This window comes from Scleropages formosus, chromosome 24 (assembly GCF_900964775.1).
Source record: "Scleropages formosus chromosome 24, fSclFor1.1, whole genome shotgun sequence".
In the NCBI taxonomy this organism is placed as follows: Eukaryota; Metazoa; Chordata; class Actinopteri; order Osteoglossiformes; family Osteoglossidae; genus Scleropages; species Scleropages formosus.
Genome location: NC_041829.1, coordinates 19,341,903 through 19,404,260, shown reverse-complemented (window position 1 = coordinate 19,404,260; position 62,358 = coordinate 19,341,903). Strand labels below are relative to the sequence as shown.

Here is a 62,358-nt window from a genome sequence, read left to right as displayed (position 1 = left end):
ACCACTGAGTGAGGAGAGCAGTTTCAGAGAATTTTGACTCATACGCAGCAGAGCACATTTCACGTGGGTTAGTTCATCACCCGTTCTGCATAAGGTTGGCTAGATACTTTGAGTGACTCTTCCTCGTAAAATGTGGAATGTATTTAGCTCTATGGGGGAGCGCAGTGGGTTGGACCGGGTCCTGCTCTTCAGTAGGTCTGGGGTTCGAGTCGGCGGACTGGCGTCCCGTCCTGGGTGTGTCCCCTCCCCCTCTGGCCTTACGCCCTGTGTTACCGGGTAGGCTCCGGTTCACCGTGACCCCGTATGGGACAAGTGGTTCCGAAAACGTGTGTGTGTGTGTGTGTGTGTGTGTGTGTGTGTATTTAGCTCTCTACTATTCTTACATCTGATGTTTAAAAGAGCAATGACCAAGAGGACTTTTAGCCTCATCACTGCAATGTCCACGTTGCTCATGAGTCTTCTGCCAGGCTGATGTAGACCCCTTAACTCTTTTGCAGGCTGAGTTTAGGACTGACAATACTACGGTAAGACAAAGAATGATCCCTCTGTCGTAGCTGGAAACAAGAGATGAACATATTTGACTGCTGGCGGTGAAAGCCAAACAATCTGAGAAACATTTGGACAAATCTTCTGGGGATGCTGGGAGCCTAACCTGGAATACACCAAAAGAAGTACCTAAAATAAATCATAAGACCACTCTTAATGCACTGGTGCTGAAGTTTCGTTTCACAAAAATAATTTAAAATGCATGCAAATATATTTGGCACCAGCTATGAGATGGATAGCATGGAAAAAACTATATAACTTGGTCATGCGGTATGTATCTGTGAAAGCCCTGAAGGAGAAGAACCTGCCATACCAGAAGGTGAATGAAGGACTGAGAAGCTACTTAAGTGACTGATTCTTCAACCCCAGGGCAACCTCAGAATGCAGAATGGGATTAAAACATCAGCATATGGACTCAACTGTACATCTCTGAACAGACCTGGAAGAAAGGAGACAGAAAAGGAGTAAGAAGAGGCCTCTTTGACACATATTGAGAGAAGACTGAGCAATAAGGCTAAACAATAAAGTCACTGAAAAGGAAAACCTTACTGGATACTAGGTGCCCTTCTGGGTTTTGCGACCTACAGTTTTTCTGCACTCTTTGAAACGAATCAGATGGACTCACCTTAATAAAGAAAAGGAACTACACTGTCCAGTTCATCTTGCAGCTACCATTGCATAATAAAAAACATACAAAAAAAACCTTAAAGAAGACAACAACACTGCTAAATGTACAAGAACCACTGACCCTTTCTGTCTAGCAGTTTTTATTGTAGAGCAACAAGGAGGTTGTCTACACATACAGAGCTCACAATGTTCTAGTTCTGCATTATTTATGAATTGCGGCTACATTTAGGGTTAAGATGAGTATTCAGAGTGGAGGCGATATTTATTCATTATTTGTTTTCTACGTCTCTCTGTCTATACATATAAAATTGTATGTATACAACTACTGTTCTACAGTCAAATGTAAAATGTTTAAACATTCATAGCATTCTGAAGACAACAAATGTGGAGTTTTAGGAAATGGAGAGAAATGCTGCTGATTACATAACCTTCGGAAGAAACAAAAACTACAGTTCAAACATACTTGGATAATTTAATTTTTATAAGCCACTATTTATATGAAGCCATTGCCTAAGGTGAATTAGAATAATGGACATTCAACAATATTTCAGGGATAATTAACCCAACAATAATTTTCCAATTTATACAGCAGGGAATTCTTTCTCTATAAATTCTGGGTAAGTACCTTCATCCAAGGGTTCTAAAGCAGAATGTGGAATTTGAACAATTAAAAGAAACAAATTACTAGATACATATCAATATATTTGAATGTGTTACACAGTATTTACTATATACACAGCTTGATATTATTTGCAGACTGATTCAGTTCAATAAACCAGCAACATGCACAGGATCTCCTCTTGATATAAAGTGGTTGCACAGATTTACAAGCAGTACCCTTTTTCTCCATGTGTGAAAGAAGCATTTGAGACGTTCTGCAGCTGTAGGAATGGAGGGAGGGTTGCATCTGTGCCACGGTGTCTGTAATTCTAGCTCTCCATCATGACAATGGCAAAAGCAACTGTAGGGTAAATGTCAGTCGTATCAGCATTTTCATTGTGGTGGTCTTTCATGCAGAGGAGCCTCTAATGAAACAATCCATGCAAGCAGAGGCAGGCGTGCTGCTGGCTGGGAGAGGAGGTACAGCCTTCGCACAGACCGCAGCTGCATGTTATATTTTCATAGATACTGTGTATGCCCAAAATTTAGACTTAAAAAAAAAAAAATGTATCTAATAAGCTCAGTATTAAAGCTGCCTTGAAGGTGAATTTTTATGGGATGGGACAAAAAGGCAGGAAAAAGAAGTGGAAAATATTCTAAACAGTGAAACATGGATTTACCAAATTACACTTTCACTGATGGCAATTAATTTCACATACAGAGTGTGTGTGTGTGTGTGTGTGTGTGTGTGTGTGTGTGTGTGTGTGTGTGAGAAACCTGAACTGTACAACTTCCAGTAATTCCAATTTCGAAAGGATGACTCCTTTGACTGCCATCTAAAGTTCATCTCAAGTTTTAAAGTAGATTTCTGTCAATAATACATTAATGGCCTGTACTAAACCCAAGTTACCCTAAAATCATATGGTCTACTGGTCAGTAGCATTGCAGTTGCTCTTGCAGAAATAGTGATTCAAAAGTCACGCTGGCAAGTTTAGAGACTGAGCTCACTTTCTCCCTGATCCAAAACAAACAGATGTTGAATGTTGACATAATATGAATTTCTTAAGTCATATAACTGTTCAGAGTCCAAAGACACGCTGTTCAGGTTCACCCATAGTGTGTGAGTGACAGAGAGAGTGTGTGTGTTCTACTGATGTGTGTGGATGAGTGAGCCAGTGTAAGTAGTATATCTAGCAGTGTAAGTCACCGCGGTGATTAAGGTGTGTGGGCTGGTAACGCTACATCGAGTTCACTGGAAGTCGCTTTGGACAAAAGTGTCTAATAAATAAATGTAATGTAACCGGCCATCTGAAAGGTGTAACGAGAGGTGAAAGAACACGATGGACCAATAATGTGGTTAGTGCTTCAAACCCCAGTCCTCGATGGTACTTTCGCTTGATCAACATACTTACCACGAATTGTCCAAGCAAAATACTCTTTACTGGAACTCACTTTGGATATAAGGGGCGACCAACTGAAAGACAGATAATAAAAGTGAACACTTTCCGTTGGTTGTATAAGAAGCAGCGACTGAAGTGAGATCATGAGGGATGCGCCCACGCTAAATCCCCACCGTACATCTCAGTGCGCACTGGTGCGGCTGCGGTCACCATGTGGACTTAACCGTAACCTGAAGGTTCCAGTTTCGAGTCCCGCTCCTCGGTCCCGTTGCCGTACCCACGATCAGTGCACTTCCCCAGCAAGTCGAGTAAAAAATACCACGTTGTGAGAATGCAGGAAGTAAGCAAAGCCACTTTGGATAAAGTTACCTTCTGTAAAGGTAGGAATTAGTAATCATTGAGCAAATTGTTTCCTAATTGATAAAGTTATCATCTATGCAGCTTTCTCATAAACAATGACCCCACACACACACACACACACACACACACACACACACACACAGACAATCGGTGCTGTACATGGTGTGTGTGACGCAGTTCACTTTCCAATCCCAACCAAGTCCTGCTGGAGGAAAGGACCCTTCACCAAGGCACTTATGTTGAATTAGTACAGTGAAAAGTACCCTGCTGTAGCAGTGTAAACCGCTGTAAGTCGCTTTGGAGAGAAGTGTCAGCTAAATGTGTGAACAGTATGAGTCTGGTGCTTTATTACACAAACTAAGCAATCTTCTCAAACCCACGTAGTTGTGATATTTTGTCCAGCACCTGACATTTATGCTGCCGGGATGCAGATTTCAAACCCAAGGCCAAGTAACACTGATATCATCATAATCATGGGGGAGAAAACTCGCGGTGCTTCTGCAACAGTCTCGTTAACCGCCTAATTGCGGTTGGGGGCCCCTTGGTCCCCGACTCCACACTCTAAACTGACAGGGTACACGTCCACTTTTAACACCAATTTAGTTCCTCCGTTCTGCCCAAGCGAGCAGTTCGTTCACAGGACTGAAGCGACGCGGCGGTTGAGGGGAAAAAAAACCGCGAACACCACACCAACCTGACGAGAAGGGGGTGAGCAGCTCCTATTGGCTCCCAGCGGCTCGTGCAGCATCGTTCCTCCACCGGCGGCCAAGTTCGGTTAAATTACGTCACCAAAATAATGAGAGGTAACTGCGGGTCAAATCGAGCCCATCGGAAGGTTCGCCAGGCTCCAAAAACGGATGTGTAACGTCTGATCCGACGGAGCCAATGAGGGCCGCGCACAGGCTTGTCTGATTCCCCTTTGGCCAATCAAAAGAGACCTTTTGCCCAGGCGCGGAGGCGTCATGTGATCGCCACCGTGTAAATTGTCACGGCTTCAAGTCTTCTTCGGTCGCGATAGAAATGTAGTAATGGTGCGGTAATGGTGCAGTAAAGATAAACTAGCAGCTGAATAACGTGTTCCCTTCATTCCGTGAGCGGAACTGTCATTTCCTCCTGCAGTTTTGCAGAGTTGTAATGCATGGCAGCGCTTATTAAAAATATTACGTCAAGTTTTCAGCCTGTCTCCACCACATGTTCGTTAAATAAACGCGATTGTGCAACGTGCCGGGGGGTCAACGGGGCCCGGGACACTTTCTTTGGATGCACCCAAGAACAACAATGACGAATCCAGAATGTGCGTGATGTAGCTGAGACAGAACGGCTTTTTAGAATTATCATGTGCCATTTTGAGAGAGAGAGAGAGAGAGAGAGAAAAAAAAACCGTGTTACCCTTGATAATGAGGAAAATGGCACAAAAAAGGTGACAGAGAGAGAGGACACGAGCGAGACACTTCACAGTCGATAGTAGTGACTGTTATAACTTATAGTGTTATTTATATAGTATAGTGTATTAATAGTGACTGTTCAATATCTCGTTTACATTTCCGGTTGGATCATTACAGGTAAATAACCAAAATCGGATACATTTACATCGTTGGCATGGGCTTCAGCACTTTTGCCATTTCAGTCTTGACTTATTTTAGAGATAAAACCCCTCAGACCAGGTCCCACATGATATTCCGTTTACTGAAAACGCGTCGCGAGGGCGACACAAGTTACGGCGGATTTTGTCGCCATCTAGCGGCCGATCAGTATCAGCGCAACAGCGCGGGCAGAAGGAGGGACTCGGGCTGCAGCTCCGCTTATTATCGCAGTTATTATTAACGGTGACGCGAATACACAACGTGCTAAATTGTTGTAAAAAAGCCCGACATCGTGAACAAATCGATATTGTACATTATAGAACGGCTTCGGCCTATTAAGACCAATCTTAATTTTAATAATGAAAAAAACATAATAGGAAGATTGACTTGACGATGGACATAAATGTCATAATTTGTGTAATTTTTTTCTCCGTTATTTGTCTAGGTGTTGGTATCAAGTTTAACTTAGACCCCCGGCTCTGTTTTAATATTAATTCGCTTTGGCGTGATTATGTTACTGTGGTCAAGGGTTGTGAACTGATTCGCTGGATCAATAACCTGTAAATATGAATGTGCTGAAGAAAGAGAACGAATTATTGAAATGCATCTGAGAATCCCGTAAAAGACCGAAATGTCCTTAATAAACCGCTCGTGGGAAACTAGCCTTTCAGTTTTTAATTTGCATATAGTTCACCATATATTAGTAAAGTTCATTTTTCGATTCGTTGTAAAAATCCGTTACATTCGCGGTAAATAAATACAGAAAAATATTAATTTTCTTAAATTATTATTTATTTATAAAATTATTTTATTATTGTTATAATAATACAAATTATATATAATGCTTAATTGGAGAGAAGAGCGACAAACATGCCTGTCTTGGACATGAAAGTTAGACATAAAAAAACAAAATCAATCACTTGAAAATCAATACATTTTCGATAGGCGGGGGGAAACGATGGAATATAAAATTGTTCATAAAATATAAAGTCTTTGTTTGACTGAAGGAGGTTCGTTTCGCACTTTTCCTCCACATACCGTACAGGCTGGATTTGTGATAAAAATTAATTGTTTTCAATCAATGTGCCCTTCAGCTCCTAAAGTGATTTTTTAAAGGGCGGAATTCAACATGAAACTTGTTCTGTGAGGTTTGTAACCGTCGAGGAAAATGTAGAAAACATATTAAATAACTAAAGTAAAAAGAAAACACGGAAAGACCCGAGTTGCGACGGCGCTGCAAAGTGCGCTTTGACATAAAAAAATCAGCTATTTGCAAAAAAATACTTTTTTTTTTTTTTGTATTTCTGAGTTTGTCAAAGGATTAAAAAAATTAGTGTTTTACATAAACTAATTTTTTACTGCACCAGTGAAACACTTAACGAAACAGTTACTAAATGTCCTAAATTCGGTTCAGACAACAAAAACGTTTCGGGGGGGGGGGGGGGGGGGGGGACTGTTTTCGCCAATAAAGGTTTCTGGATTATCGGTAAAAGCCAAACGTTTATCTTTAAAATCATATAAAATGTAACTCTAGCACATTTCAGTAAACATGGTGAAATGTACCACAGGCTCATCAGGTTAAACATGTAAATTCCACTGTATTTCCACCTCCCTTTTCAAAAATTCTCAAGTTTACACAATTTGGCCAAGTTTACACCTCCCCTTCCTCTCAAGATGAGCATCAGGTTGCTCAAAACTTTCATCAAACTCCACACTAACCCATGAAAAAATACCCATGAATTCACCACAGTCCAATTCACAGCAAAATTCCTGTACAGGACAGATTTGCCTCTGCAGCAGGTTTTCAATAAATCACCACATTTCTCACCATATTTATTTATTCATGCAGAAAAGTCTCAGGGCAGCAGATGTGCTTCAGCAGGGTCGTATTTCTGTGTATGTAGTAAGTATGAGAACCGTGATACTGAGAGCCTTATTCTAATTCTAAACTAGTTAATATCTAATATCCAAATATCTCATCTAATCTAATTGATATCATGCGTGGAAACATCAGGAGCCCATGGGGATGGGGAATACTTCCCACACAGAGGTGTGACAGTTTGGCAAAGAAAAAAGCCTGTTTTGCGGTTAACGAGTCTTAATATTATAATATAGTCTATATTATAAAATTGTTATATTCTCGTCCTGTCTATCGCGAATGTAAATTCCTAATATTATGAGAAAGTGTGAATTCCCACTAGGGTATTTGTTTCCCCGGTTTACAAACGTTCCGCCCGCGGCCCCCGTGTCGAGCGTGGTCTCGCAGGACGGCGTGAAAGACCCTCCGGGCTCCATGTGTGGAGGAAGGCCTTGTGGAAAGCGGCGATCCCGTGTCTTCAAATTAATTTAGTCGAGGGGTTGGCGTGCAGAGAGCTCTTCCCTTGTGTTTTGACTTCAAGAAGCCCAGGGTGCCCTTTTGATCATTTCAATCTTTCACGGGTACAATAGTTCTGATTGGCTGCCGGAGCTGCAAGGGGAAAATCTTTGGTTAAGCAGATAATCTCTTGTTGGGATGAGAGGAGCTCCATTTCAGAACCCCCCTCGGCTCCCGCATGAGACCCCCCAACCTCCTGGCTTCTGCATGTAGGTATTTATCCGGCAGGCAGACGCTGCGCTTGAGGACATAGAGGAGTGACTCCACACGTTCAGGATGTTCATGCGTTTGGACGTCTGCTATTATGTTTTCATTCTGATGGCCCACATGAAGTCTTGTTGCAGTTGGTAAGTTCTCAGATTCCTCACTTTGCAGTTTTTTCGCTGGAAACGGCAGCTTCCGTTTAGCGGAAGAGCTTCGGAAAGGGAGAGCAAGGAGCGGTCGGCCGGCGTCGCCAACGGAAATGGAAACATTTCTCATTTTTCCAGGAAGTCTCACTCTTATTGGACCCTCTTGTGGAGCACGGTTAGACAGATGATCGGATGCTGGTGATGATCTGAACTCCAGCATCACATTTCCGAGGCGCAAAGGTCGGAAATTGAACAGGCTCGTCGCAGCGACGATCAACCGATGCTCTTTTCGTCGTTACAAATACCGTAGTATGATGCAGTAACATGTATGAGCCGCAGTCCGTTCTTACTGAAGAAAAGCTCTGCTCAGAAAGTATCCTTTTAACAGTGTAACTAACTTTGTGTTATTTTAAAGGAAGTTCTACCAAAAAGAGTGCATTGGAGAAATATTCACTGAGGTCCTTCATAGATGAGCATTGCATTTGTAAAAATAAAGTGACTGTAACTGTAAAGTAACTGTTTTCACTTATTTAAAAATGCAGGAAGATACTATCAGTACTTTGGCACTCATTAAAATGAATATTCAATTCATATGGATTAGGACTATTTTAATTGGTGATTTATTTACAAATTTTACTAAGATTGCAGAAAATATTAGTGTTAATTATTATTACCATATTTGCAGGCTATGGATTAATTTATCTGCATTTGCAGAAATGTGGGTTTTTCACAGAAATCGGCATCTGTGCTACATGTCATATGAATATGACCTCACAAGCATCCTCAGCATTGTGACGACCACGACTTCAGACGATATCGCAAACCCAAAAAATGTTGTTTGTCTTGTTTATCTGACTGAGTATGACTTTCTTTTCCAGGTCTGTTAATAACTTTCTGATGACTGGCCCAAAGGTAAATCGCCTTCTCGTGCAGTTTTCCTCTTTCGTCACAGCGACAAAGTTGTGCTTTATTACTTTTTTAAGAGACCGATCCTGATAATTTAAAGTTTTGAAAACAAAGTCGCTGGACGAATATGAATATTGAAACTCGGGGTCTTTATAATCATTTAACACATCACTGAGCACGTGCTTCTCATAATGAAGAGAATGTGGTCTTTGTCCACTTCATTAAATGCAGAACTGCACACGTTTGTCATTTATGCACATATACACATACTTATAAATAAAATTATGCGTTATTTGCTTCTTATTATTCCTGTTACACACATTGAAAGCAGCACAAGTCCCCGACGCCCTCAATGTGTGTATGGCTGCTGTAGGTTGTAATAAAACATAAGTGGGAACATTAATCACTAATTCCCACAATAACTGACAAAATCGCCGAAATGTTTCAGTGCATCACACGTCTTTTGAAATACATATCGATCATCCATGAAAAAATGTAACAAGCTGAATAAGTGCAACGAAGGCATCTACGCGATCTTCTTTCCATAAAGCTGTGCAGAGCAGTGACCTCTGAAGCTCAAGTCCGAATCCACACAAAATACGGGATAAAAATGATAACAACGAGCTATAGACACAAATATACGTTATATAGCGAGTAAGGGACGGCGGTGGAGGCAGCGCTCCCGTGGGTGGTCATCATTAACACGCCGCGCCCGCGTTCGAGAGGAGGCCTCTCCTCCAGGTTCTTCACACATGTAAGTATGCGTGAGTGACGCGGGCGAAGGGAAAAGCCGATTGCGGTGACAACGAAACTTTCCCGTACCACGAGTGCCGGACTTAGCGGGAACTTTTACCTGGCTGACTTCAAAAAACCTGCTCCTGTAAGTAGATTATATATGTTGGTCAGCAGCGCGACCCTAAACCCTATAAGCTTGTTAGAGGATGGATGAATGAATATCGGTCGGCCGATGGCCCATTAACATCAATTTGTGTTATTCCAGATGTCACTGATATTTATTCTTTAGCTCCGTTAGAGGATGGACACTGATTAGGACAGAAAGGACGCCTAAGGAATTAATTTGTGACTAACGGGGCGCATTCGAACATACTTTCCACGTTTGGTTAAAACAAAAAAAATCAGATGTAACGTAACCCACATCCAGTGGATGTGGATGATGTAAAAAAGGCAGAATTCCTTAGATTGTAAATCTGAATGTTCCTCCGCGAGGGCCGCCAGGCTGTGGCGGTACGCTCTACGGACACTCGTACGCGCCGGTGCCACATACACAAGGACCTGGGTTTGAACCCCACCTCCTGCTGTAGGACCCTAGAGCGAGGTGTTGACCCAGTTGTAAGAACGGGGAAATCAGGGTACGCATTTGACTTACGAGTCAATCCTTATGGATTAAGAATATTTTCAAAAGTGATTTGGAAACTTTGCTAAGATTGCGAAAAGTATTAATGTTGATCATTGTTAAAATAATTGCAAACTCTGGACTAATTTATCTGCATTAGAAATGTCAACAGTGGTAGAAATGTGAGTTTTTCACAGAAACCTACATCTACACTGCCTGCCAAACTCATGCCGTAGTCGTATCTTAGTAATCGGACGCATCATTTTGAATCACCTTGGAGAAACACACACACACACACACACACACACACACCATCTGAAGCCACTTGTCCCACATGGGGTCACGGGGAGCCAGAGCCTAACCCGGCAACAGAGGGTATAAGGCTGGAAGGGGAGGGAACACACCCAGGATGGGACTCCAGTCTGTTGCTAGGCACCCTGAGTGGGACTCGAACCCCAGACCCACTGGAAAGCAGGACCCAGTCCAACCCGCTGCGCCGCTGCGCCTCCCCCCCCCCCCCGCCTTAGGCGTCCACGCTGAATCACAAAGAATCTGAGCTGCGACAGCATTTTTCCCGCCAAAAAGCCACGTCGAGGGCCGGCGGTGGCTGAACCGTGCATTTCCTGTCAATTGCAGGCTTACCTCATCTACTCCAGCAGCGTGGCCACCGGCGCCCAGTCTGGCATCGAGGAGTGTAAGTTCCAGTTCGCCTGGGACCGCTGGAACTGCCCCGAAAGAGCCCTGCAGCTGTCCACGCACAGCGGACTGCGCAGCGGTAAGAAGAGCGCCCGGGCCGCTCCGGTGCCACCGCTCCGTTTCATCGACCCCATTTCCATCGCGACAGTGTGTTGAGATGCAGCGCGAAACGTGGAATTTGTAAACGGAAATGCGTTTGTTCGGTGGAGGAGTTAATGTGGGAGGTTTGCATGGTGTTTCAGTTTTGACGGGTATAAAGTTAATACATGACACAATCCCTGTGCGGTATCCACACAGATGTGTTACCACACTTATTGGACATTAATTAACCTAATTATTTGGTCATCTTTTGAATGAATGAATGAACGAATGAATACATACATACATACATACTGTATATATATATATCTATATTAACAAAATATTTCCATTGAGCCTTTTCATGGCAAGAATGACCTGATATTGTCCCTTGATAATATTCATTTTACATTTATTTATCAGACACTTCTCTCCAAAGCAACTTCCAATGAACTTTATGTAGTGTTACCAGCCCACCAACCTTATTTACCATGGTGACTTACACTGCTAGATACACCACTTACATTGGGTCACTCATCCATACATCAGTGGAGTGAACACACACACACACACACACACACAGTGGGTGAACCTGAACCTGAACAGCAGGTCTTTACAGTGTGGGAGGAAACCAGAGCACCCCCAAGAACATGCAAACTCCACACATACTTAGCAGGGATTGAACCCACATCCTCTCACACCACCCAGGTGCTGTGAGACAGCAGCGCTGCTCGCTGTGTCACCTGGCTGGTGCAAGAGTACATTTTGTTTTGCATTCCATGACTGTAGGTTGTGAAATAATTTTTTTGTTTTTTAAATGTTGCATTTAATGCAAGTTATAAAGTGGTGCATCTCTAACTGGTGCTTCACGCGCAGCGAACAGAGAGACGGCCTTCGTTCACGCCATCAGCTCCGCCGGGGTCATGTACACTCTGACCCGAAGCTGCAGCCTCGGCGACTTCGACAACTGCGGCTGCGACGACACGAGGAACGGGCAGCTCGGTGAGCAGCATCTGCCTCCTGCATGACTGCGCTCGCAGTTAGTGTGTGCGCCATTTAACGGGGCATCAGCAAGGAGAAATACCACGGTTTGGTGGTGTGCAATGTTTACATGACACTTTTCTCTAAATCAACTTATAATTATTTACTCATTTATACATGAGTTGGATAATTTTACTGGAGCAATGCAGGGTAAAGTACCTTGCTTAAGGGTCCAACTGCAGCAGCACAAGTCATTAAACAACCAGCTGCCTCTCATACACTGCATATTCTACACGCATTGCATATGTTAATCATGGGGCGGCAGGGCATGTGCTGTTTACAATGTTTACCATACTTTTAAAGGATCAGAGTTCAAAACCCACCTCCTGCTGTAGTACTCTTGAGCAAGGTGCCTCCCCTGAATCAGGTGGGTAAAAAGTACCCTGGTGTGTGCGGAGGGTCAATAGTTGTAGGTAGGTTGGAGAAAAGTGTGTGTTGAGCGCATGGATGTGTGTGTGTGGTAAAAGGAAGGACGCAGCTGCAGTTTCCATCTTCTCTCCTGTACATCACTGTAGTGACCTTGACGGTACCAAATCTCCAGCTGGATACGTATTTCCTGGTGGACAACTGGTCTGGATTTGGCCTTCGCACCACCGTGGTCTAGGTTCAAATCCTGGTTGGGATGAAGGCTTCACATCAACTACTTGTCTCGCACTGTCAGTATTAAAAAATAACTGCAAGGAAGGGATTGTTTGGGAACAGCTGGTAGTGCAGTGGTTTGAGGTTGCAGGTTTGAATCCCACCTCGTACCCTTGAACAAGGTTCTTACCCTGAATTGCTTCCAGTGAAGTTACTCAGCTGTATAAATGGGTGAATAATTGTAAGTTGCTTTGGAGCAAAGTGTCAGATAAATGTCCAAGTTCTGTTGTTCCACCAAGATCCTGAAATGCACACACACACACACACAACAATGTTCGTGAAGTGAGACAGGTTAGAAGTGACGTATGGGATGGAGCACGGAAGCCTCAGCTGCACCCCTCCTATTACTACGCATCAGTGGGACTGTTCCCGGTACGAAGGGCAGCCGTTGTTGTCGTCGGCAGGGGGCCAGGGCTGGCTGTGGGGCGGCTGCAGCGACAACGTGGGCTTCGGGGAAACCATCTCCAAGCAGTTCGTCGACGCCTTGGAGACGGGGCAGGACGCGCGGGCTGCCATGAACCTGCACAACAACGAGGCGGGCCGCAAGGTACCCCGTCGCCCGTCTGCATCGTGTATCTGTGTTTTTGTTGGGGGGGGGGGGGAGTTCTCCGAGTTCTCCGGTTCATTGACAAAGGTCACAGAAACCCTCCACGGAAATCTCGAGAGCCAAAGAGTTTATTTTCCACGGGAAGCAGAGTGGTTAGCTGTAAGAACTCTCGTGGTTCAAGGTGGGGTCTGAGATTATAAATCCCCACGAGGCCACCAGCGGGACCTGAATGTAAAGTGCCTATTTATCTTTTTTTTTTTCTCTCAAAAAGGAAACACGGCTTTACCACCCAAGAGTCCTATTCAGGGTCTTATAAGTAAGGTGCCACTCATCCCTATAACACTGTGTGCGCTGTACCAGAAGGGTCTATTTACCAGTTTTGAATGTCTTTTATGATAAGGCCTCGACTCGAGATTCTTGGGACCAGCGGTGGAAGCCTTAATTAGAAGACCCTGGGAGCCATGCAATGCAAAGGTCCCGTATTATTTGGGTTTCAAATAAGTGTTTAGTTTTATTCTTGCGACGAGGATCTCATATTTATGCTGGTCTTTGTCGCGGCAAAGAAACCCATGGGGATCACTACAATATCACTGAAGTATCCAGCACTCTTTAGACAGGTTTTTTTAAGGATTCCAGCAGCACCTGGAACATCATTGAGAGGACCGAAAAAAAAAAATCCAAAGACTTGTTTCATCACTCAAAAGACCTTCTTGTAGCAGAACACACAGTGACAATGACCCCGCTAAACACGTAGTGGTTTTCGTCCCGCGGCAACAATCTCCTTAATGTTTAAGTCAGCAGAAAGCATTGCCACCAGAAGAATGGCCCCCTTTCCAGTGACAGCTGTGCTTTGGTGTGGGTTCTGAAGCTTTAGTCGAACCCTGGGCCTGCTTTCTCGTTGCTTAATGCTTCCTTTTTACCCGAGCGGGGAGCGGGGGAGCGGCGGCGGCGGCGGCGGAGCGTCTAGCCACCTCATTTAACGCAGTGTTATTTAAAGGAGGACCAGCGTAAACGTTTTGGTTTCACGCGTCACGGCCTCCGTGAACGTTTTGTGCAAAAACACACTAATTAAGCTATTATACAAGCTGCCTTGAGATGCCTCTTGTTAAAGGCCCGAGTATAACAAGGGTTTCGTCTCATTAGTACCTATATCTAAGGATATAAGTGTATTATTATGGCTATTATTACATTTATTTATTTATTTATCAGACACTTTTCTCCAAAGCCACTTCTAATGAACTCTATGTAGTGTTATCAGCCCGTACACCTTATTCACTGCAGTAACTTACACTGCTTACACTGGGTCGCTCATCTATACATTAGTGGAACACACACTCTCTGTCACTCACACACTATGGGTGAGCCCGAACAGCATGTCTATGGACTGTGGGAGGAAACCAGAGCACCCGGAGGAAACCCGCACGGGGAGAACGTGCAAACTCCGCACAACTAAGCAGGGATTAAACCCACGTCCTCTTGGACCACCCAGGCGCTGTGAAACAGCAGCGTTACTCGCTGTGCCACAGTGTCACCCATTGTTATTATTACTATTACTATTATTATTATTATTATTATTAGTAGTAGTAGTAATAGTAGTAGCAATTAGTTGGTAAGTAGCAGGTAGCTCTTGTCTTGCAATCAGAAGTAGTATCCCTCAATACAATAAGAGTACTCTGATGTATAAATGGGTAAATCGTTGTAAGTAGCTGGGTATAAACATTTAACGCTGCAAGCTGCCTTGGGAAATGGATATTCGGTATGATGCTCTCGTGCCGCCAACTGACGTGACCGCAGTTTGCTCCCTGGCTGCGGTCCACAGCTTTTGCCGAAAATCCATTTGTGGCCCGGTCGTTTCTCTGACGTTCAGAGCAGACGAGAGAGGTTCGGCCTTTACCGTCTTCTCAAATTTTCGGACGGCGGGAGAGAGAGATGGGAAAAGCAAATGCCGCCCTTTGACCGCGAACCCTTTGCGTCCGTAGGCCGTGAAAGGCACCATGAAGCGGACGTGCAAGTGCCACGGGGTGTCCGGGAGCTGCACCACTCAGACCTGCTGGCTGCAGCTGCCCGAGTTCAGGGAGGTGGGCAATTACTTGAAGGAGAAGTACCACAAGGCCCTGAAGGTGGACCTCCTGCGGGGGGCCGGGAACAGCGCGGCTAGCCGCGGCGCCATCGCCGACACCTTCAGCTCCATCTCCCGCAAGGAGCTCGTGCACCTGGAGGACTCGCCCGACTACTGCCTGGAGAACAAGACGCTGGGCCTGCCGGGCACCGAGGGTCGCGAGTGCGTCAAGAAGGGCAAGAACCTGCGCAGGTGGGAGCGGCGCAGCTGCAAACGGCTGTGCGGAGACTGCAGCCTGGCCGTGGAGGAGCGCAAGGCCGAGACGGTGTCCAGCTGCAACTGCAAGTTCCACTGGTGCTGTGCGGTGAGGTGCGAGCAGTGCCGCAAGACCGTCACCAAGTACTTCTGCGTGAAGAAAGGCAAGGGGGTGAAGAACGACACGGCCAGCAGGGGCAAAACCCTGAGGCCCAAGAAGAAGCACTGAGCGGCGCCGCGGGCCGATTTTAGCGCCGTTCCGTCACGACGGGTACGGTCCCTTCCCAGACTGCGGCGCAGGTGGTCACGTTAGGCACAGTCAACGAGACGTGCGTGTAAAGTTCGTAGGTTCCAAGGAGCACGGCTATGTTCACGAGTAGAATGCTGTCGAATGTTAGCGCCGTTAGCCGCGTGTTTCTTCATTTGTTTGTCCGGCAGTAAAGCGTAACGCTTTCGAATTTGCTTTGACGGGTTTTGGAAGCAGACGCGATCCGGTTAAACGTTAAATGCGTTTTCTGCATTTAACAGATTGCACTAGGAAGACAAAAAAAAAAAAAAAAAAAAAAAAATCTGTCAAATTTTTCACAACGCCAATCCGGTAGCTTTTTAACGGGGAGCGACGCCGGTAGCGCTACACACCTCGGCTCGCCTTCTAGCGACTTCTTCTTAAAAAACTCACAGCTCGACGGCCGCTTTTTCAGCGGTTAAGTGGCTGCCACAGATGACAACACTGCAGTCATTGCGTCGCGCTCCACGTTTCGGCGATTTGTCCCTCGATCGAAACCTCGTCTTCATTTTCGTCTCGACTTGCGACGCAAGCCCACACGACGCCGCCTGACTTCGCTTTCTCGTACATATTGTGCGACGCCGGCTCACAATAACAGTCTACTGCGTTCTTTCAGTCCTATTTAATTGTACATAAAACGAAGCACTTTGAACGTTGTTAATTTATTGCCCGTTAATTTTTTCTGTACATTTGCTATGAACTTTTTAGCCTTTGTTAGTCTTGTAAACAATGCATATAAAGCACCGTTATTTATCCTGTCTGCTGACTGAAATCTGTCCTGTTCCGACCACTGGTACGATGGCATCTTTGAGGATAAGCGGTTATTATTATATTTTCATTACTGCTATTTAAAGTTACATTTAGTACAGGATTTCACAGTAGAGTTAGTTCATTTTAACCAACAAAAGGATATACTTGTGTATTAAAGGTTAAAAGCAACTGATCGATGCAGGCGCATCTCGTGTGTGTGGCAATTTCCTTCTTGGACAGTAAAAATCACCTGTAAGCTGAAATACAAAGAAACATTTAAAAAAAAAAAAAAGTGATTACAGTTCCGTGATTGCAAAGGGCCTTCGCAAAATGTGTGTTTCCACCGTCTAACTCTCGCAGCTCGTCGTTCGCTCTTGGTAGAGATGTCCCGGAGCAATGTCTTTAGAGAAAAGCTTGAATCGAGGCCTTCCTTCCTCGGTGCCTTTCCAATTTGCCCCTGCGAACGCCTCTCCCCCACCCCAAAGTTCTTTTGAAAAGAAACACACTGGCAATTGGGAGTTTCTTTACTGTTTACTACAAGTTTAATTAACTTTCGCAGGACAGGGGGAAAAGGCTTTGGGGGGGGGGACAACATCAAGTAAGTTGCCCTCCAGTCCTCCTTCTTGATGTTGTGTGCTAATCTCCTTTTTCACACCACCTTCTCAGAAGTAAAAAAAAAAAAAAAAAAAAAAATGTTGGGAAAACTTCATGTTGCCTGGATAGGGCTTCCTGTGGATGTTTTATTCCTGGCCCACCTATTTGGCTCTTTTTAAATGTCCCTGTGCTCCATTTAACAATGAATGGCCAAGCTGATCAGCCCCCTCGGAAATGTGCCGCGGCCGAAGAAGCTAATCCCCCCTCTCCACCTCCTTCAATGAGCCTTCGTCTTCAAAAGGACTTTGGGAACAGGCTTTGCAAGGATTCACACTGTTCCCTGAATAGAAGTTAGTTCAAGTATTGTGCCCAGACAAGTGGGTTTTATAAACAAATACTTGCCAGCAACAAACCCACCTGCAAACGTGCCAGCACAAGAGTAGCACAAAACCAGGGGCCCTCGAAATGTGATGCGATCTGAAAAGGAGATTAGGGCTCTGCCGGCTGGGAGTCGGTGTACCTCCGCGCTGCTGCGTCCCACTGCTGGATGGGGACGCGCCTCATTTACAGCTTATTCAGATGGCTGCCTCCCCAACGGAAACCATCCCCCTTTCCTTTTCCTCCTCTTCGCTTTTAACACACCAAACAGAAAGAGCCCAAAATCTACCCGGGAGTCCTTTACATTTATAAATATTGCATTTAACAGGGCAAAATGGTTCGGGTGCATTAACAACATACACTTTACTCATTTAAGAAAACTTCAGATCTGGGATCACAGTACTCGCCACCTATTTATTGCCCATTACTGACATCCAATCTCCATGCCACCAAATAAAAACACAGTCCGTCAAAAAATATCAATAGAATGTTTTATATGAAAAAAATTGTACAATGACAATACAGGCAAAAAAAAAAAAAGATGTATAAATATTTGTGCAGAAAAGGGAGTTTCGAGGCAGGTCAATGCCTGGGGCGACAGTGTCCACCCGGTTGACTGATGACCGAGACGGTCACTGCAAGGGAGCTGTGTTCACGCTTTCTCGCTGGCAAAGCAGAAGCAGTAACCAACAAACACAGAGGATTATCACACTGCAGGTATCACAGAACACTTGCACATCCTAACGGTCGGTAAAAACACTACGTACAATAACTGACTTCTGTTTTTCTTTACGTCCAGTAATGTTTCATTATGCAGCGGTCACTTCAGTTTCATGTGACTGCACTAACATAAAAGCCTAGACATTAATGCTAATTTGTATACGATGCATTAGGAACACTTTTTAAAAAATTAAGCATTGCAATTAACAGCTGGGGACATGGCAATTAAAAAACATTTTTAAATGAAATGGATAAAGCTGTATTTTGACATTAATTGCAATTGAATAAGAAAAATTCAAGCCCTGATTAAACTGATATAGGACACTAATATAGGGCAAAAATAAATGAAACCAAATGATTGAGTTAAATATATGTAATAGAAAAATAAAGTACCATAGAAATTATCAAAAACAACTCAAAATCACCTTAGAGATTGTGTGGATTTTCAGATCTAACTGTACAATATATTAGGTTAATTAGTATATATTAAGTTAAAACAGTATTTTTGAATAACTGTTTAACTGTGATCAGCTAATGTAACAGTAATAAGTATAAAGACATGTGTTTGGGTTAGTATATAGTACTACATACTATATATATATATATAATATATATATATATTCAGTGCGAATCGGTGAAGCGCAATGAACGAGTAAAGGAAACGCTCCAACGATGAAGGCCGGTGCCACTATGTTACCTGACACAAGATCATGGAAAGATAGACCATTTGGCAATCCAACATCTCAGAGGACATCAGCATCCATCAGAACAACTCTTGCTTGGATGAATTTTAAAGCTGTTCATATATACTTAATGATTGACATCAGACCAAATACGACAATCTACATCCTTTTGAAGATTAAAAAAAAAATTGTATTGCACTTGAAATGGATTAGGACATGGGAGTGTTGGCATGTTTTGAATATGTGAGAGATGCTATGGTAAAGAATGCTTTTAAAAAATTAAATTCAAAATTTTATTTATTCAGAAAGTTTACAGTTGCAATACCACACTTTTGAGCCTGAGTGAGAACCATTCACTAGCTAAACAGATGGAGTGCTCTAGAATTACAGTATCTAAAGTGAGGCTCCAAAGTATGTGCACATAACTACCAGTGCACACACCAGTGTTAAAATGGGTAAATGTGAAGGTTGATTGTTGAGGCCTTGTCACCGATGCTCCCAGAATAATTCTCTCTCCAGAACAAAGAAAAAGCAAAGTCGTAACGGGAGGTGACATCTCACATTCAAACCTGACGGAAATGTAATCTTTGCAAAACTCTCTTCAAAATTTCAACGCATCCCCCCCCCCGCAAAAAAAAAAAAATAAACAAAACTGTAATTACTCAAGCAAACACATTTGATGTGTGCAAATTAGCACCGCATCAGCAGTGAAGTTTGGCTTCCCTTCCAAACAAGACTAAAAAGCCCTTGAACTGAAAACAGCTTGTTAATCGTAAAACAAATGTCACGGAAAAAAATATGAATTTGCAGCATGTTATCAATTAAAGCACCAAAGCACATTGCAATAGCTCACATTTTAGATATAACTCTTAAGGATCTTTGATACAGAAACAAGTTTTCTGCTCCTGTGGTTAGATGCCAAGCTTGTTAGCAATGGTCATCACCACCTTGAGGATTGGCATGAAGGCTGAGATCTCACTGAAGTTGCTGCTGCTCACGATCTGGGTGTGAACAGCGAGGGCGTGCTGGTAGTTGCGGCTCTCGATGCAGCGGCTCAACTCGTGGAGTCCAGCCAGGATGCTGGGAGACAGCTGGAAGATGTCAAAAGACCTAATCAATTCCCAGGAACGAATCCAATTGTTCTGGTATTGCACCATGGTTAATTTCTCAGTGGAGCTGAAATGAACCCAGCAAGTAAAAAGCTGACTTAATACATACCGTTTGTTCTCTGAGTCTATCATACAGGTGCTCGAGGCGCTTAGACGCATCATCCAGTTTTCTTTTTGTTTGCTGGCAGTATGACAAAAAAATGTCACAAATAAAGTACAAAATTCAAACAGTTGTTTAAGGTCATCGGTATACTAAATACAAAAGCCCCTCCCTTCTCTTCCCACCATACCGGGTCAGCAGCCGCTAACTGGCAGCGCTGCAGCAACCCATCGAAAGTGGTCTTGAGGACCTTGTGCTCTGCAGGGATCTCCCGTTGCTCCACCTTCTCTGCGGGAAGCTGCTGGAGACGCTGTGTGTGTGTGTGGGGGGGGAGAATGAAGCCTGTGACCACCATTCGAGGAAGTCTATTTCAAGTTCCTTCACAGTAATATCTTTCCACGTATCACCTGGACGCTGGGCTCCTGGGGGGCTCCAGGGGGTGCCTGCATGAGCTCTGGGGCTTGAGGTGTCTCCATGGGGAAACCCATCACAGGGGCCGTGATAGGAACCGGTGGAGTGTAGTTCTCAGGGAGCTGGGGGAACAAAATGCAGCCCATCATCTTCACTTTCCACTCTCAGACTAATGTAGGACACTGCTAAACTGCTACTGTCCATTTCTGTAATAGTCCAAATGGGAAAACATTTTATGAAACCTCTACATTACAAACATTTTTACATTTAATTAAAAATACGAATGAATGAATGAATAATACTCTGGTTTGCCAACAGAATCCACACTATATCTCGATCTTGAGGCTGCTGGTGAGACCATGTGCAAAGTGGACAGAGTGATAGACAGCGTGAGAGCAAGACGAGGCACCGCTGTAGAAAGCAGCTAATAGCCTCACGGTCACACAGTCAAAAGGGTCAGGCTGAAAGAGTGTGAACACTGGGAGAGGGGCCAGCCAGCGCTTGGCTCTCAGAGACACTTGGATCCAAAAAGAGTCAGCAGTTCCTATTACGCACCCATAAAGTCTTCATTCTTAAATCACAAAAGTGTTATTTTGCAGTATTTTTCCTGTGTGTTTCATATTGGCCGCACTAATGCGTTATCATGGAAAAACGTGAAAATAATAAAAATGACGAAGTAAAAGCTTCTACCCCCAAAGGAAACCCGTGATGAGTCGAAACACGGTTTCCAGGAATTCCAGACTAATGGGATTTGAGGCTTAGGCATCCTTGACTTACAAAGAGAACAGGCCAGGATTACCGTGAAAGTACCAAAGGACAGATAAGTGCCATTCTCTGGTGCACTCTCAATTTGACTCAAAGACATCACTTATGATTGGGTAATTAAATGCATTTTAGCCCACTGCATAACAAGGTCGGCTTTTCGAACCTGAGAACAGGAGCTACTTCATTTCCTACCTTAATACTCCGTTTCCAGCCTCAGTTTTATCTTGGCGAATCTATCTTTCCAATCTTAATAAATGCCTTTAAAACATGACTTCACACCATTGACTTAGAGTACACAATTCCTTCAGTTGCTATGGGCTCCGATGTAGATATTTTGAGTCAAAAATGCTTTTATGCACAGAGCCAGAGGAAAAGGAGGAGGAGGAGGAGGAAAAAGAAAGAAGTGTGGCGTAAGAGCGTGATTGAGATGTTTGTCCTGGGATACCTTTTTCTTTCTGGGACCTCCACGCACAGCAGGGGGGTCATTCCAGCCATCCTGAGAGCCTGCCGAGAGAACGGGAGGGCGAGGTGCATGTAACACCAGACACATTCACACAGCTCACACAACAAAGCTTTTAAAAGCTCATCAGGCAGCCAAAGCCAAGTGTGTGTGTCTGTCTACGGGCATTTGCGCGTGAGCCTACTTGCTACACGAGCACCACGTTTCCGAAAGCTGTAACGTGAGATCTATGCATCCAAATGAAAGAGGGGAAAAGATCATTTTGAGGAACAAGTTAAGCCATTAAAATCACTCCAGTGTATAGCTGGGGTCTAATCCCTTGAGTCTTAAAGCGAGAGGACATTCTTGCACACCTAGAGGTCACCACGAGATACATGGATGAAAATAACAGGCACTGTCAGCTCTCCGGATCTTGTTTTACGTGTGCGTTTTTTTCCTTTTTTTTTTTATAAAAAAAAAGCAACTCTGATGCAATGGATTTAGAAAATCCTGCTCAAGAATAGGCAGCCTTCGGGAGCATGGCATCTGTTTGAGCAATAAGCAAACAGCCAAGTCCAGTTCTGGCAGTCAGGTGATGACACAGTCACACCACTGCTCAACGACTTCCTTTCCTATATATTCTACGTACGTTTTCTTGGATCCTTAAATGTCAAACAAATTGACAGCAACATTTTACTTCACATTCAGTGCTTCCTTAAATATTAACTTTCTGCTCATTGCACGAAGGTCCTAGAAACATTCCTGCTGCAAGCAAGCAACACACAACCATGGTGAGTGGCTTTGTCTTCACACACATTCAGTTACAGAACTAAAGGAAGCTGTTTCAATATTCGCTTTCTTGTCAGTGCTCACAGAACCCAATAAAGAGCCATTGGATTCTCCGTTTCCCATAACTCCAGAGGCACGGACGTGCGCGTGCGCGCACACACACACAGTCAGCCCTAACACAATCCTGTCACCTTCAGCATCGCAACGGGAATCCAGCCATGGGAAGTACCCTGAAAGCCAAACAACACACATCTGACAAGGGAAGTGGACGGGTGAAAACATACAGGAACTTCCCTCTATTTCCTGCCTAGAACAGTGACACAGCGTAGGAGTTACACACACATTATAACTTATTTAGCACTTCAAGGGGGACTGCAACAGAATGGACTATGGTAACATCAGGCCACATGTGCAGCCTGGACTCGTAATGTGCGAGGCAGGTCCACCCCACCCTACCCCACACACTCCCGAGTCAGACACGATGTTCTTTAACTGCACAAAGAAACACACAATTGTTTTGGAAACAATGTACCTGTGGTGAAACCTTCTGCCTGAAGGGTCAACACTGTTTCTAACATAGTCATTACCTATAGGTGGCGGTGGAACCGCTGCAGCAGAGGAAGACTTCATCCCGGGGGCTCCAGGACCGCCTTGTGGGTACCCAGGCCCCACGGGCTGGTATGGGGCAGAAGAAACTGGTGGCATCGGGACATGCCCGTGAGAGCTTCCTGGAAACAGGGGGACAGACGCCCCTGGCTGTGAAGTTGATGGGAGGGAACCAGATGAGATTGGGCCCGGTGGCATAAAGCTGGACTGTGGCAAGCCCGGGCCGGGCATCAGGGGAATGCTGCCAGAGGCTGAAGCTGGAGGCAGTGAAGGTCCTGCCAGGCTGGCTGTTGGCATTACAGGGCCTGAGGGGAAGCCAGTCAGCCCCGCTAACGGAGTGAATGGCTGCGCTGGAGGGAATCCTGGGAAAGAGGAAAATTGTGAAGCAGAAACTCAGAATTGTAATGAGATCCAGTTACCTGGATGTGACCCACAAGCCCTACCTGGAGCAGCGGAGGGATGCTGGGGGTACGCTGGTCTTTGTGGTTGGTGTGTCAGGCTAGAGGTCTGGACGTGTGAGGTAGGTGGTGCCCCAGGGTAAGAGTGGAGATGCGAACCAGCCGTGGGGGCTGTCTGTGCTGTGTACAGCGTAGGGGCAGGGGGCTGCCCCACATCTGCCACCTTAGGGGGAATTGCAGGCTGGTAGGGCTCCTAAAACAAAGGCAATCAGTGTCAGTACTGAAGCACTGTGCTCAACGGTACTGAGCCAAGACTACAAGTGGTTGCTAAACGTAACCAGAGCAGCACAACTTTGCTCAGATTCTCCTTGTTATCTTCACACTTCAGACACTCAAAACAGCTTCCTGTGCATTCGGTCAGACCATTTCAGAATGGACAGAGGCAGGAATTGAGAAACCATGGGGGGGGACAAAAAGGCCTCATCTAGACAACTAACAGAGAGAGACCACAAATTCCAGTGCTTTTACCGGCTTGTGGGACTTCTGAACTGAAGGCTGAGCCACACCAAACTGGGTGGAATGTGGGGCTCCCCCTACCGCCACTCGGCTGTATGGGAAGGGCGGCTGGGGGCCCTCGGCCTGCTCTCCCTGGGCGTGGAAAAGCCGATACCTCAGCATCATGATGACCGGCTGATTAAGGAGAGATGAGACCGTTTAGAGAAGCCAAACTTTCGCTATAACGAGTAACATTGCTTTTACAAGGTTGGCAACTGAGTTGAGCATCTGATTATATTCATTGAACAACTTGACACCAATTATTCGATCATTCAAGCACATTTGACATAAAATTTAATCAAATCAGTTTTGAATTTCAGGTAAATCTAAGTAGTCCTGCAATAATGTCAATAAACACAACAGAATTTCTGTAAATAAATACCATCAAGAATGATTTTAACACTAGAAAAATCTAATGAAAACTTTCCAGACTGTCAAGTAATATAGGGACCCTCACCATACATGTAAAGGCTCACCTGATTTGAACTGGCTGGTAGGTAGTTCATAGCAGCAGCCAGACTCCCCTGAGAAGCCAAAAGGTTTGCGTAATGGGTCAGCTTGTCTGCCAGAACTGGGCTCTGGGTCATCACTTCCCCGCCACGTAGCCGCTCAATCGACTTGCGCAGGATCATCACCTTCTCCACCAGGTCCTACCAGCAACACACAACCATGGGTCTCCTGGCTGTCCAGAGCAAAGGCAACATTCCTTCCCCCCTTAGTCCATGAACAGCGGCTTTGGATTGGTTCAGATGCATACCGAGCAAGTACAAAGTCAGGTTTCAACGGAAAAAAGAATATTTAAATTTGTGCAGCCAAGCCAAACATTCTGAGAAGACAGCTTGGCATTTTAAATAAATGAAATGTGCAAGTGGGCACCTCTAAGGCCAAGGGTGACGAACAGTCTTTCTGCTGAGCCCAGCACTGCACCAACTTCTCGATATTCCCTGAGCAGATGTAACACAAGCAGGCCTGCAGGCACCTCTTCTCCACACCTTCATGCTCCAAACGTGCCCCCAATGTGTCTGATGGAGGAGGAGGGCAGAGCAAAAGGCTGGTATTAGAACAATAGGGCTCTGACACGATGCATTTCAGGATCGGCAGAATGCCAACTCATGCCAAGCCCTTGTCAGTCTCTTCTGAACACAGCACTGCTGCCTCTGTGACTATGTGTCACTGGCCTTACCACACAGCTGGGCAAACTCCTCAGGTCGAGCGTACGTCAGAAGAATGGCCAGGGCTTCCTTCCAGCTGTCTAGATCACAGTTTTGCACTACAGCTGCCCAGTTCTGGTTTACCACAGATGATATAAGCTGCAAAGGAAACAAGAGTCTTATGGATTCCTATTTTCTGCACAAGGACTTCATTAGCCAATTAAAATGACCTGGGGTATATGACTAGTTAACTGGTAAAACATCACTTTTACTGTACTAAGTATCTAATAAAAATTCAAAAAAGTTTAAATTTCCATTTAGCATGTGACTGTTTACAAACATAAAACAATGAAAAAAAATTACACTCATTTACAATCATTTAATTTGGCACATTCAGAAGTCAAGCCTTAAAGAGAAAATAAAACAAACATGCAAGAAACGATAGGACACGACAACTCCACATGAGACATACAGTCACACAATGCTGCTTACACTGCACATGGAGCAACTGCACCCAGACGCACAACATGATGACCAATCAGCTGACAGACTAAGCAGATCAACGATACACAAGGAAACAAGGCAAACGAACCACTGAGATGCTGCTCTTCTGCTTGTCAAGGTATCGTTGCTGGGTCTTCTTCAGCAGCTCCTCTCCTCCACTGATAGACAAGAGGATGGCTTCGGCAAAGCGCCCATCGCTCAGGCACAGATCTACGGCTCCCTCAAAGTTTCCCACCAGTAGGGCCTGGCTGATCAGGCCATCGGTGTCTTCAACATGGAAAGAGCCACGTTACAAGAGAATTTGTCTGTGGTCATGTATGTTTCATAACATCTGGCACTTTACAGTAACTGTAAAGACAGACCGTTAAGACGATTAGAAGGTGAGACAAGGTGGTCCAACCACATGCTTGTGTGGATTTTCACAGAAACTCAGCTATGACCAGTGCAGCCATAGCGTGTTCACTAGTTTGTGCCCTAGTGGGGTGTCACCTGAGGAGACAGGGATGTGGAGGCTGGGCTTGCTGTTGGGTAGGTGACTGAAGAAGTCAGACGGTGAGGATGAAGCTGAGGGAATGGAGGTTTCTGCATTGGACTCGTCAAGCCGCTGAACAAAAATAAGGACATGAGGGTGCTCAACAGCACTGACTTATGGCACAGAAATTACTTCAGGATTTAAAACATATATCCATAGGTACAATGTACAAAAAGAGCAACAAACATTAACTGTATGATGTCCTACAGATTTCTAAGCATAGGAAACAAGATATTTACAACTAGCTGCAGTGAAATTTCTATGTGAACATCTGCATCACGTGATGAGAGAGGAGAGACACTTTGGTTGTACTAAGACCAAGAAGGCTGTACAATTGCCAGTCCCACCTGTGTAGAAAGAAGCTGCATCTTTTCGGCCAGATCATTTGCATCAACCCCATTTGGTTGTGCACTCTTTCCCAAACTTGTGGCGATCTGAAAATAAAATAAATTAGCACCGTCTGCTACAGAAAGTTTTGACGTAAGTACAAAATGTGACAAATGTGTAAGTAAACCATGTGGCTCTGTCTATACTATGCAATTTATTTAGTGGAAAAAAATAACTACCTTTTTCTGCAATTCTTCTTTACTGAAACCTAAAAGCCTTAGAAATTTAAGACGGGCATCCTCTTCAAAATTGACCTACAGTTAAAAACAACAAGACAAAGAAACATTCATGACAAATATGAGAACAATGAATACAGATGCACTGATCCACATTATTCAATGTACATGTGGTGAAGCCTAGTGGCAAGAAATGAAACAGCTTCTGACTGATGTCCCAAAATGCAGCCACACTCATCTCAGTGACAGGAGGCTGAATGGGTGCATGTCTCACCTTCAGAAACCTCCAGATGTCCTGTTCAGATTCGCAGGCTGCTTTGTGGATCTTGGTCTGGCAGTAGCCAGAGAAGGTTCCAGACTGCAGCGCTGTCTGCAGTTCACAGGAGCGCTGCAGAAACTCAGTCTCTGTGATTACCTGGCTGACAAACACCTGCCTGGTGTGAGGCTGTGGGCCAGGCTGCTGCTGGGGCTTGGGGTTCTCAAAGGTGAGGAGCCTTCCACCAAACTGAAAGCAGACACAGGCAGTGATGGACAATAAGTATTTAAACTCTGTCACTCTTGCTTTTCCAGCTGCAAAACAGATACACTCACCGCAAAGGAGGCCCCCACAGGACGGCGCACCCACTTAGGGGGCTTCTTCAGCGGTGGGATCACTGTTGACTTGGCCTGGGGCTGAGGCACCTGCAGAGGTGGAAGCGGCTGTCCCGTCCCAAATGGGTCCATGGCATCAAAAGAGGATGAGACCTGCGTACCCAGAAGACAACTTTTAAACACACCTGTCACTTGTGTGGATTTCAAAGACTGAAAAACAAAACTGTGAATCCCAGGGGGGTCACCTGTGTGCCAAATCAGTTCATACTTCCTATAAAACAGGTGCCAACTTTTCATTCATTTAAATCCAAAAGCAACTTCAGGTAACAGCTGCTCCTGTTTCTTACAGTACATTTCAGGAAAAGTCAGTCCATCGAATAACCCTTCCTCTAGAAGCACTGGATGGAAGGCTAAGTGGGGGAACACCCTGGACGGGTCACTAGTCCATCGCTGTGTAGCCACAAAGACACACGCATTCACACACTATGGGAAATTTTGCATTACCAACCCACATGAACTGTCTTTGAACTGTGGGAGAAACCCAGAGCACTCTGAGGAAACTCACAAAGACATGGGGAGATCATGAAAACTCCAGACAAACTAAGTGGGGATCGAACTCATGTTCTCCTGCTCCACCCAAGTGCTGTGAGGCAGCAGTGCTACCCGCTGCATCCATTTCAGGACAAGTTATTTAGGTAATGTGTGTACCAAAATCATGAGTCAGACAGAGCGAGAGTGCGTTCAACCTTGTCAATGCTGCTTTGCTGCTGAGCCTCCAGGCTGCCTCCCATGACCGAGTAAACTGTGATCCGCCCATCAAACGAAGCCGCCGAGAGCAAAGCTGGATTCCGAGGACACCACTGGATATCAAAGCACCACTGGTTCGAGGTGTGCAGCTCATAGATCACCTGGAAAAGGACCGGTGGAGGGGGGGGACTACTGTATCAAGACAGCAGTTGTTTTATCTTATTGTTATTACAACTCCATAAACCATTGAGAGCTGCCTTTCCAGCTCACCTCTCCAGTGAAAGGATTCCAGCACAAGATGCGGTTGTCCTTGGCACTGCTGAGAAGCAGCTCGGGGTCAGCCTGGCTCCAGGACATGGACAGGATTCCCCTGAAGACAAACCCATGTTTTCACAAAGTGTGAGGAAACTGCAATGGCAGACTAAGCCCACTGAAGTTCCACCAAGAGAGACTCTCTCTCCCCTGACCTTGTGTGGTTCTCCAGGACCTTCAGGGGTGACGTAGCAAATCGCAGGTCCCACATCTGGATGACAGGCAGGCGATCATCTTCAGAGGCCAGGACCAGCTGGGTGGCCACTTCGGGGTGCCACAACATGCCAGAACAGTGCATCTAGAGGAGGTCAGAGGTGTCAAGAATAAAACTACCGTGCTTTTGGCAACAAAACCTACTGCAGTTTTGAAAAAGCAGGTAATGTAGCGGTAAGGAATACAGGCTTACAACCTGAGGATTTCCAGCTCAAGTCCTTGGGGGCAGGATCTGATTTGCTTTGGTAAAATACTTAACTGTGCAAATGTAAATAATTGCATGTAATCCTGAATGAAAGAAAATAAATGCCACCCTAAAAGAAAAAAGTGGTCTTGTCTGGTGGTCCATAATGGCCTGTATGAAAGCAAGAGGCCAAACTCACCCTGTTACTGTGATCACTGATTTTAATGATGGGCTCGTTCTTTCGAAGGTCCCACACAACAGCTTTGCCACTTGGATGTGCAGAGGCTAGGATGTGCTGTACCTGCCTGTTCCATGCAACCACACTGATGTCTTCAACTGGCTGCATTAATACAGAGAAACATTTTTAAAAAACTACTACATAACTGAAATCAAATTAAGATTTTCACCCTAAATTCCCAACTACAAATATAAGTTCATATAAATTCAGAATTTACCCAAGACGCAGTAGAGTTTGTCACAAATGGGTTATTTTAAATGCCACAATGCCAGACAATGTTTATTCTTTCTGACTTCAAATGGAAGTAAAAAGAGCAAATCAGTAACTGAAATACTAATTCAGAAAATTAAATCACACAAATCTTGGGTCACTCTGAAGTGCAATATTTAAGGATGTAGAAAAGATCTAGAAAAACAGCAACTTTATCAGTATTCTGTTACTTCAGATGAGGGTCATGTTGTATCTGAATATTACTTAATTTACCCCATTAAAGCAAGGTGAGTTAATCAGAAACCCCATAAGAGCCATACAGATATAACGAACCGTGCAGTAACCAGTAATCACACACTCAAACCATGCCTGAAGTTGGCCTGTTACAGGGGATCTTTTGCTTACCTCACAGAGCTACAAGGTAAAGGAAAAAACAGGTTGTTCAAAACCAACTGTAGACCAAGTCCTCCAATTCACTTTTACCTGGGCATAAACCTTAATTATTCCAAAAAGAAATTAATTAATTAAACCCTCTATTAAAATGAAGTATGAAAAAGCTCCTGCTGTGAACCAATTTAATCGCAAATTACCCCTTAGGTATCAGAAAGTTAAGATTCTCATTAACAAACATATTGAGGCATTTTTTGTTGTGCGACAACTTAACATATGTTCTTTATGCTGCAAAATTTCTTTAGCAGATGGAGCGTTACTGAAAATCACAGCAGTGTGTGATACCCGTAAGACATTTACCTGAGACTTTGTATTTACCTGAGACTTTGCCCCTGGTGTCATTGGATTGCTGAAATTATTCAGATCCCAGATATAAATTTCTGAATCATTTGCCCCTGACGCCAAAAGATTACTCTGAAAGAGAAAACAACATCTGGCTAATTCTATACTGAAAAGACAGTAATGTCAAAAAGTTCTAGGGTGTAAACATTTTCACATGCAAACACGAGCACTCGACACCAATTATTTGTTTATTAACAAAGACTTGCAAAGTTTATGATGGACACTTCCAAAACTAATCAGACATTATTGTAAAGTGTTTATTATAACAAGACCTTCACTGTTACCCTTTTTAGTTACTGCTGAAAGCCAAAACAATGGTACTCTCCAGAAGCATTAAGCCCAGCAAACTTCGAATTACCTGGAATGGGTTGAAATCGAGAGCTCGGACAGGACCGGTGTGTTTGCTGGACTGTCCAACAACTGCCCCCTCTCCAGATTTCAGGATTTCCTCCGGGCTGTACACGGTCAGTGTGCCATTTTCACTGCCTCCGACAAGCCTCCCACAAGACCCGTCTACTCCCATCCCAAAATTCACCCAGATGAGACTGTGGAACCTACAATAGACATTCACTCTCTTTAAGATCCGCTTCGAAGTCCAAGTACACACACATTAATTCTGTATTGGGTGTTAGAGTTTGCATGAAGGACAATTATGAGTCTTAAGAGGGTCACCGTAGTTCTTATTAGCAGAGAGCTTATAATTAATTTCTCCAAGTAAAACTGAATGGGCCAGATTCAAAATCATGTCTGATTGGACATCCCACAAGTTACAAGGCACCAGAACTACCTGCTGACACACTGCGTTGCCCATGTGCTCAATATGTTACATTTTTTGTCCTCTTTAGAACTAAAATTGAAAAAAAAAATATTTTAGGAGTGAAATGGTGAACTAAAAGCAAAACCTGTGTCTGGATTTCACACAAAAGCAGCTGTGTGGTTCCCACCAGGGTGGCCAAAACTACAGATAAGCTGTCAACACAACTCGGCACTGTTTCAATCCTGTGTGCAGTCTTGCTCCACATGTTTAGCTGTGCACATCTTACATACCTGTTAAGAGTGGAGAGGGACCCTCTCAGTTTCAGCTCCTGTGAGGAATCGGCAAAATCCATCTCAAAAATCTCCAGAGCAGCGCTTGTGCTGAACGATGCATCCAGCTGCTGGGCTGATGTACCTTTTCGCAGCAGGAACCAGTGATTATTACTAACAGCAAGCAGTCAGAGATGTCATTTTAAATTACCAGAAACAGACTGTTGGTCTTACCTGTTGCCAGGTAGGCAGGATGGTGCGCAGCAGGGCTCCATGCCTGGTGGGCTGTCCTCAGGATTTCCTTCAACCTCATTGTCCTCAGTAAAAAGCCACTGAGAAAAACAACACACAGCAATCTTTACAGCACAATCACACACAATCGCTCTCTTTTTTTTTACATAATAAAACACCAAGAGATCAAGTCAAAAGAAAATAATTCAAAATTTACATCCACTTTAAGTAAAAGAACTGCCCTTCAAAAGTTTTCAAATCTGTCATTGAACTGCACACAACAGCAACCAGGCACAGTGACAGGATCCTCACAACAGTGATTTGTTCAAGGGGGCACTACTGAGAAAATATCTGGGTGCCCAGCAGCACTCAGTAGTGCTAAGTAGCCCCCTCAGGAGTGCTCCAGGCCAGGAGGCAAGGGGCTCACAGAAGACAGCAGTCAATAGTGGCTAGCAACGCCACCTGGTGGTACAGACCACTAATCTGCAATTTTTTTTCTAGCAACTTACCTGATACTTTTCCCCAAAGTGACTTACTACGTTAAGGTACTTATATTTATTCACACATTTATACAGCTGGGTAATTTTTACTGAACAAATTTAGGGTAAATCAGCTCTCCCAATGAACCTTTTTCACTTTGAAGAGTAAAAGACACACAGGGTAACCGACACATTTTTTCCAAAGCAACAAACAATGCCGGTCTGGTACCTTACTACTGACAGTGATTTATTTACTTTTACTAGAGCAATACAGGGAAGTACCTTGTTCAAACACTATGCCACCTGGTACCCCTGACATTACCCGCTACCCTCCACACAGGTGTATGTATACACTTTAGGCTCCGAGTTTTACGTTATTTTGCAGAAAAGCATTTGGGACATTCATGGATGTAAATGGACATAGACACATGGAACATTATACTTGTATGTACCAGTTTCATCTAAAGAAATCAAGCAAATTACCATGCCTCAACTATGCAAGGTAACTGAAGTACTGAAGTGTATTGAACACAGACAAAATGAAAAATTGCTCTATTTCAAGTGGGTTTTTATTGTCATTCCTCTATAATATAGCTTGTATAGAGTGGAACGAAAATGTTGTTTCTCTGGGACCATGGAGCAACACAGGACAGTACGCAAAACTACATAAAGTGCAAAAAATGCAGTGTGAGACAAGAACAGGACAATAAATATACAGAACAGCACAGGCCATGGGTTGTAAACTGTAAACCGTTTCATAATGTAGCAGCAAGGATTAAGTAGCAAATATATTTATATCACATATAAAAATATCTAAATATATTTATATCAATTTATGTATGTTTAAAATAGCAGAATATCAAGCACCCATTGTCTGCACAGCCCATCCTTTGTCTCTGTTGAAATCTGCCACCTTGGCCTCACCTTACACCCCACATTTGACACCCAACACAGTCACTCTCCAAACTATGATAACTAACTACCATACACAGTCAGACTCAGAGGAGGTTCAAAAGGAGAGTAGGGTACACATTTGACGTCTTAAATTATGACTAGCACACGAGCACTCGTCAGTGTTTTAATGACGAAGTAAAGGAGGCTTCCTGTGTGTGTAGAAATCCTCCGGGGCCTCGTAATTCTCTCCACCACCTCAGTCACACAGCACCACCCCCTGCCATTAAATTCTGTACCTATATAATAACACTGTCAGGTTATGCACAAACATTTCCGGAGAAATTATGCATATCCAGTGAGTTTTACGCATTTTCAATACTTACACTTAGAAATTAACGGTGTACTTGTAATAAATCCGCTTTTCTGTATTCCGTACAGCGGACTGGACATCCCCCGGCGTTCCACGGCTAGCGACCTGACGTGTGTCCGGTCTCCCACTTAGTTGGCCGGAAGTACATAGCAAGACGAGTGTAGAAAAATCGTTCACGAACTGAGCTGTTCTCCATTGCGATGGAAGGAGCAGGGTAACTAGCAGAGAGCAGAAAAATCGTTCACACAGTAGCCCCCCCCGACCCCCCACCCCCCACCACCCACCACCCACCACCACATACTGCATACGTTGACCGTTGAGTTCCAACAAAAATAGAAAAATAATTCGGATGCGTAATTTTGCTTTTCCCCGAAGGGTAATACTGACATAACTTCTCAGATCGACTCTTATAAAGCTAAAGTATTAAACAGTAATATGACAATAATACTTAATTTCAGTTTTAAATTTTTTGTATGACCAACTTTTGTATTTATGTCCACTGTATTACGTCATCACTACTGTATTACGTCACATTCAGACAACAAAAGGTACGTTTACTGTAGCTTTACTAAAAAAAGGTAATTGCAACATAAATTCAAAATATTTTGAAAAAGTGGTTGAGCTGACATAATCCTTCTAAGTTTAAAAATCTATATTTCTTTTAGATAACTTTTAAAGTAATCATCAGTAATGCCTGTAAACAAGAATATAACAGAACATCTTCAATTGTAACTTTATTTGGTTTATCAAAACCCTCCTGATTAATCTTTATGTCTATATTATATATAGACTAGTACCTATGGGCAGCAGTTAGTAAAGCAGTTTCAGATACCGATTTTTCCCTTTTAGGGTTGTGGTTCCAGTCTCATTGCTACATGACCCCTGGCTAAAAAATCCATTATTATGCCATTAACTATTTACTATATTAAGGGGGTTGTGGTGGCACAGCACATTTGGCCTGTGCCTGCTCTCTGGTGGGTCTGGGGTTCAAATCCTGCCTGGGGTGTCTTGGGACAAACCGGCAACCAATCTCCCTGGGACAAGTGGTTTGCATCAATGTGTCTGTGTATGTATTTAATATACTAATGGGTGAAAAGTAAATTTTTGAGATCTGTCAGCTGAGCAACAAATTTACTTTAAAAAGGCATACACTGATTAACTGTAGGGCAATGTTCACATTCAATTCAGTTTGAGAAGTGTATAGTATAAGAAAACATGGTTACATATTTCATTTTTATTAGGGTGACAAATATACACATTCTACAGAAGACACATTATACACATTAGATCTCGTAATGTTTCACTTCTTCCGGTTGCTTCTCAGGGTCTCCTCCTCGTTCCAAATACAGGTTATTGTAGGGATATTGCTTGGGTGCCTGTTACAAAAACAAAAATTGCTGAGTCTACACATCTGTGAATCAACATATGACAAGAACTTGTAAACAGCATAACTAATTTAACAATATTCACAGCAGATGGGTCTGGTGGCCTTTTTTAATTTGTGCTTGAAGCCCCCTCCGCTGAGGTTGGCTACAATTCCAAATTCGACGATATATCAAACCACCTGTATGTCAATAAAATCAGACCAAAGAGATCCTTTAAAACAAGCAGGCAACATGTAGCATTTTTGTTTGTTCTACACTCACCACAGGTTGGTAGGCAGGAAATTTCTCTCCCAGGTAAAACATGAACAGCATGAACCCAATGAATCCAAACAGATGTTTGCACATTGTTTTCCATTCAACGGGGCTGGGGGATGTATCCACACGGTTCCTGATGAACATGTCAAAATCCCAGTGCATCTGGGAAGACAATAAAGAAAACGAGGGGTCTCACTAGGACACATTCAAACTGTTAACACAGTGCTATACCAGACACTTTTGACAAATCAATTCAGATACTTTGGCAGACTAGAACAAAAGTGAAGTTAATAAACACAGGAAAAGCAGGAGGTACAATGATCTCACTACAACAAGATGCATAAATATGTGAATACAACCTGAGAACTGTAATTTAAAAAAATTGTGTTTGAAATCACATGAGACTTCATTCTCATTTTGTTATGGATGGTTTTTACAGCGCAAAACAGGATCTACTTTAATTGTCCTGTTGTCACAAATATTCACAATGTTATTATTAAACCATATAAATGTAACAAAGCAAAAACAAAAACATTTATTTACTTTGGGAACTTACATGTTAGACTCCCAACATGATGTTTACTCCCTTTTTTGCATTTATTCGTTTAGCTGACGGTTTTCTCCAAAGCAACTCACAATGTTAAGGTTACAATTATTTACCCATTTATACAGCTGGGTAATTTTACTGGCGCAATTCAGGGTAAGTACCTTGCTCAAGGGTAATACAGCCGGAGGTGAGGCTCAAACTTGCGACCTTTTAGTCCAAAGGCAGTTGTTCTAACCACTACGCTACCAGCTGTTCTGGAAACATTAAAACCTAAAATTCTAAAGGCAGCTATTTCAGTAAGATGTCCCTGCAAAACTGGTATTAAACAACCACGCTATCCTTTCAAAATCACATTCACTGTAAACCTCCCCATCTCACCGGCTCTCCCCAGTTCCTCCTGAGGTCTTGGTGGTCCCACGAATACCAGGGGTCTCTCTCGTGCTGAGACCTGTCAGGCAATTTTGGATAATCTCCGTACCTGAAGGACAACAGAATAGGAAGCGGTGACAGGGATCCTGAGCGATCAGCAGAGGAAGTGAGAGGACGCAACAGAAAGAAATGCGATATAACCTGAGCTTATGGACACACACACCCCATGCCATCATCCGGGTACGGCTCGTAGTCCTCTACTCTCATGTTGTACTTCTTGGCTGCAGCTGCTCTCTCCTCGGGGGTCTTGGGGTAGGGGCCGGGCAGCATGTCCTTGGAAAGGCCAGAGGCTATGGACACGACAACAGTAAATATGACACTCATTTTCCATAACAATTCAGAGTCACATTTTTTCACTGAAGGTGAAGCCAAACTCATGGCATCGGTTCTGCTGGACTGTCACTGTTAATAATAGTTATGTGAGTGTTGTTTTGTCAGCCTTGTGACACTGTTTTTACTACATTACTGATTACAACAACCTCCTGCCTAAAAAAATCATCTTCGACAAAGCCAAGGTGAATAAATAAGCAAATTATTATTATTATTTATAACAAAGCTAGTTCTAAGACTAAGGACCGAATCACAGAACATACATGATTGTCAGCCTTTAAAATAAATATAGTGAAAGACAGAGAGAGAGTGTGTCGTGTAACTCGACTCAGACTCGGACTGTGTCTGTGCCTGTGCCTTCGCAATTTTTCTACACAGCTATTTCACTTTCGGATAGAAATCTTTTTATCAGTAATTTTTATCTAAAGTGACGGGAAAAGGCTAAACTAACCTGCCCTGGCCCCGAAAAGGAGCTTTGCAGCAGCGGGCCCTTTCTCCCTGCAGAGTGCCCGAGCCCAGCCGCGGACACCTTGGACCGCCATTTTGAACAAACACAGAGGAGAGAGGCGATTTACGCATGCGCACGAGAATACGGCCACCGAAAGGGTTTAATAAGGTTTTCGAAACAGCTTTCTTTTCTAAAACGCCTTTTGAAATCATTTTGTTTACGTCTCTATTCATTTAACAAAAAAAGAACGAACTGTTCTTTGGCGTTGACAGTTCTTCACGTGCAAATTCAATAACAATAGTAATAACAATAAGTGTTATTTATGTGAATTCTGTGACATTTTTGAGCATACTTACATTAAATCATGTATTCACTTAAGTGAAACATGTTGCTTTTAGAAATAAAAGCACCAAAATTTTACTTTTACTTAATTTTACCTTTTAGTGATCCTAAAAAACTTTTAGTGGACGATGGGATATTTTAAATGTAGGAACAAATATACGTGACCATGGCAGGCATGCGTACCGCCGCCGATCCATGAGTAAGAGCTGTCAGTTATATTAAAAGGAAAAAAAAGAAAAACAGACATTGCTCCTAATGATTGAAAGGGTTTCTAACTACCGACAGATGAACAATGTGGGCCTACTCGGGTCGCTCCTCCAGTAAAGCCACCTTTGATGATTGACTACAGAAATATGTAATCTGTGTTATCGTTGCCTGCATTTCATATGAATTTTAAGGAAACCTGGTCCTTCACAGACCTAGGAAGTATGTGAGCCCTATAAGGATGGTCATTATTCCTGTATAAAATATTAAAATAATCCTAAATCTTCAAATAAACATATAAAATGAATAAATGACTATGGTTTACACAACTGACTCTATTTACCTACTTGGTGTAACCAGTTCAACTTGGGCTTCACTTATTTTCACACCTGCGCTACTTGTGTGTTTCTACTACACACACGATTTTCTCTAAAGCAACATATGGAACTGGTCATTACACACCTATTATGTGACACGAGAAACACTGTTTCTCATTAAATAACCAATTCGTAGTAAAACTAAGGCACCCAAGGGGTTCACACACTTTCAAGCGGCGCTGTATCTGCTATTCAACTTTTGCAACATTTCTTACTCGCAAATTATGTCAAGTGTCTCACACTGTGACGATTGACCACAACTGTAGCATGTGACAACAAAACGAACGTGAAGTGCGTCGGGCCGCATGTAACGGGAAAGGCTGCCCGTGGACCCCGGCCAGCGGGGCGGCTCTCCCAGCAGTGCCCCCTCCATCCCCATTGCCCGGCATTCTGCTCCTACCGCTGGGCCATCAGAGGGATCCAGCTGGGATTGCCTCTTCTTCCACACCACCGACTCCTCACTGTCATAGCAAATAAGATGGAAATTGCTGCCAACCAGCTGTGCTGAATATTGTGTAGTTCACGCGGAGGCTGTGTTCCGTGCCATTCCCTCAGGCTGCCAGTGTGAAGTTCTCTGTGTCCCTTTTGTTCTTAACTCTCCTGTCTTCCCCCTTCTCAATAAAGCCAGAATAGAATGCTTGAGGTCCACAAAACTTGTGTTTGCCACAAGTAGAAGGCAAAATGTCTTTAGCCCACATTATGACCTGTTATTTTTTACATTCTATTTCCATTAAAAAAACAGATTAGTTACAGTCTTCAGAAAGTCTTAAAAAAGGTTCTGCCCTTTGCAGGTCTGATGCCCACTTTTTAAGCGTGACATATGTCCTATGTGCAAAACAATTTTTAGAGTTTGTAAGTAGAAGATTCATATTACTTTTACATTATGAACTTACATAGGAACAATGTCCTAGCACCTTTAGTACAAGGTGTGTAGAAACAGACGTATCAAGAATTAATACTGTGAAGCTGGTAGTGAAGTGAATCACCTTGGTGAATAAGGTGTGTGGGCTGATAACTCTACATAGTGTTCATTGGAAATTGCTTTGGAGAAAAGTGTCTGATAAATAAATGTCATGTAATGTAATATGTAATGTAGTGGTTAGAGCTGCTGCCTTTGAACCCAAATGTTACAGGTTCAAATCCTGTTTCCAACTGTAGTACTCTTGAACAAGATACTTGCTCTCAATTGTTCCAGTGAAGTTACCCAGCTGTATAAACTGATAAATAATTGTAAGTTGCTTTGGAAAAATCATCAGCTAAATGAATAAATACAAGAATTAGCAGACCCATACGAATGGAATCGGTAAAGGAGAGACCACTGTAACTAAAACCTAGGAGAAATGGTCTTTGGACAAACACATGGATGAGACTGTTTAAAAACATTGTTTTACTCAGATTTTAAAATGGATGGTCCAGGGGATCATCAGTGGAGGTGTCACAGGAGTGTGGGAAAATAATCTAGCACTGTTGAGGCTGGCCGGGCAACGTGCTCAGAGCGAATGCACCGAAGCTCTTAGCACTGTGCCCGCTTCCATCAGGTCCAGCTCAGGTGCATGTCTGCATTTACCGAGGGATCATCACAATGCCTCTCCCAGTGAAAGAGTAACCTCCCGTCAGCCCTGCAGCAATCTCATAGCTCTACAGCAGATCTGCAACGTCTCGCTCCAGCTCCTCGAATGGACTGTGCAGTTCGTACCTGCAAAGACCCACACCAGAAATTATTAATTATATTCGACAGCAAAAACACATTTTATGGTTGTTTCAAACGGCTTGCCTCCTGTAAGGTACTCCATCTGCCCGTATCAGGAACTTCTCAAAGTTCCAGCGAATGTCATTGACCCTGAGTGGTGACCAGTAGAATTTCTTCATCTCACCAATGAGTGGGTTTACAAAGGGCAAGGTATCCTGCAACAAACACACGTCAGAGTACCAGAAACAGTTATTTTCATGATGTAGTATAAAAAAGAACAGCTGAATTGCACTCAGTAAGTAATACAGGTGTACGCAAACACTTAATGGCCAGGGCTGAGCCAGGCGAAACCACTAACCTTGAGGTAAGTGAAGAGAGGATCTTCATTTAGTCCATTAACTTCGACCTTCCCGAATATTGGAAACTTTGGAATGAAACCTCCACCAGGCCTTACACACCTCAATGAATTGAGGGTTTCATGGTTTTCCTCTGCAGAAAAATATGAAAGTACTCAATTCTTTAGCTGTACACTGTTTTCACACAGTTTTACAGCTGTGAATTCTTCCTGGAGCAATTCTTTTAAGTACCTTAATAGATCAGTGGTCACAGCAGGTACTGAATCAGCAAACATCAGATTAGAAATACATATCTCATGCATTATAACCTTTCTAATTCACGTTGCAATTTACACAAACCTACTAATTAATGTCTTATTGATTTAAGCCATATTATCACATGTTACATCTTTTTATTTTATAACCGAGAGGTGTGGAGCAACGAAACATGACAAAAATAGTTTTATATCCATAAAACATGAATATTTTTAAAGATTATCCTCCTACACTCTCTTAATGTTGTGTCTCATTTGTTCATTTTCTCTTCCTTTCGTCCAAGAGTCCGGAAGCATTGAAATTAACTCCACCAAACAGTAAATGTTATCCAGTAATGTATTTTAACAACATGGACCCAATCTACCTCTGCAGGACTTTGCACATGCATGTCTTCCATGTTTACATTGTGCACTGTACACTTTATACAGTATATGTACATAATTCTGTCTCTGCTTTTGCACTAATAGTTATTTCGTAAATTTGTCATTTATGTCTTGTGTCTTTTTTCCTTATGTCTTTATAATCTGTCATAAGCTGCTGTTTCTTGCATTTGCACTAATAATTATTTTATTTTATTTTGTAAATTGTAATTTATGTCTTGTGTCTTTTTTTTTCCGTATGTCTTTATAATTTATGTCATAAGCTGCTGGGAGGATTCACAGAGAAAGAATTTCATGGTGTAACTGCACATATGACAATAAACTCTCGAATCTTGAATCTTTAAGGAAAAGTTGCAGTTCACTGATTTAAAAAAAAAAAAAAAAAAGCGTTACTTGTGTTTTACTTCTTCAAATACGAGAACGCAAAAAAACGAGAAAAGCTATACAAACTCCTCGATGAATCTTACCAGGGGACTGGAGGCCAAACTGGTTACAGGGAAATCCAAGGATGGTGAAGTTGAGGTCGCCGTACTTCTCAGCGAGTGCATTCAGTTGGTGGTACTGCGCAGCGGACAAGTGAACACAAAGCGCGTCAACAAGAAACCACACACCATGTTTTCACACGAGAAAGAACAACACGGGAAATCTGAGCACATGCTGGGCAAACGCATACAATGGGTGCCACATGTCAGGCGCACAATGGCGTGATGACATTACCTGTCCTACCGTGGACCCTCAGAAAGTGGCCACGTTTACAATGAGCAGCACCTTGTCTCTGTAAGAGCCGAGCGAAACGGGAAGGCCGTCCAGGGCCTCCACGCTAAAATCGTAGATGGACATCTCTGTCATTTTGGGAGCCGGAGAGAGGGGGCTTGAGTGTTGGCAGAGAGCCGCCGCCGCCGCTAGTGGAGTGGGCCTCACCGGCACACTGCCTCCTCTCCTCATTCAGATGTTCGTAGCTCTTTTGTCAGCAATCGTTCTGCATGACTGGCACCATTGTGAATGCACTCCGAGATAGATCTCCTGAGCGGCGGTTTGTTTAAATGATTGCATAGGCATGCGAAACCCATTAGCTGCGTTAGCACAGGTAATGCTAACGCGTCACTCGCACTTCCTGCATGAAGCAGGCTTTGGAGTGTTATTTTGGAAATATTGTGCTTTGCAACCGGATGCCCTTGAAAGCGAGCATCACTTTTATACGTTGATCCCCGACTTCAGAATTTTCAAATAACAAAATGTTCATCCGTACAAACTTTTTTGTGAACTACACAGTATTTATGGGGGGGATGTGATGGTGTGGTGGGTTTGAATCCTGCTCAGGGAGCGTGGCGGTTCTGTGTTTCTCCCTGTGCGTGACTCCCCCCAACATACAGAAGACGGCACTGGCAACCCCCTTCTGTTCCTCCCTTGCCATGAAAACCATGCGGGAGGTCGCTATGGGTCAAGTTTGATTTAATGACAACAACAACACAGTATTTATATTTCGAATCGCATGTCAAAGTGTGACTGTGACGCGCCGCTGTTATCTGCACTTCATTGTAAATAACATAAAAATGTTTTTAGTCTTATTATTACACCTGTATTGTTATCAGTGAATTTTGTGTGATGCGTGCGGTTAAAGGGATCACAGAAAATGAAGCGCCAGAGAAGCAAACACAGAGCAATTAAGAAAATGTGCATAATATGTCATAAAATGCATAAAACATTAAATAAGCTTAATATTAAACCTTAATTAATAAGTAAATTAAGCAAGCAACTGACACATTTCCTATGGCAGGGTAATGATGTATCCAAGACAGGTATCTTGTTGTACCACACTATTACCACTACTACTACTACTACTACTACTACTACTACTAATAATAATAGTAACAATAACAATAAAGGAGTGTGTGAGTGACAGAGAGTGTGTGTGTTCCACTGATGTATGGATGAGCGACCCATTGTAAGTAGTGTATCTAGCGGTGTAAGTCACCATGGTGAACAGAGTGTGTGGGCTGGTAACATAGTATCCACTGGAAGTCTCTTTGGACAAAAGCATCTGCTAAATAAATAAATGTAAATATAAACGTAAATATAATGACGCTTGGCGGACCATCTCCAGCAGGTGGCGCGCTGCCGGCAGGGGGCGCCCGTCTTCCCGGTGCTCCAGGAACCATAACAGGGAGCGCGAGGACGCCGGAAACAGCTCGGTGTCATGGAGTCGCGGACGGAGCGTAGCTGTTGACACGGCGAAACGCGGCGGAAGCGGGAGCGGGACGAGGCCGAAGGAGAGTAACGCTGCGGGGACCAGGAGCCTCTCGTCTTCCCCCGCAGCCGGAGCGTCGCTGGGCGGACATGGAGCAGGGCGCGGCGGCGGGGCGAAGGTACTACGGCGTCGTAACGAGAACCGAGAGAGTCAGAGACTCAGGGCCGCAGACTGGCTGCGCGCGGTGCGTTGCTCCGCGAGCGTCCCGCGGCTCTCGTGGCGGTGTCCGTCACGAGGCCAGACTGCTGTTGCATGTGTCATGTGCTGCGACGGCAGGTGGCGCAGTGGTTAGCTGCGCTCCCCAGAATTGCAGCCTCGAGCGGGGTGTGTTTACCCTCACAGCTGGGGGGTAATTACTGCGGTTTTTGGGATAGCTTGCACGCAAAGGTCGCGGGTTCAAATCACACCTGACGCTGACCTGCTGACAGCCTGTAGTTACCCTAAATATAAATTACTCCAGTAAAAAATTGCCCAGCTGTAAGGGTAAATAATTGAGCTTATTTATTTGTAATAATTGTAACTTAACACCGTGAGTTGCTTTGGAGAAAGCGCCAGGTAAATAAGTAATAAATAAATAAGTACCGCAATGCCATTGGTGGCTCCTTCTTCCCCTGACAGGTGTCAGCTGCTGGACCTGCCGTGGGAGGACGTGCTGGTCCCACACGTGTTGTGCTACCTCCCCCTGCGCCAGCTCATCAGCCTTCAGCGGGTCAGCAAGCCCTTCCAGAGCCTCGTCAAGGTGTACCTGGCCAACTGCCGCACGTTGGATCTCGCGCAGGTATCCCGGCCGCCGCAGCAACCCGCCGGCGTGAGGTGCTTTTACCTGCCAAGGCACCTAACTGGCATAAAGGTCTCGGAGGTCAGAGGCGGTGTGGCGTTTTTGAGCTTTAGCTGCACAACCACAAGGTTATTGGTTCAAATCCCACCCCTGCTGCCGTATCCTTGGTCGGGATGCTTACCCCGAATCACCGCGGTAACAGTACCCTTCTCTGTATTGGATGGAACACTGTACAGCTGAATAGACAATGAAACAAAAATTTTGTATTTCTTTATTTTTTTGCGTGTTCCATTCTGTTTTGTTAGATCAAATGCGCTTTTGGCATTAGTTCGTATGACATGTCAGTCAGGATCGGATGCCTTCTAGAATACTCTGGTGCCTTCTAGGATCTTCCAATGGCTGTAAAGTACCAATGTTAAACTGACACTAGAAGAGCTAGTGGTATTTTCATAATCGGTAAACTTTAATCATAATCAGCACAAAAATCAACACGACTAAGAACTTTGAAAAATTCATTGTGTTATGAAACATTTTGCATCTTGGAGAGTTGAGCCAGATAATAAGTATATGATGTAAACGACACAAATCGCATGGAATAAGAATGTTTATGAATTATTCACATAGAAACAGATGTACTATATTAGGGTCATGCTGTGGTGCTTAGCATGGTAATTCACTGCTCCTGTGCGGTACTCCTGTGTCCAGATAGGACCCTGCGTTCCTAAGGCGGCCTTCTGCAGCATGCTGAAGGACAACAAAGTGCTCCAGAACTTATCTCTCCACAACTGCTCCGATTGGGTGACGGACAAGGAGCTGCTGCCCGTGATTGGTCAGAATCAGCACCTGCTGCGCATCGACATGAGGGGCTGCGTGCGACTGAGCCGCCACTCGCTTGTGGCCGTGTCGCTCAGCTGCTCGCACCTGCGGCACCTGGGCCTGGCGCATTGCGAGTGGGTGGACAGCCTGTCTCTGCGCAGCCTGGCCGACCACTGCGGGGGGCTGCAGTCCGTCGACCTGACCGCCTGCCGCCAGCTCAAGGACGAGGCCGTCGGCTACTTGGCCAGAAAGTGCCCCAAGCTGCGGTCCCTGTCGGTAGCGGTCAACGCCAACATCACGGACGTGTCCGTGGAGGAGGTGGCCAAGAACTGCAGGGAGCTGGAGGACCTGGACTTGACAGGCTGCCTGCGGGTTCGCAACGAGTCCATCGGGTGCGCCGCCTTTTGCCTGTTTGCTCAGCTGTCTGTGTCTGGAGCTCTCGACCGTTTAGTGTGAAGCAGCTACTGTGGCCTTAGTGTTAGGGGTTAGGATGTGGGATTAAGGCTAACCCTCTGACCCTGACCCCCTAGCCCTAACCCTGACCTTCTAACCCCTGTCCTAACTGTAAGCCTTAACTCTTACCCTAATCCTCTAACCCCAGTCCTGAGGGTCAGTATTAGGGTTAGAGTGTTAGGATTAGCATTAGGGTTAGAGGGTTAGGGTCAGGGTTAGGATTAGAGTGTTAGGATTAGGATTATCAGTAACACATGCTCTATAGTCGGTGAACATATATGTTACCTCACTGCATTCTGTCATGCTGTTACTTCACTGTATCAACAGTACATTACAATGGGGTTGTACCCTCACTGCCAACAGGTACGGCACTGGTTAATACTCTTGAAATTAGTAAATGTAACAAAAAAAATTCGACTCAGTAACATGACCTACATTTTTATTTTTTACAAGAAAGCAGTCGAATAAGCGACTTGTCGGCTAAAGACCTGATGGGAAGGGGGACCTGATTTTCCATACCTGCGTGTATGTGAACGGCTGCTGTTGCCATTCTTTGGAGTGCATGTTTACGCCAGAGCGCTTTGCAAGCCTTGTCTCGCTACAGCGGTTGGCCGACGCCCCCTTTCCTCGCTCATCCCCGCTGCGTTTGCAGGACCGTTGCGGAGTACTGCCCCAAGCTCCAGTCCCTCAAGGTGAACCACTGTCACAATGTGACCGAATCGAGCCTGGGGATCCTGCGCAGGCGCAACGTCGCCATAGACGTGGAACCCCCCCTGCAGAGGGCGCTGGTCCTGCTGCAGGATGTGGTGGGCTTTGCACCCTTCATCAACCTCCAGATCTAGGCGCAAAGTGAGCAGCGTCGCCGATCCTCTGAGTCCGTCGCCGTTTCGAGGGTGAGTGGCTCACCGGAGTAACTGTCCCACAGTAAATCGAACCAGTTCGGGGCGGTAAACTGAATAAATTAGGGGCTTTTATCATCATCAGTAGATACTCTGTCCATTAAATGTGAACGCTTGGCTGTGGGATTGCAAAGTGCCATGGGAAGAAAAAAAGCCATCATCCTTTCATTCAAACTCACAACATTATTAATAGATTTTTATAATGTGCATATCTGTGCTGTGAAATTTTTGGGATTTTTTTTTTCTTATCCATCCATTATCAATAACTGCTTGTCCAGTGCAGGGTCCTGGTGGTTCAAGTGTATCCTGAGAGGCTGGTGCTTGAGGCAGGGTACATCCCCAGTTCATCACAGGGTGAATTGTGTGTGCACACACACAACCACAGAAATGGCAATTTGGAGTCACCAGTTCATCTGGATTCAAACCCACAGCCCAGGATGTGAAAGCCACCAGTGCTACCTGCTGTGCCATCCCTAGATTTTGCTTTGCTTAGTAGTTGAAACTTGTTTTTCCTCTACTCACACACTGTGTATGTATGTATGTGTGTGTATATATGTGTATGTACATAATGGATAATGTAGCCTCTGTACATGTATTATTCATATTTACTTATTGTTTTACAGGTTGTAACACACTGCATTGGTGGTGAGTTTAGGAGCGCTGGCGTACGGACGGAGGAACGGGACAGAGCGACGATGCGTCGGCCGTCTTCGGGTTCAGTGGGTTATTGTGAATTTCTGCATTTGCACGAAGCTGCAGGACTCGCACGCACTTATTGAGCACACTTGGGTAAAACGAATGCATTAGTCTCATTCCGTGTCACGTAGACATCCAAGTCCTGAAACCTGTAGCTTTAACTTTAAAATGATTTTAGCGGAAGAAACGACCAAAGTGAGCTTCGCACTGCAAAAGAAAATTCTAGTACTGTTGGTTAGACAGGAATTTAATTCTGTACCGTAAATATAGGAAATAAGCTTTCACACTTTTTTTTCAAATAAGCTTTTCAACTTTTTGTGCGAAGATTGTGCAATCTTGACGTGATTGTAATTTCAGATTCTTGTTAATGTACTGTACTCGGTGTGTAGCGGGTTATGACTGCAAGCATTAAGTTGAACTCTGGATTCTCAGGTACCAAGCGAATACGAAATGGTACTTTTTATAAACCACTGCGTGACTCTGAGGATTTGCATAGCTCTCATTAAATTGGGAACCTTTTAACATCACGTGAACATAAGCGAGCAAATCATTCAGGACTACTAATACCGACTTTGTGATCTTGAACTACATCTGCATTTATTAAGTATTGTTGAAGCTTTCACTGCATCTTTAGTGTTTTTCCTGAACGAAATTAGCCGCAGCCAGTATTGCAATACATTTCAGTCACTCGGTGTAACACTAAAATGTAACAATGATCTATTCATTGAGCTGTTAGTTAAACAAAAAAGACATTCTGATTTTTTCTGTTATCCACGTTGGATCTGTTTATACCTTCCAAAGAGACGTGCATGATCTGTGCCATATTTCAGTTACTCACACTCTAATTGCTATAATTGGTAAAAGCTCAATACCACAGTGTGACAACAGTTTCAAAGTAGTTATGCACACAGTAAATCGTGTTTTTAGCTTGTAGGAAGGTTGCCCTATAACTACAACATACACCTGGCTCTGTGAAGATTTGTCGAACCATTTATGACTGCGGTGTGTGTGTGTTCCCCAGGTTAAATTCGAGCGAGAAGGAGGAGTTTAATGTGACAAGACTCACATTTGAGGGAGACATTATTAACATTTTTATCATTAACTCTCACAGTATTTTGCAGTTTGATACCCGACTGAATAAAACGTGATCCACCTTTATTTCCGCAAGGTGCTCCGAAGAGATTGTTTGTTAATATGAAGTAACGAGGCACAAAAAGGAAACATGGAATATTCCAGAAATAACGTCTCTGAGGTTTATTTAAGTTGCAGGAAAGATGTAATTTTTTTATTAGTGTGTAGCACTTGAGGCCTGTTTATTTGGCAACACCCTGTCTGTCTTATGGGAATATAAATAAAAATTGGTGCACTTCCTTGGGTGTTGTAGCGATGCGCTGGTAACATAAATAAAAGGATGAAGTGGCGATTATCAACCTGTTTCCACATGTATCTTTCAAGTTGTAAGGGTGTGTGTGGTTTTGAGTGTGTTTCTAAGGATGCCTGGAGGAGGTAGAGTGAATCCACTGGACAGGGACTGGGAACTGGGTGACACTAACTATAGCGCCCCCCAATGGACATGAGGTGCAATGTCACTCATTGCCATGTTCAGTATTTCAACTCATTATTCATGTGTGTCAATATGAGATATAGTCACACTTAGTTGTTTCTTGTTTGTATGTGTATGTCTGACATTACATTCCTTCAGCTGTGAAGTAATTGTGTCTTTATGTTAATAAAGTTGTTTTATAATACTGAAAGGAATATATACAGTATGTGTTTTATTCCAAGTACACCTTTCCAAGGTTTTTCCTATATTTACCATGGACTGTGATAGAGTAAGGAAAGCCAGAGTCTCCCAGTGCGTGACAGTATGAATATGGCATTTTATTCTTTTGGTCTAATATAGACATGACCTGAGGAATCGGTGGCTATTATTATGTTATGACTTATTAGTATTAATCCATTAAATTTTGCTCAAGCGGGCAGAATTACATCCAAGTCAATGAGACATTGGTGATCTAGTCTAAAATATTGCTGAATTGCATATGCACAAAGAAGGCAAATAAATGGTATATTTTATTTTAAAAACAAAGGCAAAGAAACAGCAGAAAAAGGGTGACCGTGACTTTATTACGTCATTTTTGCATCAGTCACGCCATGGTTAATGGTTAGCGATGTATAAGTTGTATCCATCGGTGGTCTTCAGCTCATCAAAATGTACGGGATAAAGGAAAAAGAAGCAAAGATAAGAAAAGCAGAAGAAAAGAAAGATTCATCTGCATTAGCGCCATTAATGTCCACGAAAGCAGCAGCACTGCTGACATGTGGCCTGTGCAATCGGCACAAAGAGGAGCGCTCACCCATGTACAGCGGTTCAAAAGACAATATTTAATGCAAATTATCTAAATAACTCAAGTAAGTACATATTTGTGTTTTAAAATGTTACTGTGTAGAACAAATTAAACCTACTCAATAGCACAGGAGTATTTTATTAATCTTGGTCTATATCTGGACGTGATGTTTGTGACATATGGCAACATATGTCCAAAATTTAAACTTAAATGAATTTTCTGTATCGAAACTGTTGAAATTCCAGTGTTTAAAATGCATTTCCTCAGAAATGTGGATCCTATGAGTGAATTTTACATTATTATAAAGACCTACGATGCTTGAATCGAAGGAATTAAACATATAAAAAAATCAAATTAGTCTGAATAAAGAGGATATTACAAAAAAGTACACTTGAAATTTTTGATTTTTGATGCATGCTTCATTTCAAATCCATTTTAAGCCCATTGCTTATTTGAAAGTGGAAATTAATTGACAATGCAGAGGTGAATAAAAGAATATTGTGATCCTAGCAGCTTCAGGGTGGTGAGAGAAAGTGAGTAAAGGAAGCACAAGATTTGTAATACAAGGTTAGAATAAACATCTGAGGCATTTCAGTGATAATACGTAGCTTTTCCATTTTTGGAAACTCTATCCATGTGTGCGCTTGTCATTTTTTAGCTGAAACTGAAGCCTTTCTTTCTGCCTGCTACTCGGGGATGAGTGTGTGAGGTGCTGTAGGTCTGGAGCACAACACTAGATGACAGCCTTGAGTTATATTACTGCTCACGGAGCAGAAACTGCTGTCCCTCATCGCTCATCCTTACATTTACAGGCCATCATTTTCTCCAAAATGATCATAGCAACTTTACAAAAAAAGAAAAAACAAACCTCCCCCCAAAAAAGCCTTTCGCTAATCAGATCATTATATTTCTCATCATATTTTTTTCCTTTTTCCTTTAGTGTGGAGAATAATGTTAGTTTTTGCTTTCCAAACTTTTTGGGGATCGCTTTCGCGGATGGTGTGTTTGAGCGGCCCTTTGCGCATCGAAATTGACATCCTGCTATTTATCGTCACCAATTACATGTTGCGAAGGTGCAGGGTGATGGAAAGCTGGGGTTAGTTCTTGTACAAACACAAATTTACACTGCTTGTACCGCTTTATGTGCGGCGTATTGCACGACACAAAATTACCATGTTTAGCAAGGAAGGGCGCCATTCTTCCGTCCCGCGTTAAAAGGCATCTCTGGCGAGCTCGGCTTCACTCGCGCACGTTTGGCACACGCGGCCGTCTTGCTTCAAGTCCCCTTCTCTGCCGCCGCAAACACAAGAGATCCATTTTCCACTTGATGGCACCGTGTGCCCCATCTGCTACCGTGACGACCAGCAAGCCAAGGTGCACCGGCAGAGATTTTCTGTGGGAGGCCGCAGGGGCCTGCGGGGGCTCCGATGAGACTTCTACGCGAGTGTGTGCGAGTGTGTGCGAGTGTGTGAGCGTGTACACATGCAGCACTTGTTTACCAAATCACTGCACTGACATCAAGAGCGGCTGTGGGCGATAAGCCATTTGGTGGTGGACACTTAGTGGGGTGGTGCGATTATACTTTTTTTCTCATTTATTCCCCCTCACGTTTAAACGTGGTGACCAGAAGGTACAAAAAAAACTCCAAAAAACTCTCTAGGATGATTTAAAGAGAAAATTCAAATAATAATTCAAATTACACACCCAGTTCCAAATAAATGTTAATTGATGTAAAGTATTTTACTTCAAAATATCAATTAAAATTAAGGCCAAAGTTTGTCATTATGAATGATTTTTTTAAAGAATTATGTATAATTGTCCATTGCACATTTTACTTAATTGTAGATTAGGATAGCCATGTTATGCAGTGTAAAAAGAATCTTTAACTACTTCTAAATAAAATAATAATAGTAATGTAATACAATACGTCGTAATGCACATCTTCAAAGCTAGTTATGCACAGGGAATTTCTGCGTCAAAAAACAGCCAGTTATGAAAGATCAGAATTGCTGCTATGCTTTTATAAGGAGTTTTTTATGAGACGAGTGTAATAGCTTGACTGTGATTGTGAAAGTGCGACATTTCACTGAACAAAAGACATTTTTAATCGTCTCTAATACATCTCTTTGTGAGCTCATGAAATAACAGCTGGTTAATGGAAAACAAACTAGTGTACATTTTTCTAATATTTAAAAGCATCTTTAGAGGCCATGTATCCATAGTGCTGTTCATGCTCTTCATGAAAGAAACGAATCGGGAGACAATAGACATATTGTGCTTTTTTGGAGGGATTTTGCTTTTTTTAATAGAGACAAAAGAGTCGTAGACTTGATCTGTAATTTCCTTCCTCTTGTTAGATTCTCCAAACACTTTGACTGCAAGATTAATTTATTTCTGCCTTAATTACCTTTTAGGGAACTTTTGACAGTCATATCACAGCCTGTATGTGGAACAGTTGCTAATAATTTTTGATTTGTTGGTTGAGGAATGGTGGCTTCTCATTTTAATTTTGCTGTATTTTCATATTAATCACATTACTGAACTTGTCCCTTTATGTAATTTACCATGTAAAAAAAAAATATCTAATAACTAAAAACTGAGCCAACAGCTATAACTGGTGTCTGAATAAATACAGCCCTTAAAAATCCACAGTTTATCATTTATTTTATTTTGTTCATATATATTTTAAGGTGTAATGTGACAATACATTTGTGTAATTTCTGTAGTTATTTTATTGCTAAATAAAATACAACAGTAATGACTTTTTGGTGTTTTTTAGTCATCAGTGTAAATGTAGATGAAATAGATTTGTAAATATACTTGGAAAAAACGACGTTGGCGCGGGAAATAATTTTAAAGTGTGCGCAGTGGCATGAGCTGATGCGTCGATAACTTTTTCCGAGTTTTGCGCGTCTTCGTGGGCCGAGGGGAAACCGGAGCGGCGGATAATGGCGCGGTCGAAATGGGCCTTTAATAAGCGCGCGGTTTAAACACCATGACGTGCCTCCTGTTAGGCATCAGAAGCCTGAGAGGTGACATAACAAGCATCCCCACAGTGGCTTATTACATTTATCGTGACATGATTAATAAGACCCCTTCCAAGGTTGGTACTTAGTGCGAAAATGGATTAGATCGCTCGCTCCAAAATGTAATTTTGCGAAGATTTACCATCACCTCGCCGCCCAACTCCGAGCAGCCCGGCTGGACTGGACCGGCGCGTGCGGTTGGGACTGCGCGGCCCGAGTTCCCGTCGCTAACGGACCGCATGCATGCTGTCAGCGTGAATATTAAATAAGACAGCTTTGTCGTCTAAAAAATTACCGTGAGCGCATCTCAATGAAATGTTTGCACGTGCCGCAAATTCCCCGCTTCCACATGGCTTGGGCACTGGAGATCACCTGTAACAAGTCTATCAAGGCGCGTATGGGCTCACTCGTCACTGTCGTCGCCATCAGGGTACACAAAACTCTTCTCCCTAGGGTTGGACAGGCAGGTACCGAGGTGCTGAGCGAAAAGCAACCCGTCTGCCTCTGAATTACCGAGCGGACCGGTAACCGTTTGTGGCGCAGGCCCACAGCCTTCCCGGTCCACCCGCGCCGCGGTAAATATGTCGCGGGCCGAGCCGAGGAGCTCGAACGCCTTGCAGGGGCTTCATTTAGCAGTTCACGCTGTCTCTTGGTCCAAAGGTGTACGAAGCCATCGGAGCAGATACTGTATATCCAGGCCACGTTAGACTTTGCCCTGCCGCTCCTCCTGGCTCCGGGTTCGGATCCGGTCTCAAGGAGGATTCCGCTCTCTCAAGCCGTGAAAGGATCTGCGGCGGAAAGCCTCACCCGCGGGCCGAGGAGGCCCTTCCGGGGAAGGAGGTGCTGCTCTGTATCAAATTTAATTTCCAGCGTAACATTGGTTACTTGCGCTGCGGTATGACGGTGTGACGAGGGCTGTGAACGAGGGAAACGCTGCTGAGGGCATCGCGGGGTGATGATTTCATCTTGGACAGCAACTTAGAATTGTGCAGAGAACAATCTCGTAAACTTAAACAGTTTAACATGAACTATATATGCACATAAATATATATATACATAAACAGTATAACTGCGTATTGTGGGTGCACATGTAGAGCATTGAATGAACTGGTCTTTCTCAGGAGTGAAGGGTATTCAGAAATTAGGAAATATTAACATGCACGTAAAGTGCAATTCTCACCAGCGGAAGCTTTTATGACATAACTCTTTTTTATTTTTTTTACTGTGAGTATCACTAAAGTTTCGGTGGAATTAACTCTATTTAAGCCTTTTAATATCACTATTTTAAACAACCCGGATGTGCAAACCAAATGTGTTATGTGCACAAAGTGTGTGTTCAAACAATTATTCTTAGCCAAGGGAAAAAAAAATCCTTTTTGCAATTTGGTCATGCGGGGTTAAAGGAAAGACGAAAGAAGCAGACTCCTGTAGTGCACAAATGCTTTTCGTTCGCTGTACTGTGTTGCTCAAGACAAAACTGGGGCCGCGCCTCAGCTGCGGCAGCCGAGGGGTTAAATGCGCCACAGACCACATCCATCTTCTGGAGCCCTCGTCACATTAGCATTGATCTACGGGGAAAATAAAGAACATGGTTGTGTTATTATATACCGTGGAGCAATTTCTGTTTCAGTGATTGAGTGTACGGGCAGAATTTTGAAACATGGTCACTCTAACACATTTTGTCTTCCTGTCAATAATGTGGCACTTGCCCAAATTATGGATCAATAGCAGCTGATCTTTTTATGTTAAGGCATAATGAAGTCGGTTCTCTTTTTTTTTATTGAAGATGTGATTTTGCTGCTGGCGGCTTTCTTATATATTTATTTAAGTTATGTGAAAAACTTAGTCTGGAAGTATTGCGGATAGGATGTGAAGGGTGGCGTTGCTCATTCCACAGCTGGGTTTTGGGAATATTTCCGGAAGTTTCCCAACTGGGGGGAGGGCCAAGCGGATTGTAGACAAGTGGAGAGGGAGGGAAAAAAAAAAAAAAAAACATCTGTTGTGGTTGCAGGACTGTCAGATTTGGTCTTTGTGGCTTGCTTTGTGGGCTCGGTGGCTGGACTCTTTCAAAGGCCGTCATTTGTTTTAATCTGCTTGGTTGGGGGGGGGGGTCGGAGGTGGGGGGCGGGGGGTCGGGCGAGGAGACGACATTGAAGTAAGGGAACGCATCCGTTCAGCTGTGAAAACTAAATCTTGGATATGATTTCTGCTTTAGTGAACCTGCTGCTCTACCGAAACCGGAAGCATTTGCCTTCAGTAATTCCAGAGACGACTGCTTCCGAACAAAAATGAGCATTCCGTCCGAACAGAAACAGCACGAGAGGCGACTTTGATATTTAGCAGCAATTCAAATGATGGCGACAAATGGGAAATAACTGGGATTTCGGCAAATCTTAAATGAGACAGTGGGAAATGTTCGTTGAACCGTGGTGAAATAAATTTTCCTTTCGCTCACACGCTTAACAAAATGCACAACGCAACAAAACTTTTCAAAGTTGTTAGTCATGTTGGTTTTTGTGTTTATCGGTTAGTTTACTGATTGCAAAAATACCGCTACAGATGCTCCTCAACTTACGATGGTTCGGCTTACGAGTCTTTTGACTTTACGATGGTGAGCTGGCGATAGACATTCAGTAGAAGCCATATTTCGAATTTTGAATTTAGACCTTCTCTCTCGAAAGCGATATGCAGAGCGATACTCTCTCACGATGCTGGGCAGCGGCAGTGATCCGCATCTCCCAGTCTGTCACACAGAAGGGGTGTATTAGGTGTATTAAATGCATTTTCGACTTACGATATTTTCGACTTACGATGGGTTTCACGGAACGTAACCCCGTCGTAAATCGGGGACCACCTGTAATTCTTCTTGAGTGTCAGTTTTACTTTGGTACTTTACAGCCGTTCGAAGATTCTAGAAGGCACCAGAACATTCTAGAAAGCATCAGATCCTAAAAGGTACCGGAATATTCGATGTTTGGAACTCGGTACCAAAATTCGCTAAAATTATCTAATTTCAAGAAAGTGGAATATTTTTCTAGAAACCGACATATAGTACGAACTAACACCAAAAGTATGTTTAATCTAAAAAAGCTGAATGGAAAATGCAAAAAAATGGACATAATACTTGTGTTGCATTGTGTCATTTTCCCCAAAAGAGTGTATTTCACAAAGTCAATAAAATTACGCACTCATGTAGCTGTGACTGAATCCTCCTTAACCGTGATGAGCAACTTCAGTGTTTAGCACTATATTTACTATAGAAACTGCACTGTAGGTAACGCCGTGAGCATCAAGAGTTTTATGAAGTGTAAAAACAAATCTTTCACTTGCCTGCATGAGGCCCACCGCAGTACAGAGTAAACACACTCAAGAAGTATAATGCTGTATTAATATTAATATACATCAGTGGCTGTACACTCCTCATTGTACTGATGTCTAATCACTATAGAGCAGATCAATGCAGCTTATAAAAATGTTCCAAGCTGGGGGATGAATAAGGAGGAGTGGGTAGCGTGGTGGTCTCAACTGCCACCTTGCATTTGGAGCTTTCCAGGTATGGATCCCAGCTCCTGCTCTTGGACCCTTGATTATTCTGAATTGCTCCAGTGGGAGTTAACCAGCTGAGAAAAGTGTCATCTAAACAGGATACTAATTGAAGGTGTGACTTAGTGCGAGAGGAATATAATATTGGAATATGATGCGGAGGTGAGAACAGATTTCGGCGTGTGCTGAGCGAGAAACGACTGCAGGGCTCGAGAGGACCTGAGAGGGAGGTCTCTGGGACGTCCGTCTGGGGGGAATCGAACGCTCATCACTGGGAAGAAAGAGATCTGGACCTTCAAGCAGCTGCTGACCAGAAGGGTGCAGACCCCCACACCCAACCCCACCCCACCCCACCCCACCCCACCCAGGCACTCATCCCCTCTTAAGGGAGTTTGAAGTGACCCTCTCACCTCTGGCTGAGCCACCAGGGATTTTCTGAGGTTTCATCAAGGAAAGGACTTTTTTTCCTTCCAATTTTAATATAGCCCAAGCATCTCATCGTTGCTGCCGATGTTCAGCTTTTCCATATTTTAATATTGCTGCTGTTCATACTCTGAAAATTCTGACTTTGCTCTCAACCTTAGGACTTTATAGCAGCTGTTAATGTAATACTTTGTCTTCAGCTGTAATATAAAGGCAAACAAGTGCAACAGCTCACGAAAAGTCGTTTTTCACGTCATATTTTATGTCTGCTATTTGTTAAAATACGCTTCACGGCATTTTTGAGTTTTTAACGCCTACAATTTGTAAACAAGTACTTCCTTATAGTTGGCACCCATAGTTCTTTCGGTTTATTTAATCGTCCTCTGCAGTTTACCACGAGGGCTTATGTATCATTTCTAATATTATTTACCCCGCAGATGGAAGACTTTCTGCGTGGACGGAAAATAGCATACATGTTAATATGATCCCACGACCTGCAGCGTGGGTTGCCGTCACACTTTTACAATTTGTGGAACGTGACCCGAATCCTCGGCGGCTCAATGTGGTATAAACAGGGTTAGAGAGATATTCAGACAAGAAAAGGCCAAACATTTTTATTAAAGGTCAAAGACGAAGCAGAAAAGTGTGATAGATGAGCATGACCCTGGACAGCAACGTGGAAGAGGAGAGCAGAGGAAGATGTGAACACGTCTAAGTGGGCAGTTCTTTGTTTCTAACAAAAAAGAGCTGCGGTCGTGTCCCAGGTTATGCTTGTGGACACGTGCCGTTCCTGCAGGAAATTCCACACACTCGCTGCATTTTGATATGTTCCGGAGACACACGGCACACGAGAAAAACTGCAATATGAATTTGGTAAAGAAAAAACTATTTTTCTGACTGTTATCAAAAGGCAGCGACTGTTTCTGGCAGTTCGGAACATCGGCCATTAATGGTAAAATGAACACAGGTCTCGACTTCACAAAAGTATTTATGATATTAAAGTAGATTTTTTGGTTTAAGTAAGTTAGTTAAAATGTAATTTATAGTTTTCCTCCAAAGTTCAGTGCAGGATGTTCCCTTTCGGTTGTCATTTGTATTCGCCTTAACTGGCGGTTATTTTCAGCTGAGACTCACAGTTATTTACATTTATTTATTCATCTGACACTTTTCCAAAGTGAGTAACAGTGTTAAGCTACTTACACTTATTTACCCATTTATGCAACTAGGGAATTTTACTGGACTCATTTTTGTATAACTACCTTGCTCAAGCGTAGTACAGCTCAAGGTGGGATTCGAACCTGCAACCTTTGGGTCCACAAGACAGCAGCTCTAACCAAAACGCTACGAGAAATGCTTTAAGGAACCTCGTTCTCCATCCAACCACCACCCTCGAACCCTACTGAAAGTATAAAAACTTTAAAACCGTATTAAATATGTGATTTTGCATTATGTTCAGTCAGATCTGGAGTCTTTCTAAAAGGAGGCGGGGCTTAAAATACGAGGCCGTCCATTTACCTTTGCACGGTAACATGGGGTAGGCTCTACTGTCACATCCGAGGGTTCAAACCAAACACGGCACAACTCCCGCAAAGTTTTCGAGAGGTGCGGCCGCGCGCCCAGAGACGCGAGTGGACCGCGAGCACCACAGGAAGTGTTTCCCGAAGAGCTCCCGCGTAGCCCAGGGGCGACGCACCTTTCTGTCTCTTCAGGTCAACCGCCATTTGTCTTCTGTCAAAGAGCGTCGCCGAGTAATTCCTCATCTACAGCCGACATTAGTGTCCAGTCAAAAGAGGGGAAGAGCATGTCAATTCCACTTGGGGCGATCCATAAATAAGGTCACATCAGAGCAGGCGAGCACACATCCAAATAGAGAACAATCTCGTCTTTACATGCACTTATTACTTTAATGAAAGTTACTGTGTTTTTTGTGCTTTGGGGCACAGAGGCTGGATGTAGTCCCCATGTCACTTGTGCGAGACCCCTGCTCCACCGTTTCCTTTAGTCCCTTGTGCGCAGCGACACGCTTCTGTGTGCAACTGCTGCCTCGCTGTGTTGTTTTTTTTTATTCCCAGGCTGTATTTTATCTTAACTCTGCTCCATAAATTAATACTTCCAGTTCTGCATTCGTCTTTTTTTATTCATTTACCAGACATTTTTCTCCGACACAACATACAAAGTTAAGCCACCTAGAATTACTTACCCATTTATACAGCTGGGGATTTTTACCGGGGTAAATTTAGGGTAAGTTCCTTGCTCAAGGGTACCGCAGCGGGAGGTGGGATTTGAACCTGTGACCTTTTTAGCAGCTCTGTCTACCAAGCTACCAGCTGCCCCTGCATTCCTCAGAAGTGAACCATGACACAGTATATGTGCAGGAGCTGTTTCCCATTTCCTAAGGAGTGTCACTGGGTTCTCCTCTTATTCCTTGTCATGTACCTGAGACAGGTGATGTGAAATGCAGGCATATTGAAAGGGCCGTTTTCTCGCTTTACTATTTCTCGTAAAATCATTGCGCTGGGGACTTCCAGTGTGATTCCTTGATCGCCAGTGGGTTTTCCTGGAATGCCCCCATGCCCTAGCAGTACTAAAGCGGGTCCAGCTCCTCTCTGTCGGTGAACTCCGTTGATCGCAAAGCTGCAAACAAACAAGTCTCACATACACAATTATAGGCATTAAAGTGATGTGTGTTTCAACTTTGAGATGTCTTCATGGCTCCGTGATGATTGGCATGTGATGATATGTGTGATACATTATTGAGATCGAAGGTAATTGGGAGAAGCGGACCTCCACTCCACCTCCAGCGTGAAACTGTCCTCCCATGTGATGGTTGTGACCTGATTTGTTGGTGTGTGTGAAGTTCTGGTCGTGCTCTTGGTTTTTCATGCAAGATACTTATGATCAGATCTTGGAACACGCAGCTCATCCGAACGTGGAAGGACCTGAACGCTGGAAAGCGACCGAGCGTGTAGTTTTCACCGAGGTCACTGGAGATCAGTAGCGCCGCCCTACTGGCTATGTGTGGAGGGTCTTTTTTGACTGAGGTGTTGGGTGTGAGACACACCAAACCGTCTTCCATTACCTTCCTTAGTGCCATAGAAATGATTTATTTGTGTTCACACAAACTTCCACCCTTTCCTGCAATCCAGATGTTTGTTTTTTTTTTTTTTTTGCTGCTTTTGTTGTAAGCTGAACTTTGTTGCTATATTTCTGTGATATGCCGCTTGTCCCTGAAATTCTGGAACTGGAACCAGAAGGCAACGGCGGTTTTAATATCCTTCTCAGATATTTAGAGCTCGACAGAAACAAGCTGAAACACAATATGCCGAGATCTTGTCGGACGTGATGTGTGATGAAGCTTTCATGTTTCTCTGAACCCCGTAATAGCAAAGCTTTCCTGTGCGCCCAGATCTGTTTTCTTGCGTTTATTTCTGTTTTCAGCTTCTCATCCGACAGGATGCGGCTCATGACAGAAGCACCCTTGATGGAATTAAAGCATAAGGAGGCACAAAAAGTAAGATGATTTTTTTAGAAAAAAAAAAAAGAAAAAAATTTTAAGTCTTCAGGGCAGTTTTTTAACTGTTGCACGGTGACTTTTGAAATCATTACTCATTATTCTTTTCTTTTGAAATCTGTGGACTTCGAACATAAAGCTATTAAACCACCACAGAGCTGTTCACATTTACATGGATCCATTTAGCTGACACTTTTCTCCAGTGTGACTTACAGTATTAAGCAACTTACACTTATTTATCTATTTGTACAGCTGGGTAGTTTTACTGGAGCAATTCAGGGTAAATACCTTGCTTAAGGGTATTACACCTGGAAGTGGGAATCAAACCAGCAACCTTTGTCTTCAAAAGAAGGAGCGCTGCACTACCAGCTGTCCCTACAACTGCAGCATTTATTGCAGTTTTAATGTCTTGTTTTGCACGATTTAATGTAATTTAAATGACTTTACATTTTGGTCGATTAGCTGCATTTTAGACTGCAGACAAAAATAAGTTCTGTTGATATAAAAAATGTTAAAACGGTAAATTAAGGTGAGCGTGTGTTAATGACTTTTTTGGCCTATCCGGTCGAGAAATTCGCCATCAGAGTTATAGTAGCTGTGGGCTCCAGTCTGCAGCCACGAACTCATCGTTGAGCTGCAACGCTGTCGGTATGGGGTGGAGATGCACCGTTCGTTATTCTGAGCCCCTACCGCTGCGCCATTGTGTCTCGGGGATGTGCACTCGCATGGTCACAATTGAGGGCAGCAAGCGCTCATTCTGCCCCTTGGGGTGAAAAAAATATCCTCACTGGGAAACTCCACATGTGACAATTCATTGCCTTACCGAGCATTTAACGAGAAATAAAAAGGTCCAGTTATTACAGAACGCGATGCCACATGGAAAGAACACGCTGAATACGTACCCCTGAGCTATTTAGTGGCTATTCTGCTTTGTTTCTGGGTTTCTTAACACATCTGACACATGCACACTATTAAGGCAAGTAAGCAACGTCCCATGGAGCCGTTAAAAAATGCCAACCCACTATATATGATCATGTTGCGACAAGGCTCTGGGTTGAGCGTGTTAAAAATGCTACTCTAAGGGAGCAAAACAAGTGACAATATTAACAGTTTGGGGACAAATGGCTTATGCTGTATTTATTTTAAACAATACATATATGCATTAATTATATACATAAAATCTAACTGGAGAACAGGATAACTGGGAAATGAAGAGTTTTAAAATTTATTTATAAATTGATATGTACTGTATATATAAATTCTGGAAATTGCAATGTGTCAAGTAAAATTTGTCTGATGGGGAAATACATGACGCCAGTGTTGTTTCAACAGCACAACCAGAGACAGGCTTCTGGTAAATTTTAATTCAAATGCTATTTTCTTTATTTCTGAGGGTTTGCTTTGGTTAAGAGAACATTTTCACACCCTCCCCGTACACTTGAAGAAAAATATAAACAACCATACATGAAGACACACACCCTCACAGACACATTTGTATGTGAATGTAAAAATATATATAGTTTCATGCAAAATACAAAAAAACCTGATTGTGGTTCTCCTTAATTGGACTACAGCATGTGAATTTGTATTAATCTAACTGAGCGCTAAGTTTAACACGCTCTGCAACACAAATCTCAGCATGCCATTTTTAAAACATATCATGTATTCGTTTTAGGCAACTGTCGAAATAAAACGGATAAAAACGGCCATTTCTGAGGTCACCAAAATTCTTTTTTAAATACATGTAGAACACATTTTATGTGCACAATGAAAGTGTTCATTTGCATTACAGAAAGACCCCTCACAGTATTAAAGGATCAATTTAGGAGGAAAATAAAGGTCAGGGTTGAAGAGTTAATATATAGGAGGTAGAACGTGTGATGTTCGAGATTTTGTTCATTTTCATATTTTTAATTAACAGAGCTCCTCTGTCGTATTCCTTCAATGAACTGGTCTTCTGCCGTGTTTATTCGATGCGTTTTATCTCCCCTCACCATTCACATATACATTTTTAGGATTCTGGGAGTTCGGGATCAGTCTTTTGGCCACCAGAGAAGCATAACTAATGGCGACATTAAAGTGGCTTTGTGAGGGCGGCAACCCGGATGTGGATTAACCAAGCAAGAAATAATCTAGGATTTTATATTCTGCATGAATAACCATTAGATATGTTTTGAACCGTTCTGTCCGAAAAACATTTAATTTAGGGGCACATTTTGTTTGGATAGAAGGTTTTCTTGGGGGCTGGGGGGTGAGCAGGGGTGATATGTGTGTGGTATTTAAAAAGCAGGAGTGTTGTGCTCATTCAGGGTCAAATTATGTGGTCCGCCTCGAACCTCGGGACCAGACGGGCTTTATTTTCAAGCCGCCTCTTTGTGCACACGGAGGACCTCGGCCTGTTTTTTTCTTCCCCTCCCTTGTGCCCGAACGATGGTTAGAGAATGGGTGACACCACCACACAAGACCTCTTAAGAATGCCACTTAATTAAACTGACATTTGGGGCTTTTTCTGGACACTAATAACCTTCAAAACCATTAAGATCTTCCTAATTACCCCGCCTGAGTGGAAGAAGAGAAAGTTGGCCTGTGGAACACATGGGCAGGCAGAGCCAGCTTTGGGTTTAGCTCAGCTGGCATTTGGCCCCACAAAAGACAACGTCCCGTAGGTTACCCATCCCTCTTAATCAAGATTTTTTCCCGTTCCTCTTTTCTTTTTTTATGAATGAAACTTTATGACAGTTGGGATGACAGTGCCTATTCAGAGGACTCCGAGAGAATGAATGAAAGCAGCTTTTAATTGGACGGGGGCCCCAACCAGTCACCTGGATCATCATTAAGGTGCCTTCATTGTGGACCCTTGTTTTAGCTGTTGGGTAAAAGGGCCACTGCTTTTGTCCCTGTATCTCAACTCAAAATGCTCACAAAGTTGTTAAAGAAGAGAATTCTTTTTGCAGCCTTTCGTTGGGACAAGACCAGCTCCTGAATGACCATTTTATTCAAGCTAGAGAGAGATTTATTGACGGTCTATTTTGAGGACTCTTTTTCTCAAACATTTGTATTTGCAAATATATTCATCCCTCTGTTACACAGTGTAACAGTTTTCTTTTTTTTTTTGCATTTTCCATTTAGTGTCGTTACATTAAACAGACTTCTGGTGTTAGTCTGTTCTAAATGTCAATTTTCAGAAAAATATTTAATGTTTTTGAAATAGCAAATTTTGGCATCGAATTCCAAGCACCAAATATTCCGGTACCTTTTAGGATATGATGCTTTCTACAATGTTTTGGTACTTGGTTGTGCTTCTAGAATCTTCCAAAGGCTGTTAAGTACCAAACTCAAACTGACAGTCTAGAACTAGTGGTACTTTAGTAATCATTAATCTTTAACTAATCATAATCAACGCAAAAAGTGACATAACTATCAACTTTAAATAATGTTGTTGCTTTGTGTTGTAATTAACCACTTGTCCAATGCAGGGTTTCGGTGTCCCAAATATATAGACTAATGTTTAATATGGCTTATAATGTTGACCCAACACTGTTTCCCACGTTCCAGAATTAAAATTCCCGCCAACATGTGATACA

The 62,358-nt window shown here is 43.4% G+C and overlaps 5 protein-coding genes across 7 annotated transcripts; 2 read left to right on the top strand and 3 right to left on the bottom strand.

The window, feature by feature from the left end:
- The first annotated feature begins 7,766 nt into the window (after positions 1 to 7,766).
- Positions 7,767 to 15,644, top strand: wnt8b (wingless-type MMTV integration site family, member 8b). Its single transcript, XM_018761031.2, has 6 exons — positions 7,767 to 7,837; positions 8,719 to 8,752; positions 10,737 to 10,875; positions 11,751 to 11,876; positions 12,959 to 13,101; positions 15,081 to 15,644. The coding sequence occupies exons 1-6, from the start codon at positions 7,767 to 7,769 to the stop codon at positions 15,642 to 15,644; spliced, it is 1,077 nt and encodes a 358-aa protein (XP_018616547.2).
- A 3,129-nt stretch (positions 15,645 to 18,773) lies between these two features.
- Positions 18,774 to 33,161, bottom strand: sec31b (SEC31 homolog B, COPII coat complex component). Of its 2 annotated transcripts, XM_018761244.2 has the most exons (27): positions 33,049 to 33,161; positions 31,296 to 31,393; positions 31,083 to 31,206; positions 30,394 to 30,589; positions 30,012 to 30,107; positions 29,649 to 29,657; positions 28,995 to 29,135; positions 28,554 to 28,696; positions 28,357 to 28,456; positions 28,086 to 28,247; positions 27,340 to 27,492; positions 27,023 to 27,253; positions 26,752 to 26,826; positions 26,533 to 26,619; positions 26,143 to 26,257; positions 25,742 to 25,920; positions 25,182 to 25,308; positions 24,875 to 25,020; positions 24,475 to 24,648; positions 23,972 to 24,133; positions 23,489 to 23,696; positions 23,027 to 23,407; positions 21,657 to 21,715; positions 20,443 to 20,568; positions 20,226 to 20,345; positions 20,045 to 20,116; positions 18,774 to 19,917 (listed from the first exon to the last, which is right to left on the bottom strand). In XM_018761244.2, the coding sequence occupies exons 2-27, from the start codon at positions 31,372 to 31,374 to the stop codon at positions 19,738 to 19,740; spliced, it is 3,645 nt and encodes a 1,214-aa protein (XP_018616760.2). In that variant the 5' UTR covers positions 31,375 to 31,393; positions 33,049 to 33,161; the 3' UTR covers positions 18,774 to 19,737. The 2 variants fall into 2 exon arrangements, with proteins under 2 accessions (XP_018616760.2, XP_018616761.2); XM_018761245.2 differs by lacking the exon at positions 29,649 to 29,657.
- A 1,081-nt stretch (positions 33,162 to 34,242) lies between these two features.
- Positions 34,243 to 36,554, bottom strand: ndufb8 (NADH:ubiquinone oxidoreductase subunit B8). Its single transcript, XM_018761246.1, has 5 exons — positions 36,433 to 36,554; positions 35,815 to 35,941; positions 35,601 to 35,700; positions 34,682 to 34,837; positions 34,243 to 34,411 (listed from the first exon to the last, which is right to left on the bottom strand). Exons 1-5 carry the CDS (start codon positions 36,521 to 36,523, stop codon positions 34,319 to 34,321), a joined length of 567 nt encoding a protein of 188 aa, XP_018616762.1. The 5' UTR covers positions 36,524 to 36,554; the 3' UTR covers positions 34,243 to 34,318.
- A 2,217-nt stretch (positions 36,555 to 38,771) lies between these two features.
- gpx9 (glutathione peroxidase 9) lies at positions 38,772 to 40,882 on the bottom strand. Its single transcript, XM_018760917.1, has 5 exons — positions 40,802 to 40,882; positions 40,501 to 40,636; positions 39,401 to 39,531; positions 39,127 to 39,257; positions 38,772 to 39,048 (listed from the first exon to the last, which is right to left on the bottom strand). The coding sequence occupies exons 1-5, from the start codon at positions 40,880 to 40,882 to the stop codon at positions 38,991 to 38,993; spliced, it is 537 nt and encodes a 178-aa protein (XP_018616433.1). The 3' UTR covers positions 38,772 to 38,990.
- A 1,325-nt stretch (positions 40,883 to 42,207) lies between these two features.
- On the top strand, positions 42,208 to 47,499 carry fbxl15 (F-box and leucine-rich repeat protein 15). Of its 2 annotated transcripts, XR_003797301.1 has the most exons (5): positions 42,208 to 42,399; positions 42,900 to 43,059; positions 43,765 to 44,267; positions 44,981 to 45,221; positions 45,851 to 47,499. XR_003797301.1 is itself a non-coding variant. In XM_029248617.1 (4 exons), the coding sequence occupies exons 1-4, from the start codon at positions 42,371 to 42,373 to the stop codon at positions 45,168 to 45,170; spliced, it is 882 nt and encodes a 293-aa protein (XP_029104450.1). In that variant the 5' UTR covers positions 42,208 to 42,370; the 3' UTR covers positions 45,171 to 45,604. The 2 variants fall into 2 exon arrangements, 1 of the variants encoding a protein (XP_029104450.1); XM_029248617.1 differs by lacking the exon at positions 45,851 to 47,499 and having other exon boundaries at positions 44,981 to 45,604.
- The last annotated feature ends 14,859 nt before the right edge of the window (positions 47,500 to 62,358 follow it).

Excerpts from the sequence above, each read along its gene's own strand:
- fbxl15 (XM_029248617.1), top strand. The coding sequence starts at position 42,371 with ATGGAGCAGGGCGCGGCGGCGGGGCGAAG. Across the intron at positions 42,400-42,899 it reads GGCGCGGCGGCGGGGCGAAG|GTGTCAGCTGCTGGACCTGC; the intron begins GTACTACGGCGT and ends TTCCCCTGACAG. Across the intron at positions 43,060-43,764 it reads GCACGTTGGATCTCGCGCAG|ATAGGACCCTGCGTTCCTAA; the intron begins GTATCCCGGCCG and ends TCCTGTGTCCAG.
- wnt8b (XM_018761031.2), top strand. The coding sequence starts at position 7,767 with ATGTTCATGCGTTTGGACGTCTGCTATTATGTTTTCATTCTGATGGCC. Across the intron at positions 7,838-8,718 it reads ATGAAGTCTTGTTGCAGTTG|GTCTGTTAATAACTTTCTGA; the intron begins GTAAGTTCTCAG and ends TTTCTTTTCCAG. Across the intron at positions 8,753-10,736 it reads TTCTGATGACTGGCCCAAAG|GCTTACCTCATCTACTCCAG; the intron begins GTAAATCGCCTT and ends TGTCAATTGCAG.
- gpx9 (XM_018760917.1), bottom strand. The coding sequence starts at position 40,882 with ATGACAGAGATGTCCATCTACGATTTTAGCGTGGAGGCCCTGGACGGC. Across the intron at positions 39,532-40,500 it reads GTTTGGCCTCCAGTCCCCTG|AGGAAAACCATGAAACCCTC; the intron begins GTAAGATTCATC and ends ATTTTTCTGCAG. Across the intron at positions 39,049-39,126 it reads GATGGAGTACCTTACAGGAG|GTACGAACTGCACAGTCCAT; the intron begins GCAAGCCGTTTG and ends GGGTCTTTGCAG.
- ndufb8 (XM_018761246.1), bottom strand. The coding sequence starts at position 36,523 with ATGGCGGTCCAAGGTGTCCGCGGCTGGGCTCGGGCACTCTGCAGGGAG. Across the intron at positions 35,942-36,432 it reads CCTTTTCGGGGCCAGGGCAG|CCTCTGGCCTTTCCAAGGAC; the intron begins GTTAGTTTAGCC and ends TCGTGTCCATAG. Across the intron at positions 34,412-34,681 it reads TTCCTGCCTACCAACCTGTG|GCACCCAAGCAATATCCCTA; the intron begins GTGAGTGTAGAA and ends TTTTTGTAACAG.
- sec31b (XM_018761244.2), bottom strand. The coding sequence starts at position 31,374 with ATGAGGTTGAAGGAAATCCTGAGGACAGCCCACCAGGCATGGAGCCCT. Across the intron at positions 28,697-28,994 it reads TCAGTGATCACAGTAACAGG|ATGCACTGTTCTGGCATGTT; the intron begins GTGAGTTTGGCC and ends GACCTCCTCTAG. Across the intron at positions 26,258-26,532 it reads TGCAGCTTCTTTCTACACAG|CGGCTTGACGAGTCCAATGC; the intron begins GTGGGACTGGCA and ends ATTTTTGTTCAG.